This window comes from Taudactylus pleione, unplaced genomic scaffold, assembly GCF_031769625.1.
Source record: "Taudactylus pleione unplaced genomic scaffold, aTauple2 ptg000186l, whole genome shotgun sequence".
NCBI lineage: Eukaryota > Metazoa > Chordata > Amphibia > Anura > Myobatrachidae > Taudactylus > Taudactylus pleione.
Window position 1 is genome coordinate 650,366 of NW_028284588.1, and position 72,089 is coordinate 722,454.

Consider the following 72,089-nt stretch of genomic DNA (forward strand, 5'->3'; position numbering starts at 1 on the left):
GCAACTTTTTGGGTACTTTGATCAACATCACAGAAACAGATGTGGCTACTGCACATGTAGATTTACGTAATTATCGGATTTACGCAAATATCTGTGTCACAACTCACGGATTGATATTAGATGCTAGCTTGTACTTCAGGATTGGTAAGACCCAGTATTGAGGCGAGGAGTCGAACGTGCTGGTGGTATTCACCACGGACCCCTGAAAACAGGTTTGGACTTAGCTGCTCCCGACATGCAGGTCGTGGCCCTCAGACTTGTTTCCGTAGTATGGGTGCTGGTGTACTCTGGATTGCAGAGTATGATGAAAGCACACAAAGTAGTCGACAAGCCGGGTCAGAACCAGATGGGCGGGAACAGTTCCAGGTATCAGACAATTTCAGGTCAGCAGCAAAGCCAAGGTCAAAACAAGATTACCAAGTGCAGTACCAGGGAGAAGATGGAATCAGGTTATAAGCAAGCCAAAGGTCAGTAACAAGCAGTAGGGATATCAGATGATAACGCTAGAGTAAGGTTTGGGAGCCTATACTCTGGCACTAAATAGTGCTCAGACCTATCCTTTTATGGAGAGGGACTTGTCACAACCCTGGCTAGTTTTTACCTTTTGCCTTTAGACTTGCCTCTGCCAGCTGCTCCGTGGATCTGTGTGTGTAATTCGCCTGGGAGATTTGCTCTAGATTGTGCTGGCTGTAACTTCTCTGTGTATGCTTTTAGACTGTGCTCTGCTTTCCACAGTGATTGTTCACCTGGGCTCTCCCTCTGCCTGTGAGCACTGCTGATCTTGATTGGAGTCGCAGGTGTAGTTCTGATTCTCAGTACTGCAGAGATGATTGCTCCCTCTGCATTGCATGTTGTGCCCTCCATCACTCAGAGTGCTACTACCAGACCACCTGTCCGTATCCACCAATTCCTGTGAGACCCAGGGTATAAATATCTTCCTCTGATAGCATTCTGGGCCTGAACATCTCGTTACTTCCCATGGTGTATATTTCGTGTTACTTCTGAGTACAAGGGTACCCCTTACAGCAATGCCTGGTATATCCAGAAATCCTGCTTACAGCAATACCTGGCATATACGGAAATCCTGCTAACAGCAATACCTGGCATATCCAGAGTCCTGCTGCAGCATGAGCTGTGTTCCTGAGTTCCTAGTGTGAAACCTTTGCTTCCAAGTTACACGTTCATTCCGCACTACTCCAGTGCAGAGTCAGTTCCAAGTTACAAGGTCATTCCACGCTGCACCAGTGCAGAGCCAGTTCCAAGTTGCAAGGTTGAGTGCTACCATGGCCCTACTCCCAAACTCCACCATTACAGTTCAGATTTTAAGAATATCCATGTTTGAGCACAGGCGATTTAATTAGTACCTCAGTAATTTGATTTAACCATGTGGACTCAAGAATGGTTATCCTTAAAATATGGACTATAACGACGGAGTTTGGGAAACTCTGTCAAAATTTGTAATGTGCCTGAAAACCAAAATCCCCTGTATATTTTTACATTTATTCAATTTATTCACTCGAATCACTTTATTACTTGGAGGTCAGATTTTCTACAAACTACGTTGCAGAAATAATTATTTTGTCTTACAATTGGTTTTGGACTACAAGAGGAATGTAAACAATTCATTATGTATGTCTCTGATCAGAGTACAGTGACATAACATTTTTTGTTAAAGTATGCAGTGCTTTAGTAATGGGAAAATGTAACACAGCTGTACTTTGATAGGTAGCTTCAGAAAAAACACAGGGTATGTGTCAGTTGCTATGACAACTACTGAAACATGTCCAAGTTCTATTTTGAACTAATTTCTTCCTATTTTGCTGTTACCATAATCAAGGTGATGTGTGCAATTAAATGCAAAATGATACATTTCAGCAGCACCTAAAATGCAATTACCTTAAAAAGTCAGAAATACAGTATGCAGATTGATGTTTGAACTGTCAATAAAAGGGTTAAATTCTTGTATCACAGCTTAAATGTGTTTGTTTTATTTAAAATATACATATGACTTAGGGCCTTATTCAAACGCAATGCCGATGTTTACGCAGTTGATCGATTATCATTGAGCTGTGCATGCATCTGAGTCACATGCGTCAAGTCACGTGTCATTACTGATGTCACTCGCAGAGAGGATTTAACAGACCCTCCAACATGAGCCATTCCATTAGGTACAAAAGGGCAGCACAGACGGTGTAATTGTTAACTTTACTACCTCACAGCACTGAGGTCGTGGGTTCAATTCCCATGATGGCCCTAACTGTGTGGAGTTTGTATATTCTCCCTGTGCTTGCGTGGGTTTACTCCGGTTTCCTCTCACACTCCAAAAATATACTAGTAGGCTAATTGGCTCCAAAACGTAAAATTAACCCTAGTGTGTGAGCATATGATAGGGAACATGGGCCCTCATTCAGAGCCGCTTGTTGCGTACGATGTTGAGAAACCGCGCATGCGTTGGTGTAACACTGCGCATGTGCGTACGGCAGATTGCGAGCTTTTTGTCACTCGTTCGGCAAATTGCGAACAGGAAGTGACATGTCAAATGTGATTGACAGAACAGGCCGTTTGTGGGCGTTGACAGGGGTTGGGAAGGAAAAAAGCAGGTGTGGCGAGGCGTTTTTGGGGCGTACATAAATTAGCTCATGCGAACGTCCAATGTGTTCGTACCAACTCATACGTCACTGGCTGATCCTCTTTCCGTTCAAACTTCTCGCACAGCTTGGGGTCTGGATTACTCAACCACAATGGGGTTGGCCTTGTCCTTTGGCCCGGGCCTCCTTGATGTTTCATCGATTTTTCACGGCTTGTCAGATAAACAATCAACTTTGTATTGAAAACCAGCTTGTAATGTGTTTTTTTTTTTTTTCTTTGGAATAGCACAAAACCGTATGCAGCTGAAAATCTCGTCTGCTAATTTCAGGATTACACAATCAATTTGCGTTTTTTTGTAGGAATGTATTTTTTAATTTTGTTAGTGTTTTTGGATATTGTAACAATATTGTCATCATGTTTGTGTGTATTGTAACCTTTTGCATTGGGCTGGAGTTTTTTTTTTTTTTTTTTACCAAAGTGTTCCTTAAAGTAACATTTTATTTTAACCCTTGATTTTTTGGAACTCCAAAGCTAAGATTTCGTTTTTTCCTTGTGGGACAGGATTAACTAGAAACCAATTTGAAATTAATGTCACAATACAGTTGAGAACCATTTGTAGGTTTTATTTTCAAAACACATTTTAAAACAAATCATGTGCATTTTCACGTACAATTTTGGGGTCATTGTTACCCACTAATCTTTGGTACATTTGTTTTTTTAAAATGATATTTTTGGTACAAAAAATACAAAAATAAAAAAAACAATTCACAAGAAAGGAGAGGGAAGTTTTGGCCAGAAAGGAATATGGGGCAAGTACAGAAGGAGTGTGGGCAAAGTAGCCAGTGCTGTCATCGTTTCTTTCCCCGTTTGGCTGGGGTAGGGTGGGCGCCAGATCGGCTCCAGGATGTCCTCTGGCTGGCCTGTCCAGAGGCAGATGTTGTGGCCTCTGGACTAGGCACAGGGCTAGGCACATTTGGAGGAATGGCTGTTGTTGTGCCAGAAGGTGGAGGATCCTGATCTTCCGGCAGGAAGGGAGGTCGGCTCCACCATGTGCTGGCGAACGAGCTGCTCCAGGGCATTGGCGATTCTGATGTTGGCCCTGGTATTTTCAGCCAGGGCCTGACCAATGGTCACGTTGGCCGCAGCATTTTGCTCCAGGGCCTCAGCCACCCATAGCAGACTGGCGTCCATCCTCTGCAGAATCTCCGTATTGGAATCCGATTTAAAATTGAGTTCTGTGAGGAGTGCCACTGCCTGCGAGAGGGATTGCCCCGGACTGGCTTCTGCAGGGTCCTCAGCCGGATGTACTGGTTCCCCCCCTGCAGAGCCAGCAGAAATTCTGCGGCCAAGGCTCCCCTCTGGAGCAAACTCATCCGCCTGTATCTCTGTGAGAAAAAAGAGAAAAGAGGAACATTACAATCTACATATTGTCACATTAACATTTCAGAGTTGGTTACATCACAACATTTACCTGGGACAACATGAGGAGCCGCAAAGTCTGGCAAAGTCACCTCCACATCCTGCACACACCACTGTGCCAGCTCTTCCAAATCATTAAACTCCAATGACACAGGGGTGGGACCCCCACCTGTCCCCCTTGGATGCCTAGCCCTGTCAGCCATTTTTTGCTTTAGGCGATATTTGAAGTCTTGCCATCTGTGGGTGAAAAAGTAGGCATTATTCCTGCATTATTTGACCCTGTTCTTTTTGGGTGGTCAAGTTTTTACTTACCGCCATTTGACATCCCGGGCTAGACGGACATAATCACCCACCCTATTGACAGCACTGGCTATCTCCTCCCACATTCTCCACTTCTGGCTTGCACCCATATTCCTGTCTGCCTGTGGCAGGATGTCCACACACTTCTGAACCAAAACCTCCATCTCCTTTCTTGTGAATTGTGGCTGCCTTTTCTTTTTCCCAGCTTTGCCCGGAATACTGGGCCCAGCAGCCTCTTCCATGTCATCCTCAACACCTATTTTCAATAAAATTGTAAAATTTTAGCTGCCCAACTTTCACTATATTCTGGCTCAAAATAATTCTTGATTAGAAATGCCAGAAATACTTACCGGCCGCCTCTTGGCCATTGTTTGGCTGGTCTGTAGCCATTTTTCATTACAAAACAAGAAATACACCAGACCAATTTTTTTGGTCGTGACGTATTTATACATGCGTCCTTATTATTCGTCCGCATCATTGATTGTGCGTTCCTATGATCCGTCCTTAATTTGAGCGGGAAAAGAAACACTATTTATGGCTTTGGCCGACTCGAGTCTAGGTGGCGGGTGTTGTTTGATGGAGGTTACGTTGGTCGGAGTGGATTGTTGGCGGGAGTTGTATTTGGCGGTGTTTGGTGATTTTTTCTGTGCGGTTTTTTTGTGTTTAACTTTCCGTTCGCTTTTTTTGGTGTGGTTCTTTTAGTTGTGGTGTATTTTTTTACCGTCTTCCTTTTGTTAAATTTGGCTATCATTTTTTGTTTTTTGGGTATCAAAATTTTTTTTTTTTTCTCCTTTTGTAGGTTTCTTTTGGCTCTGCCCCAACGACCTTTTTGTTCTGTGACTTCTATATCCTGTATTGGTAAGTTTGGATTTTCACTTGTTTGTTAAATGTTCATGTCTTTTTTTACGCATCTTTTGTGGACATTACTGTTTTTTTCTGTGTTTTTGTGGATCATAAATGTGAGAACTAATTAGCGCATTTTTGTCGGCTTGATTTCTCTAGTTAAATTGCGAACTAATTAGCGCATTTTTGTCGGCTTATTTTCTCTAGTTAAATTGCGAACTAATTAGCGCATTTTTGTCGGCTTATTTTCTCTAGTTAAATTGCGACCTAATTAGCGCATTTTTGGCGGCTTATTTTCTCTAGTTAAATTGCGAACTAATTAGCGCATTTTTGTCAGCTTATTTTCTCTAGTTAAATTGGGTGATATTTACCGTTCACAATCTTGGTTGTTGTTTGGGGTCCAAATTGTGGAAGTCGGCGCAATGTCGGTTTGCTCTTTGGAGAAATGTGTGTTTATCCCCTTTTATGTTTTGTCTTTTACAAAATTAAGAATCCTAAATGGACAACACAAATTTTGTCCTTGTTCTGGTCTTTTGATTTTTAGATTTGGGAAATCATGACAATACCCCGGCATGTAAGCATCTTTGGATTGTATCGTAAAGATAAGTATTTTTCGATCTTTTTTGGGGGAAACAAACCTTAACTTCATTTCTTGCCATTTCAGGTTGATCTTGGTCGGATTGTTGTGGCCATGCTCCCGGAAGCCGAACAACCTCAATCTCGTCCCAGGCGTAGGCATAGTAGGCGTGCAAGGCCCCAGATATTTCAAACATGTGTCACCCTTTTAGGAATGCCTGATGATGAGGTGTTAAGGCGCTACCGTCTTCTGCCCCAAATCATCATAGACACTCTCATTAATAGAAAGTGATCTTGAGCGGCAAATTGACAGTCCTACAGCAATACCACCACTTACGCAATTTATGGCAGTGTTACATTTCAGTGCCTCAGGATCCTTTCAAACCACGGTGGGAATAGTTGCGGGAATATCCCAATCCTCATTTTCAAGGATCCTGAGGGCAGTGATGGAGGCCCTTTTCAAGCACCTCCATCATTTTATTAAAATGCCTTTGGATATGGGTTCCCTTAGTGTGGCCAAGGCCAATTTTTACCAAATAGCTGACTTCCCACACATCATAGGGGTTGTGGATGGTACTCACATACCACTTCAGCCTCCAGCACGGCTGGAGGCCATTTTTAGGAACCAAAAACACTATCACTCACTGAATGTAATGGTGGTATGTGATGCCTCCCTCCAGATCCTGTCCCTGAATGCAAAATTACCCGGGAGTGCACATGACTCATTCGCAATCAGGGATATGGCAAAAATTAGACAACCTACAAGCTGATGATGCATGGCTTCTGGGTAAGTGGAGACCTTTAGTACATACCAATGCAAAGCTTGATACACAGTGTTCCTGATGTTGTCACTTCTTTTTCACAGGAGACAGTGGCTACCCTTGCATGCCCTGGCTGCTCACTCCTTATTTGGCTCCCACACCAGGCCCACAAAGTAATTTTAATTCTGCACTTACAGCCACCAGGCAATTGGTGGAGCACTGTATCGGCCTTTTAAAAGGCCGATTCAGATGCCTCCACCGCTCTGGTGGCGAACTCATGTATTTGCCGGATATGGTTTAGAAAATTGTGGTCCTGTGTGGGATATTTCACAACATCACCATAAGGAGTGGTGTCCCAATGCAGCCAGAGGATGCCTTGCCTGAGGATGGCCCCCCCGAGGTTGGTCGGAGGTCAGTATGTGGGGGGCCATACGCGATGATGTGGTGGCCAGATTCTTTAGGTAATTATTGGCACAAAATAAGTTATTTGACACAATGTCGAAAGGATTTTTTTTTACCATCAAATTAATAGTTTTTTTTATTTCCCATCTTGTGTTTTATTTCATAATCTTTTGGAATGAAACGATGACTACTTCCTGCTCCCAAAAAATGACTTCATGGGGCCACATTGGATATATATTCTGGACCCTATTTGGAAACGCAACATTTGTGGAATCATGTTGGCATGCTCATTCGTCAACCAGTTCTTGATTTTTAGTTTATTTTTTATTATGGTGTTTGCTGGTTTTTACATTTTGTTATCACTGTGTGTATTGTTTGTGAACCAACACTTTGTGTTTTTATTTTGTGGTGAATACATTTTTGGTTTTTTGAATCCAAACAATTTTTTTCAACATTACAAGCAAGTGTAAGCAGGTTCACCCAAGGAAAATTTGCTTAATGGCTAATCCTGTAATGTGTCAATTTGCACATTATTTAACTATGCTTTGTGGGTAAAAACCAACACCAAAAGGTATTATGTAGAATTAGTATGCTTTGGAATCTCGGCCTAAGCAGGTTTACCTCAAAATTTTTACATGTAAATTAAAAAAAACAACAAAAAAACATCTGGTAACTCTCAAAACCTATTGTTAGTGTTAGCTGTTTCATGTGCCTGCCATAACACAATCTTAGTGACATTAGTTTCAAATACTTGCTGCAAGAGTCTACTTATGTAAGTTTAAACAATCTAAAATTTTGAGACAAGGAATGAGAGTGTATTCAAAATGTAACTTTTTATTGTAGAAAAATAATTTGGTGGAAAAACAAAAATTAGGGCCGCAGGATCCCCGCCATCCTATCCAGGACCACCAGCAGGCCGATCACGTGCCCCCGCATCAGTTGGACGCACCCGGCTCGGTCCGCCAAACGCCTCTGGTCCTCTGTGGGTTAGAAAATTGTGGTGCTTACTAAAATAAATCCATAATTTATGAATCTAAAAAAATACTCAAGCAAAATAGACTTAGCAAAAAGTGACAATAGTGTTGCAAAAACCACATTAAAAACAAAACCTTGAACAATAAAAAAATGAATAAACAAAAAACCATAAAAAAATAGCAACCGTAAACCAAAGATACAAGTTTGACTGTTTTGACACGTGAGATATGTGTATGGGGAAATCAGCTGTGAAATGTAAATACAAACAGATATATAACCAAACTTTAAAAATGTAAAAAAAAGGAAAAGGCACAGACAAAGGATTACATCAACACATTTTCCTTACCAAAAAAGGATAAAAGGGAAACATACCGTTGTGAATGACGGCTGGCCCCGAAACCACTCCATCATCCTCCTCGGAGGTGGTCACATTTCCCAAGGAGGTGGGAGGGGTTATAACAGATTCGGGAGATGGGGTGGTCAAGAGAGGGGTGGGTTGAGGGGAGGGGGAATTGGGATGGAGGGGAAATTGCCAAGAGGGATGGGCGACAGGGTCTGGGCAGGCTGGGGTGGAGGGGGAATTTTGGGAATTTTGGGGAGAGGAGGTTTGGCTGGGGGTTGGGGAGAGGGGACGAGAGCGCCGTCTTTGCCGGCGATGACGCCGTAGTCTTCGCTCGGCCCCTAAATGATGGGAAACAAATTGAGGTTAGTTTAGAACATCACCTTGCTAAACGCTAATTGTTTAACCCAAAAAAAGGAAAACATGCACACACAGATATGAGTGAAAACAAGAAACAGGCCAAACAAGAAAACATCCACACGCAGATATGAGTGCAAATAATAAACAGGCCAAACAAGAAAACATGCACATGCAGATAGGAGTGCAAATAATAAACAGGCCAAACAAGAAAACATGCACACGCAGATAGGGCCACAAAGATAAACAGGAAAACAAATAAAACATAACTTACTTTACACTATACGCATGCGAAAGCATGCCAGCAAGCGTGGCGTCCGCCGTTGAAGGTCGGACCACCTGCGCTCCAGCTGGCCGATCTGTCGGCTTGAGCCGAAGGAACGCAGGCGGCCGCGAACCTCCGCATAGGCGGCACGCTTCTCCCGATTGCTGATGGGGGGAGGCTGGCTGGTGATACGCCTGTCCATCACCTCTGTAAGAACCAGAAGCTCTCGCTTGGTGAATGCAGAGGCTCTCATGATGGCAATGGTGTATTTTTAATAAAACAGTTTTAATAAAGACCAGAAAATAATTTTGATTGGCTAATGTAGTTGGTAAATTAACAGGAACCATTCTATTGGTTAGTGTATGAGTCATGTGTTCGACAGGCCCAAAAATCTATTGTGAGTTATGATAGGCTTGATGCAGTGACATGCGTAAGCTAATTTAAATAAAGAAATGAACCCAGTAAAATATGCGTGGGTAAAAACACGGAAAACAAATGGATAATTGGCTCAAACATGTATTTTGGCTAAAGAAAACCATTGTTTAAACCGTACGTATTCTGCGGGTAAACACAAACACGGACAAGAGTAAAGTTTTTTGAAATACAAAAAAAAAAAAAAATACACATGTGAAGAGCAATTAAGCTAATTGATATATTGATTGGCATGATACGATTGAAGGAGGTAGGCAGAATGAACGAGCAGGTAATCGGAATCTGACAGGCCCACTTCCGGTTTGTACTTGTGCGTGCGTTCCCCGCAAGCCACAATGGGAATGTATGCTCGCTATTTGGCTCGCTCGTTAGCTAGAGGAGGGGTTGGTAGACTTTGGGGAGGAAGTTTAGCTGCGTTCGAAATTACGTGCGAGCGCTTAAATTAACATATTTTGGCACGTACGCCGAACGTACGAACGGCCACTTGCGTCCGGGTCTGAATCAGGGCCATAGATTGTAAGCTCCACTGGGGCAGGGACTGATGTGAATGGCCAACTATGCTCTGTAAAGCACTTTGGAATATGTGTGTGCTATATAAATAGCTGGTAATAAATAAATAAAAATGCTCTGCTCCTAGACTTCTTTGTTAATTTATAATTGCAGCCACCTGTGATGAAACACCTTTCTCATCAGTTAACTAGTTCAAGCAGTAGTTTGCAGGAATCCATGACCTGCAAACTGGATTACAGCAGGTGGGTTAGGCAGCAAGCCTCCCAAAAAGCACTGAGGCAGAAGAAAGCAAGAAAAGAGAGGGTAGGGTGGGAGCTGTTGCTAGGGGCAATCCTGTTCGCTAGAACAAATCCAGTTTGCAGGTCATAGATTCCTGCAAACTAGTGTTTTGTTCTTCGGGAGGCTTGCCACCTAGCAACAGCAGGTGGTAGACTACCATATACCTGGTGGTTGCTCTGAGAAACTTGATCTTTTGTAGATCGGTTGGTCTCCAATAGTGCTTTGCAAAGCCCACCTTGCTGCTAGCATGATCGAGTGTAAGGGCATGCCTTTAGCTGCTGCTCTTGTTGCAGCTGCTCCCCTTAAGGAATGGCTTTTGAAGTGGTCAGTGTCTATCCCAGCTTCCCTCATGGATGTCACAATCCATCCTCTAATAGTAGAGGATCTTGCTGGGTGAAATGGTTTCCTGCAAGTGATGAATAGCTGTGTGATATTGTCCCTTATTGGTACTGTGAGGGCCAAGTAAGATGATAAGCATGAAGCCATGGACAGGTTAGGTTCTGAAGTGTCATGTATTAAATCAAATTCTACTATTGGGCTATTGAACTAAGACGTTTTTGTATGACCTTTAAGAATGATATGGAACCCTGTAGGTGTCCATGATAACCAGGGGTCTGAGGTATGTATAAGGGTTAATTCAGCCAGTCTGGCTGCTATCGCTAAAGCTAGCAAGGATGCCAATTTGTGGAATAACAGGGTAATGTTGTTCTCTGTCTCCCAAGAGGCTAGGGCAGAGAGGAAGGGTTCGATATCCCAGGTATGGGAGTACTTAGGTTGTATGGGCCTGGAGAGGCAGATACCCCTTAACAGACAAAGGAAAAGTTTATTATCTGTTAGGTTTGGGATCATGATGGCTAAGGCAGAACCATATAACTTTAAGGTGGCCGATGCTAGGCCTAATTGGTATTTAGAGGCTAAGAAGTCTAAGGCTAAATGTAGTAGAGAGGATTCGTCAAAAAAAGACCCTTGGGACTGCCAGAGGTCAAATTCTTTAATTATCGCCGCATACCTGGCTCTAGTTCGTGGTCTTAAGGATGCATTGATTAGGGCTTTTGTGGGGGATGCTAGGGCTGGATCTGTTAGCATCCTAGTAATATTGTCATCCACATGAACTGGAAGTGGTTCCAGAATGTCTGGAGTTCTATGGAAACAGTCCTTGGATAACCCCAGGGGAATCTTGGGTCCTATGCATAATTGGCTGATCAGGGGGAACCATACCCTGGATGGCCATACTGTATATGCTACCACAATACTAGATACTCGCTCCTCCCTGATTTTCTGTAGAACTTTCAAGAGGAGGGCAGGGGGTGGGAAGGCATAGGGGTGAGACAGGTCTGTCCAAGGGAAAGACATCGCATCCATTCTCCATACCCCTTTTGTCCATATTCTGGATACAAAACATGGAACTTGGGCATTCGTGGGGCTGGCAAAGAGGCCTATTTCTAGGTTTCCGAATGTTTGGAGTATTTTTAGGAAGACCTGGTTTGTCAATGCTGTTGATCCCAGGGAGATTCTTTCTCGGGATAGTGAGTCTGCGAGTTCGTTGAGCTCTCCTAGGATGTAGGTTGCCAGTAAAATGATGTCCCTTTGGACTGCCCAATCCCAGATCTCTAATGCTTCTTTGCATAGGGATAGTGATTTGGTGCCCCCCATTCTGTTTATGTATGACACCGCAGTCGTATTCTCCAGGCATAGCTGGATACAGACCCTTCTTGTGTGTTTGGGAACTAGGGCTTTTAGAGCCAGTTTTGCTGTGCGTACGTTTATGAAGAGACTGGATTCTTGGGGTGACCAGGTACCCCTGACTGCTTTCTCTTGAGAGAAGCCTCCCTAAACCTTTAGTGATGCGTCTGTAGTGATCGTCATATGGGGTATTGGGTCTAAGAGTGGGCGAGAAGGAGGTACAGGGAGACTGTTCCACTTGGACAGTTCTGTTTTTACTCTTCTGGAGAGGAAAATGGTGTCTGTCCAGGAATAGTGGGCGCGAAGCAGAGATCTTAGGAGCGTTTGTAGCTCTCTGCAGGACAAGGGCACATGTCTGAAACCAGGGGACATAGCAATCATTTTCCCAATAATCCTTGCTAAAGAGCAGAGGGATAATCTGCGCTTCTGGGAAGTCCTTTGTATGTACTCTTTCGTATGGGGACTGCCAGGGAGATAGAATGGTTATGTAGATCAAAACCGAGAAATGTTATGTTCCTGGTCAGAGCTAACACTGACTTTTGAGTGTTTATTATGAATCCCAGGTCTGTTAGTAGGGAAAGGGTCGAGTTTTTGTGTCTCAGTAGGGTGTCGTGGTCTGAGTGTACCAGTTGTATGTCGTCTAGGTAAATGATACATTGAATGCTTAGCTGACGTAAGTGGGACACTACAGCTTTCATAACCCATGTAAAGGTGTAGGGAGTAGAAGAGAGGCCAAACACCATAACTGTCCATTGGAATAAGGTGTCTCTCCAAAAAAATCTGAAGAGACGCCTGTGATTTGGATGAACTGATATGGAATGGAAAGCTTCTTTCAGGTCTATCTTTATGTAGAAACAGTCTTTTGTGAGGAGGTGAGGAATGTCTGGAATACCTTCCATGTGAAAGTGTTTTAGTTTCAAATATTGGGCCTGATTCAGACCCACTCGCGAGCGGCTGTCCGCTCGCAAGTGGGTCGATGTTCTGGACTGAGCATGCGCACGACGGAGGGAGCTCCGTCGTGCGCATGCGCCAGACGCGACGAGCGAAGGAAAGTCCTTCGCTCGTTGTGTCTGATCAAAGGGGGAGTGCTGTCGATGTTGTTTGACAGCACGCCCCCTTTGGTAGGCGTGCCGGGGGCGTGCCACCCTGACGGGAGCGTTCCCTCGGGAACGCCTCCCGTCAGAAGCCAGCCCACTGACATCACTAGTGATGTCAGTGGGAGTGATTTTGGCTCTGATAGAGCCAAAATCACTCCGGAGCTTGCGGTTGAAAACCTCAACTGCAGGCTCCGGCTCGCAGTTTCGATGGTCGCGATGGTCACGACCATCGCGGCCATCAAAATGCACGCTCGTATAGCCTGTGGGTGGTGACCCACAGCTATACGAGAGTCCAGGAGGACGCTCCATTTTCATGGAGGCCGGCCCTCATTCAGAGCGTGCGCTCTGCTCAGAGCATACGGCTCTGAATGAGGGCCATTGATTTAAAGCTTTGACATTTAATACTGGTCTTATAGAGCCGTCTTGCTTTATTATGGGAAATAAGCGGCTGATCCAGCCTTTTACAGAAACAGACAAATCTCAGGTGCACAACTACAAATAATAATTTATATTAGGGGTGAGCGGGTTCGGATTTCTGAAATCCGAACCCCCCCGATCCGAGGCCGATCCGAGTCAGGCTCGACTTTTCCCGCCTGACTCGGATCTGAAATCGAGGCAAAACGTCATCATCCCGCCTTCCGGATCTCGCGGGTTTTGGATCCTATATAAGGTACCCGGGTCGGCGCCATTTTCTTACTCAGCTGTGGACAGTGAAGAGGGATGGTGGGAGTTAGGGCTGGCTGGGCTGTGTAGTGTAGTGCAGAGTAGTGTTGTGCTGCGCTGTGCTGCTGTTGTCCATAGGGGCTGTGTCCACTACTTCAAAGTCCATAGGGGCTGGCTGTGTTGTGCTGTACTGCTGTTGTCCATAGGGGCTGTGTCCACTACTTCAAAGTCCATAGGGGCTGGCTGGACAGTGTTGTGCAGTCAGTTGTCCATAGGGGCAACTCCAAAGTCCTGTGCAGTGTCCCAGTCCTAAAGGGCTGCTGTAGTGTTGTCCAGGGGGTGCTCTGTCCGTCAGGGGTGCTCCCCCCAAGTGCTAAAAAAAAATATTTTTTTTCTGTGTTTGTGAATTGTGTGCGCAGTAGCCGCACATGCATCAACAAAGTAGTGCCAAGCGTGCGCCTGTGTCATAAGTAAAGGGCCGGCTGGCTTGACCGTTAAAGGGTGCTGTAACCCCCAAAGTACACTCCAAACCAAATAAAAAAATATTTTCTGTGTTTGTGAATTGTGTGCGCAGTAGCCGCACGTGCATCAACAAAGTAGTGCCATGTGTGCGCCTGTGTCATAAGTAAAGGGCCGACTGGCTTGACCGTTAAAGGGTGCTGTAACCCCCAAAGTACACTCCAAACCAAATAAAAAAATATTTTCTGTGTTTGTGAATTGTGTGCACAGTGGCTGCACGTGCATCAACAAAGGAGCAGCGCCAAGCGTGCACCTGTGTCCCATAAGTAAAGAGCCAGCTGGCTCATTTCTTAAAGGGTAGTGTAACCCACAAAGTGCACTACTCTCCAGCAAAAATAAAAAAATATTTTATGTGTTTGTGTGCGCCTTAGCCGCACGTATATATCAATATAACATAAATGGAGGACCAAACTTTCTCCGATAAAAATAAAATAGGGAAAGATCAAGAACCACTTTCTCCTAGTGCTGATGCTGCTGCTGGGAGTTGTTCATCATCCCAGAGAGGAAGTAGGAACACCACTACTTTTACTAAACAATTGACCCTCCAACAGTCCCTAGCGATGAGGATGAATAATGACAGCAGTCATCCTGAAGCAAAATGTATAACTGAGGCCTTAACTGCTATGTTGGTGTTAGACGTGTGTCCGGTATCTGCCATTAGTGCAGTGGGATTTAGACAATTGATGGAAGTAGTGTGTCCCCGGTTCCAAATCCCGTCTAGATTCCACCTGCATCCTCAAAGCAGCAGTGACAAGCATGCGTCTGTCTGTTAAAGGGTGGTGTAACCCTCAAAGTGCGCTCCACAAACAATAAAAATATTCTTCTTTTTTTTCTGTCTTTGTGAAATGTGTGGGCTGTAGCCGCACTTGCATCCTCAAAGCAGCAGTGACAAGCGTGCGTCTGTCTGTTAAAGGGTGGTGTAACCCTCAAAGTGCGCTCCACAAACAATAAAAATATTCTTCTTTTTTATTCTGTCTTTGTGAATTGTGTGGGCTGTAGCCGCACTTGCATCCTCAAAGCAGCAGTGACAAGCGTGCGTCTGTCTGTTAAAGGGTGGTGTAACCCTCAAAGTGCGCTCCACAAACAATAAAAATATTCTTCTTTTTTATTCTGTCTTTGTGAATTGTGTGGGCTGTAGCCACACTTGCATCCTCAAAGCAGCAGTGACAAGCGTGCGTCTGTCTGTTAAAGGGTGGTGTAACCCTCAAAGTGCGCTCCACAAACAATAAAAATATTCTTCTTTTTTTTCTGTCTTTGTGAATTGTGTGGGCTGTAGCCGCACTTGCATCCTCAAAGCAGCAGTGACAAGCGTGCGTCTGTCTGTTAAAGGGTGGTGTAACCCTCAAAGTGCGCTCCACAAACAATAAAAATATTCTTCTTTTTTATTCTGTCTTTGTGAATTGTGTGGGCTGTAGCCACACTTGCATCCTCAAAGCAGCAGCGACAAGCATGCGTCTGTCTGTTAAAGGATTACATCGGCAACAACATCCAAGTAGGCATGTCAGACAGTCCGTACCTGTACTGGCAGGAAAAAGAAGCAATTTGGAGGTCCCTGTACAAACTGGCTCTATTTTACCTGAGTTGCCCCCCTTCCAGTGTGTACTCCGAAAGAGTGTTTAGTGCAGCTGGGAACCTTGTCAGCGAAAGGCGTAGGAGGTTGCTTCCACAAAATGTGGAGAAGATGATGTTCATAAAATGAATTATCAACTCTTCCAGGGAGACCAGCCTCCTGAACGTACAGAGGGACCTGTGGTTGTGGATTCCAGCGGGGACGAATTAATACTCTGTGAGGATGAGGATGTACACAACACTGAAGAGGGTGATGAATCGGTGGATGAGGAGGATGAGGACGACATCTTGCCTCCGTAGAGCCAGTTTGTGTAGGGACAGATTAATTGCCAGCTTGTTTTGTGGGGGCCCAAACGAACCAATCATTTCAGCCACAGTCATGTGGCAGACCCTGGCGCTGAAATGTTTGGTTTGTTAAAGTGTGCATGTCCTGTTTATACAACATAAGGGTGGGTGGGAGGGCCCAAGGACAATTCCATCTTGCACCTCTTTTTTTTCTTTGAATTATGTACTGTTTGGGGCCTAGTTTTTCAAACTGCCATCCTGTCTACCACAGCAGTGTCACTCCTAGATGGACCACGTGTTTGTGCCGCCCACTCGTATCTCTTAGCATAGTCATCCAGCTACCTCGGTGCAACCTTTTGGATATAAAAACACTATTGTGAGGTGTGAGATGTTCAGAATAGACTGGAAATGAGTGGAAATTAAGGTTATTGAGGTTAATAATAGCATAGGAGCAGAAAAACACACAAATTCTGTGATTTTAGCTGTTTTTATGCTTTTTAAAAAAAAAAATACAGATCCAAAACACAAAACCCAGAACCCAAAACTCAGAAGGGTGGTTTTGGCAAAACCAATCAAGATCCAAAACACGAAGAAAGATCCAGATCCAAAACCAAAACACAAAACACGAAAAGTGGCCGGTGCACACCCTTAATATATATATAAATGCAATCAAATTTTGCAATCAATAGAGGTTTTTAGCATAATCATGGCCAAGCTTATGGGCCTACCCACCATATCCAGGTAACCTCTTTCAGGTAGGTCCCTAACATACTAGGGTTCAAATCCAGAGCACAGGACCCCCCAAAAACCGCCCCAGCCAAGCCGCCCCAGGGCACCAGCATAGTAAGAAAAGTGCAGTGTAAAGAGATAGTTAGGAGCAGCTGCAGCTGCATATAAAGAATGAAAATAAAAAAGTGAAGTACATATATATTAAACACACAGTGAAGGGTTAAAATGTGTTATAATGGAAAATGTGTTATAATGCAGTGCCCTGAGACAGAATGAGGGCGTCTCATTTCCCTCAGAAGTGCAGTAAAGCACATTAAATGGAGCATATGGGAAAGATTTCTGGACTGCAAAACCTGACTATATATATAATGGGAGGTGCTACCTGATGAGACTAATTGCAGGCACAGAAACAGACAAATCTCAGGTGCACAACTCCAAATAATAATATATATAAATGCAATACAATTTTGCAATCAATAGAGGTTTTTAGCATAATCATGGCCAAGAAATCTTTCCCATATGCTCCATTTAATGTGCTTTACTGCACTTCTGAGGGAAATGAGACGCCCTCATTCTGGACTAGCACCCTACCTTATTGTTTTAAAAGCATGGAGTATGGTAATGTATATGCACACTGTATTAGGCACAATTCTAGGTAAGTCCTAAAAGTTATATACTGTAGTGCAACTTTGGTTCATTTTTGGGGGGTGGGTCCCCCTGAATTGCATTGGCTGATTTGTCTCAGGGCACTGCATTATAACACATTTTCCATATAACACATTTTAACCCTTCACTGTGTGTTTAATATATATGTACTTCACTTTTTTATTTTCATTCTTTATATGCAGCTGCAGCTGCTCCTAACTATCTCTTTACACTGCACTTTTCTTACTATGCTTGTGCCCTGGGGCGGCTTGGCTGGGGCGGTTTTTGGGGAATCCTGCGCTCTGGATTTGAACCCTAGTATGTTAGGGACCTACCCGAAAGAGGTTACCTGGATATGGTGGGTAGGCTCATAAACTTGGCCATGATTATGCTAAAAACCTCTATTGATTGCAAAATGTTATTGCATTTATATATATTATTATTTGTCTTTTTCTGTGCCTGCAATTAGTCTCATCAGGTAGCACCTCCCATTATATATATAGTCAGGTTGTGCAGTCCAGAAACCTTTCCCATATGATCCAGCCTTTTGCCATCAGGTCTGCCAGATCTATCTTTCCCTGTTGGAGGGCTGTATTCTGTACCTCATCTAGCTGAGGGCTGCAATTCCTTGGATGAGGAATATGACCCGCTTGGTGTGGAAAACTAATTAGAGGGAGATTTAACCCTGAACGGATCGTTTTCAGCAAATACTTGTCTGTGGTAATCTTTTACTACTCTAGATATGATTGTTTGAGAGTTTTGTGGAGAGAAGGGAAAGTGGGTGAACTTACCATAGTTACGGCCTCTCTTGGCATTGTTCCAAGTGTTAGAGTACGATCCTCTTGCGGAATCATTGGATCAGTGCACGAAGCCTCCTCTCTGGGCTCTTCTTGTGCCTTGGAAGTCTCGGGTCAAACCTGTGGCTCGCGAAGTCCAACCCCCTTGAAGAAAGGGCCTCTTGAAGGGCTCATTTACTTTTTTGAGGTCTGAAAAGGACTTCCTTGCCTTATGTCTTATTTTAACCTCCTCTATAAACTGAGGTCTGAACAGGTCTGCGTCAGTAAGGTTAGGGAATTCTAATGATTTAGGCACTAGGTCTGCGAGTTCTGCACCATTAAGCCATCTGGACCTGCGGGTGTTGGTGATATAGTTGAACGTCTGGCCTATTATGAGTGTTGCTCTGCTAATGGCCTTAAGGAGGGCAAGCTTGGATGCCACCAGAGACTCCAGAGAGACGCTGGACTTCCCTTCTCTCTCTGCTTTATCTAATACAAACAGCAGTGGGCCAGCTGCGTCGGCTATTTTATATTGAATTTTTCTCATGGTACGGTCTGTGGAATCATTGTGCCTCTTTTCTCCCACTACGGTGGCTAGAGCAGGGTCAATATTGGGAGCGAACAGTGCGGGTACGTCTGGTAGACCCATGTAGGATCATAACACCAACTCATCTTCTTTGACAAGTGCTGCTCTAAATGCCAGCTGGACAAATTTTTGGACCTCAGAGTTGCTTTTTAAGGCCCAAGTGTGTGGAATATAACTTAGTGGGCGGTATTTTCCCTGCTAAAGCAACCCTGGCCATCTGAATCTAGCTATATTCCCCACATTGGGACGAGGCGGAGGTTCTGGTAACTTTCTCTGATTCCCAATCTACAGAGGAAGAGTGGCCACGGTGCCTGCGGGAAGTGTACGACTGTCTGTCAGGTGACCCCACATGTTGAGGTTGGGTACCTTTGTGTTTCCGGCTACGGGCAAAGGTATCTTGCCAGCTATGGGCAGAGGTGATGTGCTTGCTCCGAGCACTATCCTGTTGTCTGCTACGGACAATTCCAGGGAATAAGGGAATGACACCTGAACAGGTCTCCCTGGGGCTAAACTTACTTTTATTTTTATTTTTACCCTTTTCCTTGTGGGTTGGTGAGTTCTCTGAATAGGGAGGTGATTTTTCTACCTCAGAGTCAGAAGAATCAGAAGTGTCAAAACTTATGATAGGAAAACATTGTTTCTTCCTAATATGAATATCCTCTGAAGAGGAGGAAGTAGAGGGGAAGCTCTTGCCCTTTTGTGGGTTCTTTTCCCCTTATAACTGCCAGCCATGGAGCACATTTGCAGTCTGTCACAGAGACAGATATTGTGTCCTCCATGCCAGCGCTGACAGAAAAAAAATCTAAATTTGCGGCTCAGGCGTGCGCCCACATGACCGTGGGCGTGCACTTTATATGAGCGTGCATGTGACCTGTGGGCACGCGCGTGCGCACCGCGTTATTCACAGGCAGAGGAGGTGAAAATTCTTTAATTTTCCTCTGCCTCAGCATTTTTAGGGAGGCTTGCTGAATAACCCACCTGCTGTTGCTAGGTGGCAAGCCTCCCGAAGAACAAACTCAGGTGACTGCAATCATAAAATAGGAGGGAAGTCGAGGAGCAGAGCATTTTGTACCTGATGAAAAGGGTCATGTTGGAGTGTAGGGATTTATTTCCAGATGGCAAGGCAGAGACCACTGTGGGTGGCAATGAGGAGGTGGTGACTCAAACATAGGCGTATCGTGCCCATTTTCAGGGCATGTCTTAACTGGCTCCAGTGTTTCAGTTCCAGAGGCCATTCTGCATGACCATAGGGTTACTCAGAAGATAGATAATCGACTAATCTGTGGCCAAGCTGAATCTTTTGTAGCATACTTGCCTACTCTCCCGGGACTGCTGGGAGCCTCCTCCTCCATTCCTGGCACCTCGAAAGGGTAATCAAGTCCCCCTGAACGGCTGCCGGCCCCCGCGCCCGCACGCAAAAGAGAAGTGGGTGGTCCGGGGGCACGATGACCCGATTCGCACTGAATCGCATCATCGTAGCTCCGCCCTCTGCTTTATATTGCCGGTAATATTGGTATTATAAAGCAGGGGGCAAGGCCGCGATGACGCAATCGCATTGACATGCCCCCACTCTGCCTACTAAAGCCACCCCCACCAGCCGGAGGGGGCAGACAAAATGTCGGTAAGTATGCTTTGTTCGCAGTCGTTTGGATTTACAAAGCTGCTGGTGGGCATCTCAGTACAAATCCCGGCTGTGACATTTGCATATTTTCGCACTCCCAGTACATACAAATTCACAGGTGTGGCATTATTAGCATATATCTCTGAATCAGGCACTCAGCACACTATACAATGGACAATACTAGGATATATTATACAAGTTGTAAAGTGGTAATTTATAGCAACTAATTTGAATTGTCCAGATCATAAACTTTATTTAGATAGTGCATATACAGTCAGGTCCATAAATATTGGGACATTGACAGAATTTTCAGATTTTGGCCTCTATTCACCACCACAATGGCTTTGAAATGAAACAAACAAGATGTGCTTTAACTGCAGACTTTCAGTTTTAATTTAAGGGTAATTACATTCAAATCAGGTGAACGGTGTAGGAATTACAACGGTTTCTATATGTACCTCCCACTTTTTAAGGGGCCAAAAGTAATGGGACTATCAGCTCAAAAGCTATTTCATGGACAGGTGTGGGCTATTCCCTCATTATTTCATTATCAATTAAGCAGGTAAAACGTCTGGAGTTGATTCTAGGTGTGACATTTGCATTTGGAATCAGTTGCTGTCGACCCTCAATATGAGATCCAAAGAGCTGTCACTATCAGTGAAGCAAGCCATCATTAGGCTGAAAAATCATAACAAACCCATCAGAGAGATAGCAAAAACATTAGGTGTGACCAAATCAACTGTTTGGAACATTCTTAAAAAGAAAGAATGCACCGAGAGCTCAGCAACACCAAAAGACCCGGAAGACCATGGAAAACAACTGTGGTGGATGACAGAAGAATTATTTCCCTGGTGAAGAAAAACCCCTTCACAACAGTTGGCCTAATCAAGAACACTCTCCAGGAGGTAGATGTATATGTGTCAAAGTCAACAATCAAGAAAAGACTTCACAAGAGTGAATATAGAGAGTTCACCACAAGATGTAAACCATTGGTGAGCCACAAAAACAGGAAGACCAGATTAGAGTTTGCCAAACAACATCTAAAAAAGCCATTACAGTTCTGGAACAACATCCTATGGACAAATGAGACAAAGATCAAGTTGTACCAGAGTGATGGGAAGAGAACAGTATGGAGAAGGAAAGGAACTGCTCATTATCCAAAACATACCACCTCATCAGTGAAGCATGGTGGTGGTAGTGTCATGGCGTGGGCATGTATGGCTGCCAATGGAACTGGTTCCCTTGTATTTATTGATGATGTGACTGCTGACAAAAGCAGCAGAATTAATTCTGAAGTGTTTCAGGCAATATATGCTCATATTCAGTCAAATGCTTCATAACTCATTGGACGGCGCTTCACAGTGCAGATGGACAATAACCTGAAGCATACTGCAAAAGCAACCAAAGAGTTTTTTAAGGCTAAAAAGTGGAATGTTATGCAATGGCCAAGTCAATCCCCTGACCTGAATCCGATTGAGCATGCATTTCACTTGATGAAGACAAAACTGAAGGGAAAATGCCCCAAGAACAAGCAGGAACTGAAGACATTTGCAGTAGAGGCCTGGTAGAGCATCACCAGGGATGAAACCCAGCGTCTGGTGTTGTCTATGCGTTCCAGACTTCAGGCTGTAATTGCCTGCAAAGGTTTTGCAACAAAGTATTAAAAAGTGAAAGTTAGATTTAGGATTGTTTAGTTTGTCCCATTACTTTTGGCCCCTTAAAAAGTGGGAGGCACATATAGAAACCTTTGTAATTCCTACACCGTTCACCTGATTTGGATGTAATTACCCTCAAATTAAATCTGAAAGTCTGCAGTTAAAGCACATCTTGTTTGTTTCATTTCAAAGCCATTGTGGTGGTGAATAGAGGCCAAAATATGAAAATTCTGCCAATGTCCCAATATTTATGGACCTGACTGTACATATTGTGATACTTGGGGTAATTAGCTTGGTAGACTAGTGTCAGTGGTGCAGTGATTAGGTGCAGAATCAGACTCCACACATGGGATTCCAGTCAAACAAATGAATGTGGTGCTTTACTTCCACCATAGTCAGGAACAAACAGAAAATAATAAATGCCTAGCCCTTTCTTAGGGCACTAGCTCACTTCTTGAACCCTCTCTACAGAAGCAGCTACTCTGCATGAAAGTCTCTCACTGTCTCTGAGATTGGTGGTCCTTCCTGCCACAAGCAGATCTAGGCTCAGGCCTCCTGGCCCTCACTGGCTCGCTAGCAGAGTGAGCTCTGTCTGACTGGTCTGCCTCAGTCCTCCCTTGACTGAGTTCCCTTGGCAGCCATTAGGCATCTTCCCACAATACCTTTCTAATCTGTGTGGGCATATCTCCCCTGCCCCACACAGAATCTGCTGCTCACCAGTGTCACCTCTGGTGATACTGCCACAATATATATTAAGACTACACCTCAAAAGCTATCGGAGGTACCAAGCTGAAATTTGGCATGGGCGGGTAGAACTGTTGCTCGGTGCTGAATGCCAAATTTTAGGGCAAAAAAGTAATAAGAAAAAAATAAATATTTAAAAAAGGACAGAACACACACCGTGACAGAAAAAGTTTAATAAAACATACATGCACACACACATGTACTGTACAGTCACACTCCCTATCTCACATACTCACCTATGTATCCCTGAAGCCCATCATTTCCCCTTGTCCAGTAGGAATCCATAGGGTACCTGTAATAAAAAATCCATACTCACCTCCTCCTATGCGTGCATCAGGTCCTCTTCATTCCATGTAGGCATTCAGGGTCTTAGCAACAAAAAAAATGAAACATCCCGGAAACAACACAGGACTGTCCTCTAAGGATGGTACTACCCGAATGAGCACTCCACTGTGGGATTTCAATAGACAAATCCCGTTGCTGAGTGTTCATTGGCTGAGAGAGGCGACCCTTTTGCAGCTTATTCATGTTTTTGAACACAGCAAAACAGACTGATCTCACTGATCCCGTCCGTGCATCTGTCATAAATTTTTTTTACACACAGATGCATGTATCATGGACCTCCCTTATCTATGCAGGCATCTGTCCATTCGAGTAAGCCAAAACCGAAGGCTAAATAAAAATGAATGATACGAATGATATTGAATGAATACACCATCGAACATGAATGACAGTAAATCGGCAGCTTATAAAATTCAGTAACCTGTTTGAAAAATGAAACACATTAATATGGATGATGCCATCCGAGATTGATCTCGAATGACATTAAATAGAAATTGTCACCATAGTAAATTTACCCCAAACCGGAACTGGTTATAAAAAAAAGGCAGCAAGTGGGGTTTGTCCATTTTCGGAAGAATCAGAATGGCGCTGGGGCAAAGGGCTGTCTTAAATTCTGGCAGGTGGCCTTGGGCATGTATGTAGAGGTGGTGTTGGAATATTTGTGGTTTTGGACACTCCAAGTAAGTGGCATCTATTGCATTCATAGATGGTGCCACCAAATTCAATGGCTTGGTGCCAGATACCACAGGACACCTTATGGAGTCTATGCCTCTATGGTTCAGATTTGTTTTGGAGGCACAAGGGGGACCTACACAATATTAGCTAGGTGGTTTTAATGCTATAGCTGATGATAGAAAGTGGATTAGGAGTGTTGGGGGCCTGTCAGCTTCTCAGAGCTGCAGACACAGATGCCATATTTAGACAGAGTTATGGAGGAGACACTGCACCTGCCATAAGCTGGTCCAAGTGTCAACGGTGAATGCAATTTTGTGAAGATGGTGGCATGTTCAGAATCACCAGCGGATTTGCAGCAAGCACGGGCATTGAAAGTGGGCGTCTCAGGACTTGCACATTCTGGCATACATTAGTAAACAACGGCAGGGCTGAAACCTGCATTTTTAATAATAAGGTAAAGGGTTCATGCTACAAGGGTTTCTGTTGTCCCTCTAGCTGCTTGTCACAATACAGGTATCCCGACATGTCCTGAATACATGCAAAAAAGGGGATTTAGTGCAAGCACTCTAAGGTTCTGTTTAATTTTCCTGTGGTTTATATATTTCTATTGTTTTTAGGGTACTGCCTTGACAAAGCAGCCCCAGGCGAAACGCGCATCTGCATTCCCTGAGTGTTGCCGGTCACCACTCACTGTATGCGTACACTGAGAGAGAAAAAAACGGTTTATTGTTGTCGATGCTAGACCTAATAATATAGACACCTGAAGGACACAAACCATATGAGTATGGATATGCACAGTGAAACTAAACATTGAGCGTATTCGCACACCTTCCATGTGCAGATGAATCTGCAGAGACTATTAGTGTGAGAATTTCCAGCTTATGATCGGAAACACTTAAAGCACTGGTTTGTGGAAACCAGCATAACACTTAAACTTGTTAATTTAAATCTCTCTATATATAAGGGTATTACCATCAAACCTTGATGAGTGCTTACTGGTTACAATAATTACAGTCTATAAATAAAACTGCATCCTGCAGACAACGTATTTGCTACTTATATATACGATACATGCAATAGTTATAAACAAGTACTGACATTGTAGCAATCTGTAAGACAGCAAATCATCCACCACAGAGACTCTGCTTTATATATGAAACACTTGTCTAGAGGGGATACGTTTAGGAAGCCGGTGGCCGCAATCCCGACTGCCGGCTTCCTGAATCCTTTATCTCGCCTAGGGATGAATGACCGGCATCTAAAATCTAGACGCCTGTGATTTTTCAGGCGCCAGGATACAGGCGCCTGGCACCCCGATCGAAGGGATGCTGGACGCCGCAAGAGGACAGCCGCGGGGGGGAGGGTTAGGTTTAGGGCACCCGGGGGGAATTAGGGTGAGGCACCCCCCCCGGGAGGGTTAGGGTTAGGCTAGGGGGAGGCAGGGTTAGGGTTAGGCACCCCTGGGGGGGACTTAGGGTTAGGCACCCCCCCGAGGGACTTAGGTTTAGGCAGCGGGGAAGGGGGGGTTAGGCACTTAGAGGGGGGAGGTTAGGGTTAGGCACTTGGGGGGGAGGTTAGGGTTAGGCACCCCTACAGAGGGTTAGGGTTAGGGGGGTTGGTTAGGTTAGTAATTACTTACCTTAGGGACAATCGAGATTTCCAGCACTGTCGGGCTTCCGCTGCCGGGCTCTGCTGTTTTGTCGGGCTGCCGCAGCCAGGAATCGAACTGCCGGTCATGCGGCAGCCAGCTATTCATACCGAATGTGTCTACAGAGAGTTTAACCCTTAGATACTAGAGACAGCAATTAATTAATCATTATATGGACTGTAACATTGACAGCTTTACTAACTGATTATATATTACTAACTGTATTGACCGGCAGCAACAGGAAGTGTTTTAACCACTTATTCTATATTTTTCTTTCACATCTGTTCTTTACATATTATTTTTAATATTTCGCCACAATATCTGTACACCATATTTTAGAGTGACTAATAAAGGTTATATTTTACCAATTTTCCAGAGAATATAACACTAAATATGTTGAACCTATGATTGTGCACCGGACCATATTTCATACATTCAGATAGCTATCTTGGTATTATTTTCTTTAAACACTGTATTTCACTCAGCTGTTATGCATTTGTAAGTAAATGATCTGCTTGTTGGCAAGTTTTAAATTTAGAAAGCAAAATATACCGATGCAGCTTTAGCTAATTTAATCCCCGGTGTGCAATCCATTCTTTACTGCAATGCAGAATTTCACTGGACAAAAATTAAGTAGTTTTGTATAGTTTTAAAATGACTGTGGTAGATATGTAGCTAAAGGGCTGTTGATGAACTAATTCATCTGGGGATTGCCTTTGTAGTAATTACCATGCTTGCACATAAATTATAAACATGACAGTGTTTCTGTGCACTTTGTACTAATACTGCATGTACAGTAGCATGTACAGTAGAATGGCTTTATTTCTTTGACTAGGGTAGAAGCATCACTTCTACATTGAAATAGAGTGATTAAATGTATATGCGAACTTTGCCTAATAAAGCTGGAAAGAGATGTTATCCTACGTGAAAGTCAATGCACTCATTATTGCAGAGGACCTTATTGAAGAACAATGGCTAAATTGAGGTTCACTTTGGTTTTGTAGTGTTACATCTAGATTAGGGGTTCCCAACCACGGTCCTCAAGGCACACTAACAGTCCAGGTTTTAGGGATAGAAATATTTCAACACAAGTGACTTAATTAGTACCTCAGTTATTTTGATTTAACCATCTGTGCACAATCATGGATATCATTAAAACCAAGACTATTAGTGTGCCTTGAGGACCGAGGTAAGGAATCACTGGTCTTGATGATCTACCAAGCTCACATCAGGTTGGCAACTACTTTCCACTCTTCATAAAATAGAAGTGCGACCACCAATTTAAAATCATCTTTTAATTAATTAAAATGTTTCTAAATTCTCCTAAAATATGTCTTGGTTTAGTAAAATTCATGGCCTTAATGATTACTGAAACTGAGATTTCAATAGTATGGCATTTTTTGTGTGACTCCTCCACCAAATTGTAACTGGGAGGTAGAAAATGCACATCTGGCGACAACATAAATGTGAGAGAGACTGGATTTGGGGAGTAAACAAGAGAGCAGAGTTAAGGATTATGCCCATGCTGCAGACTTGAGGGACAGGTGGTGATGGTGTTTTGAAATGGTATAGAGAGGGGTTTGGAGTTTAGATTTGGACATGTTGAATTTGAGAAAGTGCTGGGACATCCAGGAGGAGATAACAGAAACACAAGATAAACAAAAGGGGAAAGCAGTTGGGAGGAGAGGTATATTTGAGTGGAAATGTGGTATTGGTGGCTGAAAGAGCTGATGAGGTAACCAAGTGGGGAAGTGGTAGAAGGAGAAGAGAAGGGGGCCAATTATAGACCCTTGGATAATACAGATATGTAAACAAAGAGGGGGGATAGACTCAGAGGATGAGACAGAGAAAGAGTGGTTAGAGAGTAAAGAGGTCAACCAAGAGAGTACATTGGGTGAGACCACAAGTGAAACACAGAGAAAATGTTAAAGGCAACAGCATCAATTAGATTGTCTATTGGAATGTTGATATACCACAGGATGAAGGAAGGAAGGTCAGAGAAAATAAAGTGGGGCAGCCAAGCACAAAAATTATATAATAAGTGAGTGGTGGGGCCAGCAGAAGGTAGATGATGGCCACTCAAAGGTGTACAGGGTGGAAGAAGCAGATAGAGTGGTCCTCAAAGGAGAAGAAGGAGAGGAAGGGTTCAGGGGAAATGACCCAGAAGGTGCATCAGTGGGAGAGATGAACTTCCACGCCACCATCTTGCCAGTGCTAAGGGAGTTTGGAGAACAAGAGGCCACCACAACAGCGGGCAGAATGAGAAGTAGTGTCAGATGGGGAAAGCCTGGTTTCGTGGACATCAATTAGATTTAGATAGTTGAGGATCAAATGGCCTCTGATGGGGCCAGTTTATTACATACACACCTGATGTTCCAAAAGGCATAGGAGAGGGAGATAGATTGGAATGTGCAGGAGACTGCCAGAGTCAATGGTGCATTGGGGTGGGCTGTGGAAGTATCAGGTTTTGTTAGAGGGTGGAGGCACATCGATAGGATGGGCAAGAAATGCAGGGAGGGCAGAAGGGAGTTGTGGGAAGAATGGGGCAGCTTGGCAGGGTGGGGCCACTAGGAGGAGGAGAGATGAGAACAAAGAAGTTAGGTTATGATGGTGCTAGCAGACGGATGAGGCAGAGAGAGATAGAGAGAGATAGCAGAGGGGGAGTGGTGAAAATGAAGGAGGTAGGTAAGGGTGCAGAGGACCAGAAAGATGAGCTGGTAAGAGGGCCTCAAAGTGAGGGGGCAGATGGTGCAGGAGAGACAGAGAGTGGATGAGCCAGGTGGCATGATTGGAGTGACATAGCAGACAGGAAGAGTGAGAGGTGAGATAATTAAAACAATACTAATAAGAAAGTCAGCAGTAAATGGTACTTGGTAACTAAAAAAGGCAGAAACAATTATAATCACTATGAATGTACAATACAAAAGAAAAAAAATAATAATTTTGAAGCAGAAAATTAAATGGCAATGTGAAAATACTGTATTAAATGGCAACTGCAAAACACATTGGCCATTAGACCAGAGAAATAAAATGATAATAGGGTAGAAGGTGTACAACGGCTGCTAAAATGCAGATGGTTAGATGCCAAAATTGAAATGCTGGATTAGACAAATGTCAGTTACTGTAGGTACAAACATCCTGTAAATAAGTAAATATCAATAAGAAAAAGTTCTTACTCAATCTTTCAACCAGACCCAACAGTATCCAGCCTACTAAAAGAGGATGGGGTGGGTATTCCTGTTAAAGTGTTTACCAGCATCACTCTAGGGGGTAAATCATGGGTTTGCGATGGTGTTCCCTGTATTCCCCGCAGTCAAACAAACCCAAACATGCAGCGAGTGAGATACATGCAGGCTGCCTGTTTGTTTATGGTTAACATTAAAAAAATGGTGTAGGGTCCCCCCTCCTGAGCTCTTTCAGCTGGTGCTAGTTAATAAAATACGGGGGACAAAAAACATAGGGGTCCCCCATATTTGATGGACCAGCACTGGGCTCTTGGCCCCAGCACTGGTCCTAAAAATGCAGGGAAGAAATGGCATGGTGTCCCCATATTTTTCCAACCAGCACCGGGCTCTACTAGCTAGGGTGTAAAGCTGCAGCCAGGGGACCCACTACATGGGGTCCCCCGGCCAAAGTATTTTTACCCTACACTAGTCAGCCCAGGGGAGGAAAGTATGAAACTAATATTTTCTTTACAGGGTGGTAGTTGTCCCAGCAAGCCTCCCTCGCATGCCGGTACTTTTGGAACAATAAGTACCAGCATGTGGGGTATTAAGGGCCCCTGGTGCCACTATCCCTTCTGTAAAATATATATAAAAAAGACAGTACACACACACCATAGGTTTTATTTTTTTATTACACATACACTCACTGAATCACTCCCACTTACCTGCACTTACACTACATACTTAACTTTACCCTAGCACCATTCTGTCCCCTTGTCCAGTAGAATCCAAAATCGGTACCTGTAAATAAAAATCCATACTCACCCACCCCTTGGTTCAGGTCCTCTTCTTTCCATGTAGGCATCCTTGGTCTTCTTAAAACATAAAAATCACCCACATCTAAGGACAGTACTTACTGAATGCCGGTCCAGACCCTGCATTTTCCATAGAAATGCATTGGCTGAACGTTCATTGGCTGACAGAGGCGAGCCTCTGCCTTTCAGTCAGCACATGTTGAGCCTCCAGGACAATAGAGTTATATTTTATTCAGTTTGAGGTGCCAATAAGTGAGCTGCTACAAATGGATCATTTGCTCTTTATTTTGTCTCTGTAGGAAAACATAGGGCTTAGGAGCTCATTCAGAGCTGCTCACTAGATGCGTTCGCACACACCGTGCGTATGCAAATCCAGCACATGCCCAGCAAGGCAGTCATCGGTACTCGTCTGATGGCTTTCTCCGGAAAAGCCCTTCACCCCCTCTCCTGTGTGGCAGCCCAACAGCAGTGCAGCAGCGGCCGTTGTGCTGCACAATTGTAGCGGCCCGGGGGGCAGATGGCACCCTTCCCCCCGGCCCAGTCCACCACTGAACATCGCCCCTGTGTCCAACTCAGAGTCAGGCCCACAGTCTAAGTAGCCGAGCTCATTACTTTGTTTTTGAACATCAGGCCAACTGGCACCTGCAATATGAACCAAAATGGTAACGTTTTTGATCATCGCTGTCAGAAAATTTGTAGATGGGTTATCAAAATAAACAATAGCCTCAATGGCGTTTGATTATGCCCTTAATTATGCCATGTTCTTGTAAGATCCAGTAAGAAACGTTATTTTAAGATAGCAAGAAATCCTATTACAACATGTATCTGGTGCTTTTAGAGTGTATTTTCTGAGTGTAATGTAGAGTGTTGGTAGTGAATGCTTTTGTCAGGGGAAAGGGCAACAACCTCTAACTTGCCTCCAGAAAACTGAGACAAACTTATAACCCTGGGAGTAGATTTACTTTGCCATTGTTTTTCAAAGCCCGTGATCGGACCCCGTATAGGACCCAGAATAATCGGACCAGGATTTTAGACCTATTGCTTATCCTACAATATTACAAATTGTGAGATTCTGTGACATTCTGGGCCTCATTCAGAGGTGCACACTATGGCAACCATGATTGCGACTTTTTACAGACTCACAGTGGCAATAATATGCAAATGCTACTTTCTGCATTCCCCTTGGTACTAGCCAGACTGTGCAAGCCCTGGGTAGCCCACATTGCAATGCCCACTAATGGTGGAACTCTGCCGGTGGTTCTGAACAATCCACAATCAGCACACTATCATGTTCACCATCAAAACTTACCCAGCTAATTATACATATATGGAGATGCATGTACATGTGGAAGAGCGCTGTTGTAGCTTTTCATGGATTTTTGAGGGTTCTGCTTTCTAATCTAAATTATATTTTTGGATCCCTACAGTATGTCTCCCAAAGGCAGAGATTTTTTTATAACAAGTCCATAATTCCTCAGGCTATGGTCCCTGGTTCCTCCACCAAATAGATAGCTCCTTTTAATGATAAATGTATTAGCAACGTTTTTCTCTGAGTTCTTCTCTTTTAAAATGTAAAAGTAAATTATTAAGATTGAATATTTTCAGAAATATTAAGCTGTAAATTGCCTGAGATATTTTTTTATAAGTAGGAAGATTTAGTCTATTTATGAAGATTGACAATATTTAAATGTCAAGGGGCACATAAACCTAACTCACTGTGTAATGATATTTGAGCAGTTAACAGAACATTAATTTACTCTTGAGGTTATAAAAGTTAATGGAGAAAAAAATATACCTCTCTGTTGCAGTGTCTTCTCTTAATGTCCATTTTGATCATTATCTGTCATGTGCAAAAATATGCTGGTGTTAGTTTGTGAGCCCGTGCATTGTGGAGGATCATTACGGGTAAGAAATCTGTCTTGTGGCAAGTATCATCACTTTGCCTGAGAGATACTTGTCTTCTACTGAGTTTAGCAACCTCTGACTAACATAACCTGGGCTCAATTTAATCACCGATGTGAACGATATTACATAAATTAAGGAATTGAGCCCAGGTTAGTTCAGTCAGGTAGTCATTGTAAAATTCCAGAGCAGACAAACATCTGCCAGGCTGAAATGGGTCAGCTTGACAGCTAAGGTAACCTTCATTCATAGCTAATGTATTCATTTCTCACTGCCCCACTACTTATGGGTTTTTTTTATACCTTGACAAAATAGTTTTGGTTTTATTGATAAGGTGCTGTCAGCCTGGGGATGGTTGTTCCTCAGAAGGTGGGACTCATTTTAATTTTGGGGTCTCCACATTCAGATGAATTAAATGTGATGGCAGGGGGACCCCATGCTGTGTGTCTCCCTGCCATGGCATTACCACCCTAGCTGGTTCAGCCTGGTGCTGGTTATTTGAGGATAGTGGGTACCCCATGTCATTTTATCCACCTATTTTTCTGTACCAGTCCAGGCTGAGAGGTCGAGGGCTGGTAACTGATGTGGGGGGAAGACACACCTTTTTTTTCAATTAACCCTTTATTCTGTTTTTTTTTTTTTTTACCCAAAGCTCATCCTGCACAGTTTATACTTACGAATAGGAAATAGAATTGGATTATGATTGACAGGGAGGAACTTATATGCAATACAAACTACGCAACATACAACATTTCTGAAATTTGATGATGTTTTGCCCCAAATTGAGACCTGGCTTTGGCTGGGGGAACCGAGTCATGCTTTGGTGTGACTCATAACCCCCAGGTTCGGGTGTGTTTAATTTTCAGGAAAACCGAACCGCTCATCTCTACTAAATACTAAACAAGCACAATAAATTATGCTATATAATCATGTTTTAAACCATACTTGCCTACTCTCCGGCACTGTGTAGCGGGGGTGGGGACAAAATTATATGATCACGTGGTCATGCCCCCCACTCTGCCCCTAATGCCAGGTAATACAGTACTATGCAAAAGTTTTAGGCAGGTGTGAGAAAAAATGCTGCAAAGTAAGAATGCTTTCAAAAATTGTGTTAATAGTTTATTTTTATCAATTAACAAAATGCAAAGTGAATGAACAGAGAAATCTAAATCAAATCAATATTGACCACCCTTTGCCTTCAAAACAGCATCAAGTCTTCTAGATACACTTGCACACAGTTTTTGAAGGAACTTGGCAGGGAGTTTGTTCCAAACAGCTTGGAGAACTAACCACAGATCTTCTGTGAATGTAATCTTGCTCAATTCCCTCTGTCTCTTCATATAATCCCAGACAGACTCGATGATGTTGAGATCAGGGCTCTGTGGGGTCCATATAATCAGGACTACTTGTTCTTCTTTACGCTGAAGATAGTTCTTAATGACATTGGCTCTATGTTTAGTGTCGCTGTCCTGCTGCAGAATACATTTGGAGCCAGATGCCTCCCTGATGGTATGGCATGATGGATACCTGCCTGTATTTCTAAGGATTGAGGACACCATTAATTCTGACCAAATGTTAGAAACGGAGGGTTAGTCAGGCAAGATAAAGTCTGGTAACAGCCTTGAGGGCTGGGTTGCATTAGCTAGTTGTGGCCAGAGGGCTGAGGGTATGATGAAGCCTTTGGGCTGTGAGGGCAGCTTTGAGAGCAGGTATGCCTTGACTAGTTGTGACCTGAGGGCTGAGGGTGAGATTCAGCCTGTGGGCTGTGGAAACAGCCTTGAGGGCTGGTATGCCTTGACTAGTTGTGGCCTGAGGGCTGAGGGTAAGTGACAGCCTGTGGGCTGTTGAAGCAGCCTTGAGTGCTGGTCTGCCTTTACTAGTTGTGGCCTGTGGGCCGAGGGTGAGATGCAGTCTTTGGGCTGTTGATGCAGCCTTGAGGGCTGATCTGCCTTTACTAGTTGTGGCCTGTGGGCCGAGGGTGAGATGCAGCCTTTGGGCTGTGGGGGCAGCCTTGAGGGCTGATTAGTCTCTGGTGAAATGTGTACAAAGACGTGGTGTTGTGGCCAATGCCACCGAGTTGACACTGGCGGTGGTGCACCGGATTGCGCACTTTGGATGCTGAGGTGCCACCAATGCCGCCGGGTTGACACTGGCAATGGTGCGCCGGATTGCACACCTTGGACGCTGACGTGCGGTCAATGTCGCTGGGTTGACACTAGCATTGGTACACTGGACTGCGTACCCTTGATGCAGGAATGCAGCTAATGTCGCCGGGTAGACACAAGTCACCAGATGCTGACAGGTGCCTCAGGATGAGGAAGCGCACCATGCCGCCTAGATGACACAAGCAGCACTAGTAGGTGGAATGCGGACCAAGCCGCCTGGATGGAACAAATGGCAGCAGATAGACACAGCAGAACAGGACACTGTAACTCGACTGATCAACAGGAGACTGGCACAACCGGAAGTACAAGAAACTCTATCACCGGCATCGGAGCAGTGCTGACAGCAGCAGGATATGGATTCTGAAGCCTATCCGGACCAGCCCCAGAATGACATACAGGATGCAGCCCCAAACTTGCAAGGAACCTCCACCATGCTTCACTGTTGCCTGCAGACACTCATTATTGTACCAGTCTCTAGCACTTCGGCGAACAAACTGCCTTCTGTTATAGCCAAATATTTCTGTGCTGCTGTGCCATACCATCTATCTCTGAATCAGGCCCATAGTGGCCACATACAGGTGTGTCCTCATACATCTAGCCTCAATACGTCATGTGGTGCGTGACGCCTGGTGCGAGTGAACTGCAAGGTCCCATGTGACTCTGCCAGCTCTGGGCTTCTTTTTTGTCCAAAAATGCATCTAAATTGTAAATGTGATGCAACTAGGACGCATCAGGAGACTGGCACACGCAGATATACAAGTGCAGCATACCAAATGAATCAGCACAGTCTGCTGGTGCATCCTAGTTGCATCACACTTGTACTTAAGACACATTTTTGGGCAAAAAAGAAGCAAAAAATATGCCCGGCGCTAGCAGAGTCACATGGAACCTGCCACGCCAAGAGCAGCAAACGACTGCAGCAAAGGTGTATATAAATAACATTTGAACAGATCATCTCAATGGAAAAACTATCCACACAGACTCTCCACTTATCATCAGGCATGCCTATTTGCCGCAACATCTACTAACATCCCACTCAGAATCCCCACATGCCATCAGCCCTCTCACATGCTGACTAGAAACCCCACATGAACTCCCAATACCCACATGCCTTTTACATGACATCAAAACTCAATGCATGCCCCTTACATGCCATCAGACCTCTCCACATGTCCATTACATGTCCAGAATACTATACACATACTATGAGACCTCCACACATGCCAATCAGATCCACCAACATACCATCAGATATCCTCCAAATACCTTAAGACTCCCCATATTCTATCAGACTCTTGATTACATGCCCTCCCGTGGCCATCTTACTTGTAGCAGAATGAGCTTCTGCGCATGCACAGGATTTCATTCTGGCTGCTGCATCGCTGCCTCATCGGAACTGAGCTCTGATCGCATTAACAAGCGGGGGCAGCGGGTAGGAAGATGACAGTTGCCGGCACCGTCACAGTAGCTGGCTCTGAAGATAGGTAGTCGGTAGGCGCCACAGCCGGCACCATCACAGCTGAGCTGCAAAGCCACAGGGATGCCCCTAAGGCCAGGGCCGGATTATGGTTTGTGGGGGCCCAGGGCAACAACATACTTGTGGGGGCCCCCAGTGTGGTGAGTCTGGCTGAGGGTCTGTGTGCATGACTCAGGAGAGCTACGGCAGGCACTGCCCGACATGTTAGTACTGTATACTTACTGGCTAGTGGGTGGAGGCGGAGCACTGCAGAGGATCTCCATCTCCTCTTTTTCATAAGTTCGGCGAATCCGTTTCCTCCGCCGGGCCCGGCACTTTACTACTGAAGTAGAGCTGCAGCAGTGGGGAAAGCACTTCAGAGCCTACAGGCACTTCTGTCATCAGCCCCGAGCGGCAAGATCTGCGGCCATTCCTGAGTGCGGAGTCTGTAAAGGGGTGTGCTGCTGTGGCCTCTCTGCCGATATGTTCACTGACCGCTGCAGCTGAGAACCGGGGCGGGGACCAGCACACCAAACTACTGAGCCACGGAGGTGAACTGGAGCGCAGGCAGCGAAATGCTGTTCTGCCCTCCAGTAATGTTCTCTTTGGGATCACTGTGTGGGGGCCCTCTATGTGTGGGGGCCCAGGGACGACCGCCCCTGTCGCCCCCCCTATAATCCGGCCCTGCCTAAGGCGGTCGCAGATGCCCTAGGCATTTGCTTTAAATGCCTATGCCTAGGGCCGACTCTAGGCCAGTACATACATTAAGGGGGAGAGGGGGCCATTCATAACAGGAAAGGAAGAGGATAGAAAACCAATACTAATTTAGGCTTTTTTTAATATACTGTAGTAACTAATAACTTTACTAGTCTCTAGGGCACCCTGGAAGCATCTGTACTAAACATAAATTGTGTGTGATCTTTAATAGGAAACACATTTTTCTTTTTTTTTTCTTTTTCCTTTATCATAGACAACCAGCTCTTCTTCCATAATGTACCTTGTGCATACAGGACCAGTGAGTAGCTATTCTTGCTGGCAGTGATATAAAGAGGCAGGGTTTAGCTGCAAGGAAAAGGGCTGTTTGTCTGTCATTTCTGTCAATCACTGCCTTCTCAGGCCACTGTGCAGGCTCAATGCACCTCAACCATTGCTTGACTACTAAGGCATATATTTACCAGCCTGTATGGTTACTCATCATTTCACTATTTTGTCCAGCTGCACCAATTCTCTTTTGTCCTGGGTTGAATGTATTAGACTTTTTTTGTAAAAAAAAATAAAACATTCTTACAGCATCTGAGTGTCATTGAGCAGACAGATGAAAGCTCCCATGTGTTCCACAAAGAGATCATGGTAACACAAGTCTCAGTGGTTCGTGTAAGCACCAGTTGTATAAAAGAGGAGCTGTTTGTCCATGAAAAACAGTAAAAAGCTGTTAGAAGCCTGCTCTTTCTTTCCTTGGCAGGTGGAAAGTAGGGGGCAGCGCTGACAACTTTCCTCAGACAGGAAGTGTGGCAGGGGCATGGCGGCGGCCAGTTTCCAGTGTTCTGTGCATGCAGAGAACACTGGAAAAATGGCTGTGGCGGCCATTTTCCAGTGTTCTGAGCAGCGCTGACACCCGCCGCGGGACCACGGAAAGGTAAGTTTAAAATAATATGGGTGCAGTGTGTGCGGTGCTGGCCCCCCTTGGACCTGGGGACCCGTGTGCCCCGCACACACTGCACCCATTATAGATACGCCATTGGGAGGGGCCTTATAGCTCTGTCCATGAATTGAGCTACTGAGCAAGAGCCCTACACAGTCTAAACAAACTCTCCCCTCATTCATCAATGAAATAAAGTAGTACACCAGACATTAACTAATGCATGGAGGTTATCACTCAGAGCCGGCGCTAGCCAAATTAGTGCTCTAGGCAAGATTTTGGGTGGTGCCCCCACATAGGATCCTGAAAAAGTGGGTGGCCTCACAGAAGGGGCGTGGTCTTAATGTGCTGTGGCCCCTTCCCCATTGTGCTATGCTCCCAACACCCCTCACCCAGCACAGATCACAGGACAGCACACATCACCCAGCACAGCACCCTTCTACCAGCACAGATCACAACCTGTCCCAGCACAGCACCCCTCACCCAGCAAAGCACCCCTCTCTCAGCACAGCACCCATCACCCCTCTCCCAGCACAGCACCCATGCTAACCACTAGCCGTCATCCAAGTGCCTCAACCCAGCAAACCGTAGCTACCCGCTTACTGTTTGCTGTTGCCAAGCCAGATCGTAGCTGTCAGCTGAGCTCCGATCATGGACGCTGCACAGTGACAGTAGCAGCTGCAAAATTCTCTGCCCAGCCAACAACTGTTGCCCTGGCTGTTCATGCCCCAAAGCGCTGCCGGCCCTAGACGGGCTTGGGTGCCCTTAGGCATTCCAAATGCCCTAGGGCCGGCTCTGTTATCACTTCACTACAATTGCAGTTATCCCCTGCCTTACTTTTTTATTATGAAAAAGACAGCTAACTGCTAGCTCAATACTTGCTGTAAGAAGCGTACTATTGCCTAATAGACTGTCCACATTTAAGTATAAGCCTGTTTATAAGCAGCCAAACAAACCTAAAGGGGATCCATTCAGAGCTCAATTACTTATGAAAAGATCTAGGAGAGACATTAATACAACATTTACAACAATCTCATCATTGCAAGAAAGACTGACATAATACGTGACTGCAGATGATTAATTGAAGAATAATTAGCGCTATTACTAAGCGGCTGTGTATATTTACCGTCTTCTATTCAGCAGCACCAACCATACAAAATAATTAGTTAGATGAGAACCTCTCTCTATTCCAACAAGCATCTGCAGCAACTGTAAAAAATAAAGAGGAAAACCACTGTAACCATATAAATAGTCTGCACCCTGAGCAAAAGATTATATATAAGATAAACAACAAAACATACATTCAGACATAGGTTTTATTGCCACACATATTGGAATTGCATCAAAGGATTCCCAAAAACTTTTGTTTTTTAAGATAGTAAGATAGGAGGACTGTTAAAACTATATTATTGCAACCCAACTTTGGATGCCACTTTTATTGGAAGCAAATATTTATGTGCACCAATGAGCATGGCCATGCACACAGACTTTTAAGGGAACTTAGAGGAGTGAGTGACAGTGTAATAGATTAATAGTTGTATATATTGCTATAAATTAATCCACATGTATGAATTAATCACATATGTTAACTGTGTATTATTTTTATCCTATGCTAATAGCTAACTGTAAAAATATATGTATGTTGCTAATCTAACTAGAACCTTGCTCTACAGTTTGAAAAAAGTGGAGCAGTAAAATAAAATACTTAAATGTTTGTGTGGATTTCACTGAGAGAATAAGACATATGCTATACTGATACTGTAAACATACTGTATATACATATGCAGATACAATTTATTGTTTAATGCTATTGTAACCCTATCTTATATTTACCTTCTGGGGGTGTTCCCAAGCCCACTCGGTGGAAGGGGTATAAGGGCCCGAGACTTGGGTGGAGGCACTAAAGGTGAAAGAATAAATTGGTGTAGCAATACAGGGAAAGAGTTTATTCCAGCTACAGGTACAAGGTCAAAAGGAAAATGCTAAATAGTACTGCAATATAAAGAGAGTGATTTTATGGCTTGTTAAAGAGTGTAAAGCTGGGTACATACATATACAATCATTGAGTTATTATTTCGACCAAAAGTGCAGCGTGTACGCACCTTCGTCCATTCTTGCGATTCTACACCAGCAGCAGCACCACATCTGTGGGTGGTACAATCATTTTCTTTCGATATTTTGGCAGCTATAGAAGGTCACAAGCATTATGATTGTATAAGTGTGTACACGCGTATCAGCACTGTGATAGGGAATTCCAATCGGGAGTGAAGTGAAATCGATTGAACCATCGCATCGAAAGAGTGATTGCAAAGATATGTACCCAACTTAAGGGTCTTACATGCTGCACTTTTGGTCCAATCTCGTCTGGTCGTATAGAATAAATATTAAACTGCACATAAGATGAGATCCTTCGATTTGACCATTTTTTTTCTGACAAAACATGGCCAAAGGTGTGTAAAGACTCTAGCAATATCACATGAATAGGTCAAAATCTAAAGAAAGGCCCAATGATTGTATAGGTGTGCAGAGGAGTAGTGTGTAGCCAGAGTGCCCGGAGCACATGCCTGCTACGGCGTCCAACTCCCCCCCTCAAGTGTTCCAGGGAGGAGGCGGGCCCATATGGGATTAAAGTACAGAGAAGTAAAAATAAAGATTAGGGGCAGCCCCCTGTAGAGGTGTCGATATGCCGTACCCTCTGTAGTAGTGCCCTTATGCAATGCCCCCTGTAATAGTGCCCATATGAAGTGCCCCCTGTAGTGGTGCCCATATGCAGTGCCCCCTGTAGTTGTGTCCATATGCAGTGCCCCTTGTGCCCAAGGAGAGGTCCCCCTTATGCAGGCCTTCAGTAGTGCCCCTAGTAGTGATCCCCCCATGCAGTGCCCCTTATACAGTGCCCCCAGTAGTGGTCCCCCCTGTACAATGCCCCTTGTGCCCCCATTAGTAAGCCCCTTATATAGTGCCCCCAGTAGTGGTACCCCCTATGCAGTGCCCCCAGTAGTGGTACTCCCTATGCAGCGGGGTGGCAGTCGGGAAGCCGACGGACGTAATCCCAACCGCCAGGCTTCCCGACTGTCTAATCCTGGCAAGGTTCTAAAGACAGGCTTCGTAATCCTGACGCCCGTCATTAGACATACACCAGGAAACTGATCGAAGGGACACCGAGCAATGAGCATGGATAACTGTGGGGGGAGGGTTAGGTTTAGGGTTCCCGGGGGGGACTTAGGGTTAGGCACCCCCCAGGGAGGTTAGGGTCAGGCTAGAGGAAGGCAGGGTTATTAGGGTTAGGCACACCCGGGGGGGAGGTTAGGGTTAGGCACCCCCCAGGGGACTTGAGTTTAGGCAGTTGGGAAGGGGGGGTTAGATTTGCATCCGGCGGTAAATCAGTGCCCCTTATATAGTGCCCCAGTAGTAGTCCCCCATGCAGTGCCCCCAATAGTGGTAACCCTTATGCAGTGCCCTTTAAATAGTGGCCCCAGTTGTAGTCCCCCCTATGCAGTATCCCCAGTATTGCCCTTTATATAGAGACCCCAGTTGTGGTCCCCCAATGTAGTGTCCCTAGTAGTAGTCCCCCCCTTGTAGTGTGCCCAGTGGAGGTCCCCCCCCAAAGGCAGCGCCCCTAGTAGTTGTCCCTCCCTTGTAGTGCCCCTAGTAGTGGTCCCCCGATGCAGTGCCCCTAGTAGTTGTCCCCCCCTTGTAGTGACCCCCCCAGTAGACACACGTAATAAAAATAAAAAACCCACTTACCTCAATCCCTGCTCCCATTTATTACATATAGTCACTTTGTATATCACTTTCATGTTTGTTTATTATTTATGTATTTTTTCACACATATTCTACCCTTATCATTATTATAACACTTGTTAATTACTTTACACTTCACTGTCACCCTTTTTTTCATGTGATGCCCTGGGGAGGTCTTTGGCTGGGCTGACTTTTGGGGTGCCCTGCGTCCCAGATGTGAACCCCAGAGTGTTAGGGACCTGCTCAATGAGGTGACCTTGACGCTGATGGGCAGGCCCGTATCAGTGGCCATTGATATGCAAACTACCTCTGAAATTCTATATAATAAATTTAAATGTATACAGTAATGATCGCATAGTGCATCTGCAACTCTGTTTTTTGTATATGCTACTTCCGATCACAAATTAGGATGTTGATGATGATGCAGGTGTAGTTGGTGGAGATTGCAGGTGCTTGGATCCAGATAGAAGGGAGCAGCTAGGTGACACTGGACTGATTGTTGCTCATTTTTTTGTCCCCAAAGTTTTAGAATTTGAAATACCCTTTCCAATTTGATGAATGCACTGCAAGAGACGTAACAGGGAGGAGGTTCCAAGATGGTTAAGGTTCTTACCTCTACTCACTGTTACTTGGCAATGGTTACAAATAGCTTGGCAAAGGTTGTTTGAATATAGGTGGAAATAATTCCACACAATGGAAGTGGATTTTTTGGTCCTTTGCCCAGGCATGGCATCAATTGGATTTTTCCCACCATGGGCAACAACTGTTGCCTGATTTACAGTTTTTACACAAACATCCTCGCCATCAACATCCTCATCATCCTTGTTGTTATTGCCAACTAGATAAATATCCTCCTCTTCCTCCTCGTGCAATTACACAGAAGCATCCTTGATTTCTATGTCAGACTAAGAAGGCACACAAATCATGGAAGGAGGTTCCTATTCAAGTGCGGTATTAGAAAGGTCAGCCTCACACATGGCAACCATGGACACACTTGGACTCTCCTCGGGGTTTTGTGATTTTTCCAAGCACACAGTTGGTTATGGTGTCTTACTCATCTTAACAATTAATTTTTTTTTCCTCTCCTATAAGCAGAAGGGCTTAACTTTAGAACCATCAGTCATAAGTACAGGCCAATGCCTTTTCCTTTCCTTGCCACTTAGTGTAGTGAATGGCATATTGCCAATTTTTTGTTTCTCTAAAGCTGACTTAGCTTTATTTATTTTTTTTCTTTAAAAGTGTAAATGTTGATTTTTTAGCCAGATTTTTTGGCCTGACTTAAGCCCTGGTACATCGGCCCTCATAGATGATGTTGATGGCCTTACATCTTCAACATCACTGCTGCCGGCAGCTACAAGACTGGTATGTGGATCCTGCTCTCTGGTCATGTGACTTTCCTCCATACTCACTATGCACACAACCACACACACAAAAAATTGTTTCTTTTTTGGGGGGCAGCAGCCCTTTGACAGACAGCATCACAGCACCCCTGCACACCTACGCCGATGACAGGTGTGGCTAACACGCACACAAAAAAAATTGGAGGTGAATGCTTGAAAGAGGCAGCAGCCCCTTGACAGACAGCAGCACAGCACCCCTGCACACCTACATGATGATAGGTGTGGTTAACACACACACAAAATAGGTGTTTATTTATTTGGTCATTTTTGGGGGGCAGAAGCCCCTTGACAGACAGGAGCACAGCACCCCTGTGAACCTACGCCGATGTTAAGTGTGGCTAACACACACACAGAAAAAATGTATTTATTTTTTTTCACACTGGGGGTGGATTAAGAACACCCCTGAAAGACAGAGCACCTCCTGGACAACACAGTACTACAGCCAGCCAGCTCCTATGGAGAGGACAACAGCCAGCCCCTATGGACAGGACAACAGCCAGCCAGCCTCTATGGACAGGACAACATCCAGCCAGCCCCTCTATAGACAACAGCCCTTATGGACAGGACAACAGCCAGCCCCTCTATAGAAGACATCAGCCAGCCCTTATGGACAGGACAACAGCCAGCACCTATATGGACAACAGTAGCCAGCCAGTCCCTATGGTCAGCATCAGCAACAGATCCCAGCTCCCTCCCTCTTCATGCTCCACAGCCGGAATGAATAATGGCGGCGATCACAGGACCTTTATAGGATCCAAAACCCACGAGAATCCGACAGCGGGATGATGATGTTTTGCCTCATTTTTAGATCCGAGTCAGTCAGGAAAACCCGATCTGACTCTGATTCTCATAGTTAGGGCGGGTTCGGGTCTCAGGGAACTGAGGGCCTGATTCAGAGCCGGACGCTATTTGTGCTCGCTCGTTTAGAAAAAGGGTCCGGCTATTTAAATTGAGCGCTATGTCTGAGTGAGCGAACAAAATATGCGCTCACTATTTTGTAAAGACGCCCCCTGGCCGCTCGCATCCTACGTCATCTCCGCTATTTATTTGATTAATCAAGTACATAGAAAGGCATCTGAACTGCTCGCAGTGCTTGTGGTTGGATTTTCCTACCGCAATCATGCAAACAGTTCAGGCTAAGAGACAACCAAGTGACGTGGTCGATGACGCTGCTTTGTTAATTATGCACACCCTTAAAACGCCCATTTTGACCTTGTGGCACGCCTGCGTTCGGATCTCCACTCCCCGTTTTCAAGCACCTACCTTCCCCTGTTACCACCCACAAACATCTCATTCTGTCACTCAAATTAGCAGGCATTCGCTATTTTGCGAGCACACAATTTCCGACCGCAATGACTGGTTCGCACATGCGTATTACAACCCATATGCATGCGCAGTTGTGCGAACATCGCTCGGAGCGAACGAGCGGCCACTTACGAGCGGCTCTGAATCAGGCTTTGAGGCCCTGATTTAGAGCCAGACGCCCTGACAGAGCACTCACTCTGAATCAGGGCCGTCCCTGCTCCTTTTTGGAGCGGCCTCCCAGCCGCTCGCATAGCTGTGGGTGACCACCCACAGCTATAGCGAGCGGCCAAAATGATGGTCGCGATGGTCCAGACCATCGCGACCATCGGGCTTGCGACGAGACCCTGCGGTAGGGTCTCGCTGCCGCAAGCCCTGGAGTGCTTTTGGCTCTATCAGAGCCAAAAGCACTCCCACTGACATCACTAGTGATGTCAGTGGGGCCGGACCCAGACGGTAGGCGTTCCCATAGGAACGCCTCTGTCTGTGCAGCGACGCCCCCGGCACGCCCACCAAAGGGGCCGTGATGTCAATCACCATCAACAGCATGCCCCCTTTGGTGCGAGACCCTTAACGACGTCGTTATTCGGGTCTCGCGCATGCGCACGACGGAGCTGCCTCCGTCGTGCGCATGCGCACTTGGGCACCATTGACCCACTTGCTAGCGCTCAGCGCTCGCGAGCGGGTCAGAATCAGGCCCTGAACCCGCTCATCCCTATTTAGAACACATTAAAAACATATCAACTAATTTCAAATAATTCAACTGTTAAAACATTAAAACTTTTACAAACATTTTTTTCTGTTTTCCCACAGAAATGACCAGTGCAAGAGAGCACCAATTTGTCACCGGTTTTTCGAGCGCTATCGCGCCCACAACTATCTGTGGTGCATAAAATTTATTGCTGACTACAGCAATAAATACAAAAGAGCTTGTATCTTTCAGCAAGCCTTTCCACGACGAGGCTTCCCAGAAGTGGGTGAAAGCTAAAATACAGAATTTACCTACTGTGTACGTCAAAGAAAATAAAAAACAGCAGGAGTTGCAGGCATCTGGAGCAGGGGAAGATGTGGTATACACCAGTACCTTGTGGTACTTCGACCTACTCAAGTTCTTGCATGAGCAGGAGCCGCAGAGAGCTTCACAAGCGCTTATGGTCGAGAGTGTCCCTGAGGAGCAGCAAGAGGACCCTGCTGAAAAAGAAAAACAGTCCTCTTTGGATGTGGTAAGTACAGACATAGGCCCTCATTCAGAGCCGTCCGCTCTGAGCAGAGCGCACGCTCTGAATGAGGGCCGGGCTCCATTTTCATGGAGCGTCCTCCTGGACGCTCGTATAGCTGTGGGTCACCACCCACAGGCTATACGAGCGTGCATTGTGATGGTCGCGATGGTCGAGACCATCGCGACCATCGAATTTGCGAGCCGGAGCCTGCGGTTGAGGTTTTCAACCGCAAGCTCCGGAGTGATTTTGGCTCTATCAGAGCCAAAATCACTCCCACTGACATCACTAGTGATGTCAGTGGGCCGGCTTCTGACGGGAGGCGTTCCCTTAGGAACGCCCCCGTCAGGGAGGCACGCCCCCGGCACGCCCACCAAAGGGGGCGTGCTGTCAATCAACATTGACAGCACGCCCCCTTTGATCGGACACAACGAGCGAAGGACTTTCCTTCGCTCGTCGCGTCTGGCGCATGCGCACGACGGAGCTCCCTCCGTCGTGCGCATGCTCAGTCCATAACATCGACCCACTTGCGAGCGGACTGCCGCTCGCGAGTGGGTCTGAATCAGGCCCATAGTGCATATACATCATGCCAAATGTTTTTGAAAAGTTCACTAGTCGACAATTGTCCATATCACAATTGCGGATACTGTGCTCCTTCCATGGTACTGTCCCCACTCCATTAAAGTAGGCCAGGTATTGCTCCCTTACCTCTTTATCCCGCACAGTCCCTGTTGACTCCACAACTGCAGAGGGCATTTGCAATGTCTCCTGTGGATGGTCTGGGTCGTCTGCCATAGCTCTGTTTACTGTGCTCTGTTGTATAGACTAAGTTTTGTGGAGGAAATTGTGGAGGACACAGCAGGCCAAGACGACTGAATCTATTTTGTCCACACAAATATTTATATCCATATGGAAAATTCAGAATTGGTTGCAGAGAATGCCAAAGGTGTTTTCCACTATCCTCCGTACCCTGGATAGATGGTAATTGAAGATGCGCTTTTCTTTCATCAGGCCCCTTTCATCAGCGGAAATAGATGAATGCCAATAAATCCACGCCCAGAGGATCATCTATGAGAAAGTGATCCGGGGGAGATTGAAGCAGCTGGGCACCATGACAAGGATGGCCGATGAGCCTCTGCCCCTGGCAACAGTGCAGCTATGCTATAGGTCATCCTCATCCCATTCCTACCTGCCACCAAGCTACCAGGCCACACAACTGGGGTCAACGCCATCCCACCCTACAACCCATCCCACTTACCTTACTCCCAAACCCACCAATTCCTCCACATCCTCCTCAGAGGTTCTTTACAGAGCCATGTTGGCGGAGGATGAGGAGCCACCCCAAATTTAAATTTTTTAAATTAGAATTTACAATATCAACAAGTTTTATCTCTCCCAACAGCTACTGCATGGTGTACGGTGTGGATAACGCTGATTGGACTGGGTCACTAAACGCATGGCACAAGGACAGATTGGGGAATGCAGGGGCCTCAATCTTGACTTGCGTCATGTGCTTCATGGCCTATTCAATCCGTTGTCTGACACACCATATACCATGCAGCTGCCTAGTTATTGGGAGAGATAAAACTTGTTGATATAATAGTTATTTTACATTACTTTAAATTAGGGGTGAGCGGGTTTGGATTTCTGAAATCCGAACCCCCCCGAGCCCCCCCGATCCGAGGCCGATCCGAGTCAGGCTCGACTTTTCCCGCCTTACTCGGATCTGAAATCGAGGCAAAACGTCATCATCCCGCCTTCCGGGTCTCGCGGGTTTTGGATCCTATATAAGGTACCCGCGTCGGCGCCATTTTCTCACTCGGCTGTGGACAGTGAAGAGGGAGGGTGGGAGTTACGGCTGGTTGGGCTGTGTAGTGTAGTGTAGTGTAGTGCAGAGTAGTGTTGTGCTGTGCTGCGCTGTGCTACTGTTGTCCATAGGGGCTGTGTCCACTACTTCAAATGTCCATAGGGGCTGGCTGTGTTGTGCTGTGCTGCTGTTGTTATTGGGGCTGTGTCCACTACTTCAAAGTCCATAGGGGCTGGCTGGACTGTGTTGTGCAGTCAGTTGTCCATAGGGGCTGTGTCCACTCCAAAGTCCTGTGCAGTGTCCCAGTCCTAAAGGGGTGCTGTAGTGTTGTCCAGGGGGTGCTCTGTCCGTCAGGGGTGCTCCCCCAAGTGCTATAAATAAAAATATTTTTTCTGTGTTTGTGAATTGTGTGCGCAGTAGCCGCACGTGCATCAACAAAGTAGTGCCAAGCGTGCGCCTGTGTCATAAGTTAAGGGCCGGCTGGCTTGACTGTTAAAGGGTGCTGTAACCCCCAAAGTACACTCCAAACCAAATAAAAAAATATTTTCTGTGTTTGTGAATTGTGTGCGCAGTAGCCGCACGTGCATCAACAAAGTAGTGCCAAGAGTGCGCCTGTGTCATAAGTAAAGGGCCGGCTGGCTTGACCGTTAAAGGGTGCTGTAAACCCCAATGTACACTCTAGTCCAAACCAAATAAAAAAAAATTTTCTGTGTTTGTGAATTGTGTGCGCAGTAGCCGCACGTGCATCAACAAAGTAGTGCCAAGCGTGCGCCTGTGTCCTAAGTAAAGGGCCGGCTGGCTTGACCATTAAAGGGTGCTGTAACCCCCAAAGTACACTCCAGTCCAAACCAAATAAAAAAATATTTTCTGTGTTTGTGAATTGTGTGCGCAGTAGCCGCACGTGCATCAACAAAGTAGTGCCAAGCGTGCGCCTGTGTCATAAGTAAAGGGCCGGCTGGCTTGACCGTTAAAGGGTGCTGTAACCCCCAAAGTACACTCCAGTCCAAACCAAATAAAAAAAAAATTTCTGTGTTTGTGAATTGTGTGCGCAGTAGCCGCACGTGCATAAACAAAGTAGTGCCAAGCGTGCGCCTGTGTCATAAGTTAAGGGCCGGCTGGCTTGACTGTTAAAGGGTGCTGTAACCCCCAAAGTACACTCCAAACCAAATAAAAAAATATTTTCTGTGTTTGTGAATTGTGTGCGCAGTAGCCGCACGTGCATCAACAAAGTAGTGCCAAGAGTGCGCCTGTGTCATAAGTAAAGGGCCGGCTGGCTTGACCGTTAAAGGGTGCTGTAAACCCCAATGTACGCTCCAGTCCAAACCAAATAAAAAAATATTTTCTGTGTTTGTGAATTGTGTGCGCAGTAGCCGCACGTGCATCAACAAAGTAGTGCCAAGCGTGCGCCTGTGTCATAAGTTAAGGGCCGGCTGGCTTGACTGTTAAAGGGTGCTGTAACCCCCAAAGTACACTCCAAACCAAATAAAAAAATATTTTCTGTGTTTGTGAATTGTGTGCGCAGTAGCCGCACGTGCATCAACAAAGTAGTGCCAAGCGTGCGCCTGTGTCATAAGTAAAGGGCCGGCTGGCTTGACCATTAAAGGGTGCTGTAACCCCCAAAGTACACTCCAGTCCAAACCAAATAAAAAAATATTTTCTGTGTTTGTGAATTGTGTGCGCAGTAGCCGCACGTGCATCAACAAAGTAGTGCCAAGCGTGCGCCTGTGTCATAAGTAAAGGGCCGGCTGGCTTGACCGTTAAAGGGTGCTGTAACCCCCAAAGTACACTCCAGTCCAAACCAAATAAAAAAATATTTTCTGTGTTTGTGAATTGTGTGCGCAGTAGCCGCACGTGCATCAACAAAGTAGTGCCAAGCGTGCGCCTGTGTCATAAGTAAAGGGCCGGCTGGCTTGACCGTTAAAGGGTGCTGTAACCCCCAAAGTACACTCCAAACCAAATAAAAAAATATTTTCTGTGTTTGTGAATTGTGTGCGCAGTAGCCGCACGTGCATCAACAAAGTAGTGCCAAGCGTGCGCCTGTGTCATAAGTAAAGGGCAGGCTGGCTTGACCGTTAAAGGGTGCTGTAACCCCCAAAGTACACTCCAAACCAAATAAAAAAATATTTTCTGTGTTTGTGAATTGTGTGCACAGTAGCCGCACGTGCATCAACAAAGTAGTGCCAAGCGTGCGCCTGTGTCATAAGTAAAGGGCCGGCTGGCTTGACCGTTAAAGGGTGCTGTAACCCCCAAAGTACACTCCAAACCAAATAAAAAAATATTTTCTGTGTTTGTGAATTGTGTGCGCAGTAGCCGCACGTGCATCAACAAATTAGTGCCAAGCGTGCGCCTGTGTCATAAGTAAAGGGCCGGCTGGCTTGACCGTTAAACAGTGCTGTAACCCCCAAAGTACACTCCAAACCAAATAAAAAAAAAATTTCTGTGTTTGTGAATTGTGTGCGCAGTAGCCGCACGTGCATCAACAAAGGAGCAGCGCCAAGCGTGTGCGCCTGTGTCCCATAAGTAAAGAGCCGGCTGGTTCATTTCTTAAAGGGTGGTGTAACCCACAATGTGCACTACTCTCCAGCAAAAATAAAAAAATATTTTCTGTGTTTGTGTGCGCCTTAGCCGCACGTATATATCAAATCGATATAACATAAATGGAGGACCAAACTTTCTCCGATAAAAATAAAATAGAGAAAGATCAAGAACCACTTCCTCCTAGTGCTGAAGCTGCTGCCACTAGTCATGACATAGACGATAACATGCCATCAACGTCATCTGCCAGGGCCGATGCCCAATGTCATAGTAGAAGCCACATACAATCCCAAATGACAAAGTTCAGGAAAATGACCTTAAAAAAAACATTTAAATCATCTGAAGAGAAACGTAAACTTTCCAATAAGCCATTTATGACACGGAGTGGCAAGGAACGGCTAAGGTCTTTCCCTATGTTCATGACTAGTGGTTCAGCTTCACATGACGATGGAAGCCCTCCTCCCACTAAAAAAATCAAACGAGTTAAGCTGGCAAAAGCACAGCGGAGAACTGTGCGTTCTAAGAAGATATCGCAAATCCCCAAGGAGAGTCCAAGTGTGGTGGCGGTTGCGATGCCTGACCTTCCCAGCACTGGACGGGAAGAGGTGGCTCTTTCCACCATTTGCACGCCCCCTGCAAGTGCTGAAAGGAGCACCCACAGTCCACTTGCTGATATGCAAATTGAAGATGTCACTGTTGAAGAACAACAGGATGAGGATACTGGTGTAGCTGGCGCTGAGGAGGAAGTTGGCGAGGGGGATTCTGATGGTGATGTGGTTTGTTTAAATCAGGCTTCGGGGGAGACAGTTGTTGTCCGTGGGATGAAAAAGCCCATCACGGTCATGCCTGGGCAGAAGACCAAACATTCCACCTCTTTGGTCTGGCAATATTTCTATCCAAATCCGGACAACAACTGTCTTGCCATATGTACCATATGTAAAGGTGAAATAAGTAGGGGTAGGGACTTTAACCACCTAGGAACATCCTCCCTTATACAGCACCTGCAGCGCGTTCATAAAAAGTTACTGTCAAGTTCAGAAACTTTGGCTAAGACCGTAAGCAGTCCAGGGAACCTAAATCCCTTTTTCCTGTTTTATCCAAGGAATCGGTGGATGAGGAGGATGAGGACGACATCTTGCCTCCGTAGAGCCAGTTTGTGCAGGGACACATTAATTGCCAGCTTGTTTTGTGGGGGCCCAAATGAACCAATCATTTCAGCCACAGTCATGTGGCAGACCCTGGCGCTGAAATGATTGGTTTGTTAAAGTGTGCATGTCCTATTTATACAACCATAAGGGTGGGTGGGAGGGCCCAAGGACAATTCCATCTTGCACCTCTTTTTTTTCTTTGCAGTATGTACTGTTTGGGGCCTAGTTTTTCAAACTGCCATCCTGTCTGCCTCTGCAGTGTCACTCCTAGATGGGCCACGTGTTTGTGCCGCCCACTCGTGTCGCTTAGCATAGTCATCCAGCTACCTCGGTGCAACCTTTTGGCCATAAAAACAATATTGTGAGGTGTTAGGTGTTCAGAATAGACTGGAAATGAGTGGAAATGAAGCTTATTGAGGTTAATAATTGAATAGGAGCATAAAAACCCACAAATTCTGTGATTTTAGCTGTTTTTATACTTTTTTTCAAAAAAATACAGATCCAAAACACAAAACCCAGAACCCTAAACACGGAAGGGTGGTTTTGGCAAAACGAATCCAGATCCAAAACACGAAGAAAGATCCAGATCCAAAACCAAAACACAAAACACGAAAAGTGGCCGGTGCACACCCCTACTTTAAATATGTTGAGTCCTGAAAAGGATTAAATAGTTTTGAGAAGGTTTTTGCCTTCAGCATCAACAACTTTTATCTCTCCCAATAGCTACTGCAGTGTGGATGATGCGGATTGGACAGGGTCACTAAACACATGGTGCAAGGACAGATTGGGGAATACCGGGGCCTCAATCTGGACTAGCACCATGTGCTTCGTGGCCTATTCAATCCGTCGCCTGACACACCGTATACCATACAGCTTCCTAGCTATTGGGATGATAAAACTTGTTGATATAGCAGTTCTTACATTTAAAACCATGTTGGTTTTGGTAACCATTAAAAAGCAACCATGTTGGTTTTGCTTTTAAGTAAAAATACTTTTATTGATATTTACAGCCATGTTAGTTGATTTTTTTTCCCTCAGTGTAAAAAAAGAAATAAAAAAAAAACATTTTCTTTCACCTAAAAATTTTTTGTTAGTGTTTTTACTCACCTTAAAGTAGTGGAACTTCAGGACATTGACAATGGCATCACAGGTGTTCGGGATGATGCGCCCCGGAGCCTGGGGGGAAATGAGGGTCCCAAACTTCAGGTCTTCAAAGGACCTTCCTGTAGCCAGGTATCTCAGGGTAGCAATTAGCCTCTCCTCAGACGGGATGGCCCTCCTCATGCCGGTGTCCTGTCTCTGGATATAGGGGGTCACCAGGCGAAGCAACTCCTGGAAGGTGGCATCATCCATATGCAGGTAGTTGCGGTAATCATGCGGGTTGTTCTCCCTAATCTACATCATCAGGGGCATATGGGAGCGGGTTTCCCTCCTCATCAGCCACTCCTTGGTCCAGCTCGACCTCATCCTCCTCCTGTCCTCAGCTCCATCACCTTTGAGCTTCAAATAGTCATAGGCTAGCAGAAGCTTATAGCGATAGGAATCAATCGCCACAGAATGTGCAATAGAACACACTTTGTTAAAGGCAAGTGCAAAACAAAGTAAAGAACACTAGCAATGTACAGCATTCAGCAGGGTATAAAACCAAGCCTCACTAGTCACAAAGCAGAGTGTGCCCATATCTAAAATGGATGCTGCCTTTTATACCCCCTAGATAAGCCCTCCCCTATTGAGATTCCAGTAGATGTATCGTGAGGTTGTTTGCTGCATACGATATATCTTAAACGATTTGCAAACGCTTTACGACACATCTAATCGTATACTCGCTTGTACAATTGTACCATTTGTTGGCACAAATCGTAAAGAATTTCAAGGGAATAATTTTCAAGGGAAATCTTATACGAGATTGGATCATATACAAATTGCACTGTGTATGGGCACCTTAAGATTATCCAACCACATTTCTCAAATAGTCTAGCTTCTTTACTTTTCTATGTATATTAATGGTAGTATAATAATCCTTCTCTTGTCTCTCTCATCTATCTGTCTACTGAAGGAGTGGGTGTATTTTTTAACAAATACTTATGTTGGCACCAAAATATTGACATGAGTGTGTATTAAAGGGGTGCTTCCAAAATCATAGTATTGGAAAGAATAAGCAATCATTTACATCAAAGCTGAACAGAAGAAAGGTCACTGGATTTTGCATCTGCAGTTCTATATTTGCACAGGTTGCTAGGCAACTAAAGAAAATCATAGCCCTGGGCTCCAAGATTGCCTTTTCAGACATCCATTATTAAAAAAATAGTCATACTTCTGTACAGTTGGACTGAAACTTAAATACTCAAACACTGCTTTTGTGAAATGCTGTCTTGGTTTTTGTTAATTTGTAAAACAGCAAATGACAAACACTATAAAGTAATAAGATCACACAATAAACAAGTTTTTGACCAGATGACCAGAATAAATCACCTGCTGCTCTGTACTGATGAGTCAATGGTTAAATTATTCATAAGACTTTTTCCTGCCACTCAACATTTGTGTTGTTGTTATGAGGACAGGTAAGGCTTGTCTCTTAGGTTGAGATATGTTTAGCATCCTTTGCACATAATGCTCTGAATGCTAGCATGTCACAAATATATTTTGTCTACAAAATCAATTAGATGAACAAAACATATTCTGACAGGTAAAACCATTAACCTTGTATTCTCTAAAAAACATTTTACAGCTGGATGCACTAGAGTTGAAACAAAATTGATTTTGTAACACAAAATCTACTTTGTAGTTATACAATCACTTTTAATAAGCAAACATGATATAAAACAAATGTAAAGCATTATTTTGTAAAATGTAAAGCATTATTTTGTAAATAAAGCTATTCAATGTTCTGCAGCTCTTTAGAAAGTGGTTATCTATGGGGGATGCAGTCAAGATGCTGATGGTCGAAATGCCGACTGCCGGCTTCCCGACTGTCAAATCCCGGCATGGGACTAATGATAGGTGTAGAAATCCCAAAGCCTATCATTATCCACCCACCGAAATCTCGACACCCGGCATACCGAACGAAAGTAAGCCGGGCATTACAAGCGGAGAGCCATGGGTGGAGGGTTAGGTTTAGGGGCTCCCGGGGGGAGGTTAGGGTTAGGCACCCCCCCGGGTTAGGTTTAGGGTGTGGGAGAAGGGGTTAGGTTTAGGCACTCCTGGGGGAGGTTAGGGATAGGCATTAGGGGGGGAGGTTAGGGTTAGGGGGGGAGAGGGACAGGGATAGCTTACTTACATGCCCTGTCGTTATCTGCACTATTCAGGCTACCAGCATCGGGATTTGAACTGCCGGGCTCACATCTGGCGGTCATTCATACCGATCCCATCTATAGTAAGATACAAACCACAAAAATTGGAAACTGGAGACAGAAATAATTTTGTAACAGCACTTGTCTTGCATTGTCTAACTTTGCACAATATTAAATGGAACTAAATAATTTGTTGGGAAAAATAGCATCTGCAAAGGTGAAAAAGTTTGCACCATCTGATGGGTGGGTTGAGTTGAGTGTTCATTGCTAAGTGTGGAATAGATACATCAACTTGCATTAAAGCAGAAACAATTTTATTTTGAAGGATAGGATTACAGAAAGATAAAGTGGACTATAAATCAGAATAATTTATTGGTGTGGTCCCTAACAGACAGACAAACAGGTAAGCGAAAAGAAAAGAGTAATGGACACGTGTATATAATATATACAAACAAAATAGTCACATGTATGTTTAGTATCCCTTCGTGAAGAGAATTATCTATAGGTGGGGTAATGCATTAAGATAGAAATGATGATGAATCATTTTCAGATGTATCTAAATCAGTCATTTGAAAGTTTAAAATTTACTCTGAATTATAGTCTTGCCTCTGTACTTTTCCTGTATATAGTACTTATCAGTAAGGAAGAAGAGGTGAAGAACAGCTATTTATATGAAATGTTATACCTGCAATCCTGATGTGATAACTTCTGTCATTAACTTCTAAGGAATATCATTGCAAACTGGATGAATAGGGAAACAGACATTGAGATATCCCTTTATATACCTAAGAAGACATACATTCTCACACTAGCTTTACAGCTTTGTAAATCTATGTCAGTCTATGTCACTCTACCACTCTCCCTGAGACAATGTGCATGTGATTATGGGCCTCACTTATCAACGAGTTTAATCATACGCAACAAGTTTTAAAACTAGTTGCATATGATAAATGGTGCTCAAGCCAATCAGCTCCCAACTGTCATTTTTCAAACAGATGACAGGAGTTGATTGGCTGGAGCTGGAGTTTTAAAACTCATTGCGTATGAAAAAACTTGTTGATAAATGGGTCCCTATGTTTGAACCCCTGGAAGTCTCAGTTAAGTCTCAGCATGGAAAGGGAATTAATGGTTTGAAAACTGGCGAGTAAGCAGGTGCATATATACATTACGTATAACTGTGGTAAGAGTAGAAAATCGTGCGACAAGTGGAAGTGTCAGAAGGGTGTTGGGGGGGAGAGAGTTGAAGTGTCCATGCTTGCAGCTACTTCAAGTGAGGAATCTGGGATGTCAGTTGTGGCATAAGGTTTTAGGACACATACATATATTTATTTAATGCTTTTCTTCATATCAGTAGGTACATGTCTTATTACAGTCTATCATGTATGTACTATAATTATTATTATCAAAAACCCCTCGCCCAAACACTGCATCTTACCTTGTGCCGGCATGCTGGTCCCTCCTCCTCCACAGTGCCATCTTCCCAGTGAAATTAAGGTAGATGTCATATGCGCACAAGAAAGCGAACGCTCTGGCACGGCGACTGCACGGCACCATCTTCCAGGAGATGTCACTGGGAAGATGGTACCACAGAGAAAGAGGGACCCTCTTGCCGGCACAAGGTAAGTATAATATGAGTGCAGAGTATGTGGTGTGAGGCCCCCCTGGATCCAGGAGCCCGTATGGGATGCACACCCTGCACCCATTATAAATAATGGGTCTACAGTATGTGTACATTAATGATATACAGATGTGTCCTCACTTGTCTTTGCCGCAGTCATGCCAAACAGCGCTTGGTCATGTAAGACCCTGATAGTGCTGGGTGTCATTTTTGTGTCTTTTTTGCTGAAAATGTGTCTACGTTGCAATGTGTTGTGACTAGGATACACCAGGAGACTGTGCTGATTAATTTGATATGCAACACTTTATATTTATAATTTATCAACAAGTTTTTTCATACATGAGTTTTAAAACTCCAGCTCCAGTCAATCAGCACCCATTATAGATACGCCCCTGCCCCCAGAGATTTTTCTGCTAGCCTCATCTGGCTAGCAGGGTGCCTACAATGGCACTCTGCAGCCAGAAACTATGCAGCAGTGCCGCCTGGAGCATCTTTAGGACGCTTCAGACGGTCACACCTCTGCCCTTACAGCTCCCCAGATCATCCTCAGGATGCTCCAGGCCATTGCTATAATCACCAGTGATTGTGGCCACGCCCTGTATGATGTCAAAAAGAGGGGGCATGGCCTGCACCGGGCCCGCAAATAATGTTATATATATCAAGATTGCCCTCGGCAGTAAAAATGTTCCCCACCCCTGCATTTCTCCATGGAACAAGTGGAGGGTAGATATGTGTACAAATGTAAAGATACTCATGGAAAAGAATTGATGGAATGAGACACATAACAATTCTAAATACAGATAATATGATACCTGGATACAATGTACACAGCATATTTATAACTTTATTATACTTTCCCCAGTCAGTCAAAGATCAGCAGAGTAATGGTGCGTACACACTAGACGATATGCTCCCTGAGCGATATATCGTCTAGTGTGTCCCCGGCAGGGTGAGCTCAATGTCGTTCATGACATTGAGCACACCCGCTGAACGATATCATTAACTATATCGTTCAGCACCGGGCTCTCTCCCCCATTCCCCAACATGCAGCAACCTGACGACATCATCAGGTTGGCCTGCATGTTAACCTGATGAACGATGATGACGAATGACCCGCGGGAACGTGCGTCGTCGTTATCGTTCATCGTTTTTGTGTTAAAAATGGACGATAAAGTGGACGACTGAACGATAATCGCCCAGTGTGTACAACACACGACAGAAGAAGTGAAAACTGATTGTTTTTATTTTTCATATATGTTATTTTCACTAATGTACAGTATATTAGTATGAATTGTAAATATTTTGCCATCCACAACAAGGAGAGTATGTTGAAGGATATCTCCTTTCTGTACTAACCTGCACAGGCACTTTATTTCCTATTTATGCACTTTGTTCAAATTTTCACTTATTCGTATATGCTTAGTGTAATGTGAGTCGATTTTAAATATTGTTAACTCAATAAATGTTATGTTTTAAATACATTTAACAGGATGTTATAAGAGTGCTCCAAAATAGAGTTTCTTTCCTCTTTCTTCTTTTGTTACTAGCATCGTGTGCAAGGTTTTTTAGCACTCTCTCCCAGGGGTCTATTTACTAAGCAGTGTTTGGAGAAGTGAAAAGTGAAGAGTGAAAAGTGATAAGGTGCCAGCCAAACAGCTCCCAACTGCCATTTTTCAAACACAGCCTGTGAGATGGCAGATAGGAGCAGATTGGCTGGCACCTTATCACTTTTCACTCTTCACTTTTCACTTCTCCGAACACTGCTAAGTAAATAGACCCCCCAGTAAGTAATATTCTCCCACAGTAGTGGACTAATGTCCTTATTAATAATATGTATGCACAGTCAGAGGCAGAGACATAACTAGGGTTTTCGGGAGCCCAGGGCAATATGAAGAACAGTGCCCCCTCCTACACACACTAAACTACATGTACATGCTGAAAATGGAGTGTGCCAACATGGCATGCCAACCATTTCTCGTCACTCTGGGAACATTCCATCCCATATGTACCTTACCTATATGGTTGTCTCTCACAATGTGGAACCTCTGAAGAAATTTATCCTCCCTGGGAAGACAGCATCTTCAGTCGGTATTCACTATTCAGGTAGATCACATCGTTGAGCCCTGGGAGCACTCCGGGGACATCGCAGGGACGGGCTCCTTTCGGATCCCCTGTCCCTGTATGTGCCGTATAGCACATTCAGGTGATATGATCGCATTTCATGGGCAGTAATGTCATGCCCAAATCTCATTGCAAATATGGTCATTAATAAATGGGCCCCTTAGTCTGTCTCTCCCGCCCTTCATTCTAGGTCTCTGTGTGTCTCCCCCCCTTATTCTATGTTTCTGTGTGTCTTCCCCACCCCCTCTTTCATTCCGTCTCTGTCTCTCCATGGTCTCCCCCTCTCACCTTTAGCTGGGAGTCCGGAGCCAGCAGGGATGGTGAGGCCGGGCAGCAGTCTGAAGTTCCAGGTCCAGGGAGTGTGACTCTGGCGTCGTGGTCACACTCCCGGCAGCAGCCCTAATAAAGTTAGCTCTGCTGCTGCCCTGCTGCAGTAATGCCGCCGAGCACTACAGGCTTTATGGCAGATGAGCGGGTGGGCAGTGCGGTTATGATGCCCTGGTCGGCAGCACCCCCTTTGCCAAGGGCACGTGCCCCGCTTGAGCCCCCTGGTTACGCCACTGCACACAGTATTGCCCCAGTTAATAATATGCCCCCACAGAAGTACCCAAGTAAATGAGGTTTCTCCACAGTAGTGGCAGTTAATAATATACCCCCACAGTAGTACCCCAGGTAATGAAATGCCCCCACAGAAGTGTCACAATTATATGTCCCCACAGTAGTGTCAATTAAAATGTCCCCATTAAGGCACCCCAACCAGGTTTGGGGTTTTATAATGAGGTACGGCACATGTATATGGGGGCTAGTGGGGTGATTTCAGCACTGGGCTGTCACACTTGGTTGCCAGCGGACAAAGATAAGGGAAGGCAAAGGTGTCAGAGACATGTGGGTATGAGTGTGTTCCATGAGAATACACATGGAAACACAGGATTTGTGATAAGATGGCCAAAGCTGAGATCTGTTAAGGCAGTTACCCTGCGAAATGAGAGAAGAAAGGTTGCTGCAGCCAGGAGCAGTGGCGGAACTCCCAGAGACAATGGAGACATTTGCCGCCGGGCACCAGCCCTGAAGGGGGCACCTGGCTCCATTGCCCCCGGCCGTTCCGGGCATTGCATGGAGAAGGAGCACCGCTGATCGGCGTTCCACCTCCAGTGGCATAACTACGGGCGGTGCGGGGGTGTGGTTGCATTTGCCGGGCGCCCACTGAGTGTGTTCCAGCTCACTCCTGAGCTCCGGCTTCCGGGCCCCACAATGCACTATGGGAGTGATATCATGACGTCACTCCCATAGTTCCGAGGAGTGGGCGCCGGGGCGGACAGCTCCGGAGCGGGGATTAAGGTGAGTATTTTGTTTTTATTTTTTTTATATGTGTGCACGTGCGCGGGGGGTGCTCACTACAGGGGGCATTATGGTTGTCACTACAGGGGGCTTACTATCGGGGGCTTACAGGAGGCTTACTACAGGGGGCATTACTGGGGTAACTACAGGGGGCTTACTACTGGGGGCCTACAGGGGATTTACTACAGGGGGGCATTACTGGGGTCACTACAGGGAGCTTACTACTGGGGCCTACAGGGGGCATTACTGGGGTCACTACAGGGGGCTTACTACTGGGCGCATTACAGGGTGCTTACTACTGAGGGCATTACAGGGGGCTTACTACTGAGGGCATTACAGGGGGCACACTACTGGGGTCACTACAGGGGCTTACTACTGGGGTCACTACAGGGGCTTACTACTGGGGGCATTACAGAGGGCTTACTACTGGGGGCATTACAGGGGCCTTACTACTGGGGGCATTACAGGGGGCACACTACTGGGGGCATTACAGGGGGCACACTACTGGGGTCACTACAGGGGCTTACTACTGGGGGCATTACAGGGGGCTTACTACTGGGGGAATTAGTGGGGGCACTGCAGGGGCCTTACTACTGGGGGCACTATTGGGAGCACTACAACTGGGGGCACTACAGGGGCCCTTACTACTGGGGGCACTGCAGGGAGCATTACTACTGGGGGCACTACAAGGGCATTACAAGGGTCCTTACTACCGGGGGCACTGCACAGGGGGACAACTACTGGAGGTACTGCATAGGGGGGACCATTACTGGGGGGCACTACATAGATGGGCACTGCATAGGGGGACCTCTACAGAGGGCACTGCACAGGAGGACTACTTCTGGAGGAACTGCATAGGGGGGCTGCGGCAGCTGGGGTTGGCATAGGTGCTGGGGGGGTGGTTAATTTTAATTTGGGGGGGCACCTACATTTATATTGCCTCCGGGCACCTGGGATGAAATTACGCCATTGGCCAGGAGAGAGACATGCTGCATCACTTACCAGCAGAGAATTAGGAGAGACATAGGGCTGTATTCAATTAGCGACGAAAAGCTGTTTTCAGTGAAAACGTTTCGCCGATGATGTCATTTCGCCAGCGGAAACTTATACCCATATTCCACTGTTTAGACTTTTCGCCGATGCAAAAACACAATGCAATGTACCCGGCAGAAAAGTCTTGCCTATGAATAGCTGTCGGAAAAAAGTGCAGAATTGCGGTTTTGGGGTGCAAAGGTGGGGAAAGCACCCTGCACCCTTAGAACAGGTTCTCAAAGATAAACTGCATTAAAAAAAAAACTTAAAAATAAGAACACCCCAAAAATTTACTTTGAAAAGCGGGATGAAAAAGTTCAAAGTTGGGGTACAAACTTAAAAACTAGCTAAATAGACTTTGGGGGGGTCTGCAAGTATGGGGAGGTGTATTTTTGATTGCAGGTGCTTGCTGAAGGTGTGTTTTTAATACTTTCTAAGACCTCACTTTTGCAATTTTTAACCATGCTTGCACCCATTTTCATGTACCCCAAATTTGCAGCGACCAATTATTATCACCAAAAAACCTGCTAAATGCTATTCTTCACCACTTGTGCAAATTCGCTAATTAGAGCCAATTGAGAGCATTTAAGTACCCCAAATACCTTCAGCAGGGTTATTCGGGGGCATCTAGACTGATCCCCAATGTTAGTGCATCTTTTGGGGGGTGTCAAGCTGATTTCCCCAAATCTGACAGAACTTTCCACCTGTTTGCGTTTCACCGGGTCCTGTTTTCGCGTCTTTTGGAATTGAATAGGGCGAAAAGCGGGGCAGCGCACAAAAAGTTTTTGCGTCCAAAACATGCGAAGTTGGCGAAGCGTACATTTCGCCGATTGCTGCGAAATTATCACGGCTAATTGAATAGGGCCCTTAGTCGTGGGGCCAGCTGCAGTGTTGCCAGGTGCAGTGCTGCAATACAAAGCATGGCCTCCGTTCAGCTGCCTCTTCATCCATTTACAGAGCCACCTTGCCTCCGGTGTGGTGAACGCTTCCCCTGTCGAACAGACTCCCGCAAGTGAATTCTGCCCCTAGGAGCTGTGGTCTTCCTTGAGATCCGCTCTCTGCCCATGCCAAACTCTCTTGAATGGGGTTTAGATGGAAAGAAAGCTTATAGATGACTATGAATATCAGCAATCTGATTGGTTGCTATGGGCAAAATCTCCAATTCTAAAAACTCTCACATTATGTCAATATAGCCCTTAATCTAAGTTATTTAGTATTGAAAAAGTAAGCTATTAGACATCATAGCGACAATGCGACAAAGGGACAAATCTTATAAATAAAACTCATTGGTCTGTTTGTTTGTCTGTCTGTTCGGTAATGCATTCGGACACCTCAGCACCGATTGGGATGAAACCAATGCGAGGTGGTCCAGTTGGATCCTGGCCAGGTTTTAGGGGGGTTATGTTTCCGGTTGGACCTCCTTTTGGTGTATGCTGGGCAGAACTTTAACCCGGGGAGCCTGTTCTGAGCCTTCCACTGGATGGATTTGGATGAAAAATTCACAGAGTGGTAACATTGAATCCCAGAAGACATACTATGGTGTTGAGGTCCCAGGTGGATCTCCCGTTAGTGTATGCTGGGCAGAAATATGAACCGAGGAAGTAGGGCAGATCCTGTTCTAAGCCTTCAACTGGATGTATTTGGATGAAAACTTCACAGAGGGTGTCAATTGGTCTGGGATGTCTAATGGAGTGGTTGGGTCCTGTTGAACCTCATGGCGGAGTGAGCCAGGCAGAACTTTGACCCAGGGAGCCTGTTCTTGGCCTTTTACTGGATGGAAACCTGGGCAATGCTGGGTACTTCAGCTACTGTATATATTATATATATATATATATTTAAAGACTTCAATGGAAAACCTGAATATGAGCTGTTATGATTTTACAACACTTCATTCAATCTAATACCACTACATAATATTGTAATGGTACTAGCTCAATTGGCAACACTAAAAAGCTACAGTATGATGAAGACGTTGTAGTGGCAAGAATTTTCTTTCCCTAACACACAACCACACATCTTCACTTGCGTTTTGGCAATATTGTTGTATTTATTGTTTAGTATGAAGGTGTAAATTCACATCAAAGATAGCAGCAACATAAGTATATACATTAGATACAGCACAGGTATATCAACCTACTGTATACATTAGTACATAACTGCCATAAGAAAATGACTGAACAAGTAATGAATCATGTAAGAAATGTCCCTTCTTTTCAAAACAAAACATGGAAATATAAAATAGTTCTGAAAAATTACTTCTGAACAAGAAACAAGACTAACAATGTCAAGGGGACAGACGAGACCGAAGTGCATGTGTTTTGTTGTTTGGTTTTAGTGTGCATCATCATATTTGCCAAAAGACAAACACAACAAATCAACATTAGAGACTCATAACAGCTGCTCAGCACAGTGATCATGGACGGACGATTTAGGGTTGTTTTGTAGCCAAAGGTTCTTAATGCCTCCAGTCATTAACTACAGTGAAGTTCTCTTAATATGAGAGTATTCTACAGTAAAATCAGTAACATATAACCAATATAATTTAAAAAAATTGCAAAACCCGTGGGACACAGATTCAGTATGTGTTTAAACCTAGTGACATTATACTAGGGTATGTATATACTTCCAAGCATGGCATTCTGGGAAAAGCGCTGTGAAAGAGAGAGGAGCAGCGCACCTCGCCGTTCGGAGTGCCCTCCCAGGCTTAAACGGTGTGAACTGAAGACACACACCGTTGGCCGCTTTGTCTGTGACTGTGGAAGTCTGTGGGGGAGCCACTTGGGAATTATTTAAATTGTGCCATGAAAACAGCACAGGCAGCCCGGACGGAGATGATTCATTGATTCCACAGACTTGCCAGTGGACAGTGGCTGCTCAGACCTGCCCTGGCCCCCGCTGTAAAAGAATAAGAAACTACTTTGAAAGAAAAGCCATATCATATATATACTCTCTACTAATATATATATATATATATTACAAGCGATTCAGATCAGGACAGCAATAGAAGATTCAGGGGAGGCACCATTGTCCCTTTGGGGGTACGAACCCGCCTCTGCCAAAGAGATAATAATTTACAATCTGTCATCTCACCCCCTATCTACTACAGAGATCAGTGTATTGAGTCAGGGTCTAACCTTTGTTCCCACTGTGAATTTTAATGGTCTACAGTGGGAGGTTGAGAAATATCGCCTTAATAGGCAATTGAAACTGCATGAACATTTTCATGGTATAAATGCCCCTGTATCATCTGATGTGATACCTGTTATATGATCTCAATTAAGGAAATTACAGAGAAATTTTATTTTGATCCCATATCATATAATGCAAGAATTAAAACATTTGTTCGCTTGTTAGATGATGATGTTAATAAGGATCTGTGTACTACTGAATCCAACATTAAATATAATTTAACTTCAAAGGAGTTTCAAGCTTTAAAAGATTTGTCTGGCTATCCTGGCTATCCTGATATCATTATTTGCCCTGCTGATAAAGGTGGGGCCATTGTTATACAGGATTTAGATGTATATATGGTAGAAATTGAATGGCAATTGGCCGACTTTTCTGTGTATTTGTTATTATGATCTGACCCTATCTCAGATTTTAGGAGGTGACTTGAGAACAGGCTGATGATGGCTGATGAAGAGGGTATCATTACACAATCTTTGGTCAAGGCCCTGATGCCTAAGCACCCGGTAGTGGCTTTACTATATATGCTGCTTAAAATACATAAAGGTTTGGATAACTCGCCGGGTCGCCCCATTATAGCAGTACGGGGATAATTGTTTCAACCATGTGCTATATTTTTGGATAGTTTATTACAACCATGTGTAGTGGGACATTGTAATTTTCTGTTAGATACTACTGCCTTTTTGAAGAAATTATCTGCAGTTTGGGATATTCCTAGTGATGCTTTTTTGTGTAGTATAGATGTGCATGTGGTCTCCTGTATGTGGGAAAAACAAGTAGGTGTTTAAAAACTAGACTGGCTGAACACGTGTATAACATACGTAAAGGCCTAGAAACACACTCTGTCTCTGCCCATTTTAAAAAATTCCATAATTCTAAGGAATGTGGCCTAATAAATTTTATAGGTATCCAACAGATTTCACCTAGGTGGAGAACGAGAGATATAGAGAAGCGTTTGTCTCAAAGTGAAATGAAGTGGATACACAAGTTAGGTACTCTTGTACCCAAGGGCTTAAATGGAGAATTTGAGATTAAATGTTTTTTTTGGGGTAATGTTCTCAGTATTTTCTGCATTTATGCACACTAGACACTTTTCCTGCATGATAAGCACTTTTACATATATGTAGATGTTGGTGTGTATATATATTTATATATTCTTATGGACTTTTTATGCTTTGGATATGTTTTATGAATTTTATCTTTAATATTTTACTATATATTTTTTGTTGTATGTACCATATACTTGGATTTCGATTTGAGGACCTATAACATCTAAAACGTAATGTTTATTGGCCTGAAGATGAAAATATCCCCTTTGCGTTTGGTTTCTATGGAAACCTGCTGTGGAACATGGACTTAAACTCTTCCCCGTCTGTTGCCATGGAAATCCGCTGTGGAACGCGGATACACTAGCTCTCTGGATCCACGTCATGGAGTGAGACGAACTTCCGGGCTTTGGAATGCAGCGGCAGCGTGACGCAGGCGGAACGTGATGGATCACGTGACCAGCTGCAACTGTGCGCATGCGCAGAGAGCGGGACTTACCGATTAGCGGTTGTTTAGATAGCAGGTGTGTTGTATTAGTATAGGTATATATTAGGGCTGTTTTCCATCCAAGAGCTATGCTTCTGATGAAGGACCTTTAGGTCAGAAACGCGTTAAGCTGCTCACTTGGAGATCGTTTTTTTCTGTTGTCCCAAAGAACTGGATGACCGTGGTTGTCTCTTGCCTTTCCAGACGGGGTATCCGGAGACTTTGTCTGTATATCATCTGGCTTTTCAGACTCACGGACCTGCTATATGCCTTGGGGGATATGCTGATATGCCTTTATTTCTTCTATGTTTGTAAGTGCTACCATTAATAAACCTTTCAATATATAAAGGACTACTACACTATATATTTCTTTCTCTCCTGTATATGCATGTTCCATTTTTTGGATCTATGTACCAAGCCTGAAGGAGTGGAAGGATACTATATCAATTCCAGTATTGGGGACTTTCTTATGTCTCTTTAGGTGATTATAATATCCCATTTTGTGTGTTATTTTCACAGGGTGCTCTGTTTCTATGTGAATTTGTCCTCTAGGGAGCGCTATAGAGGTGCAATAGTCCTTTATTCTTCATTTAGCATAGATGTGTCCAATCTATACACTGTTATCCCCAATGATTTGGGTATGGATGCAGTGCATAGATTGATTTCTGACACCCCGGTGTATTCAGGATTTGATGTTTATTTGGTTATGGTATTAACCAAAAATTACTTCATGTACAATGGTACATTTTACCTACAGACTTCTGGATGTGTGATGGGGTCCAATGTGTCCCCATCATATGCAAATTCTTTTCTGTTTCAGAATGAACAGGATCTATTTTTCAATAATCCAAATTTTTCCAAAAATATGATTTTTTATACACATTATATAGATGATATATTTATGATTTGGTCCGGCATTAAGCAAGAGTTTACATCTTTTTTTAATATGCACGATAGTACTGATAGTCCAGTAAAATTTACCTACAATATTGATTCTGATTTAGTGAACTTTTGGAATGTACAAATTATGTTGTCACAGGGAGTGTTGAGTACGTCTCTGTTCAAAAAACTACTGATAGGAATACTTTTTTACACACATCCAGCTTTCACCCTAAGCCCCTTAAATATGGTTTGCTATATTCACAATTTATAGGCATATGTAACAATGATGATGATGTTGAGATGGACATTGATAATATGACTGGTAATTTGTGGATAGAGGATATAATTTACAACAACTAACATGTGCTAAACTACGAGCATTGTCAGTGTCTAGAGATTATCTATTGTTTAAGAAAAAGAAGGATTCATCAAGGACATGAATGCCCTGGGTCAATACCTTTAATGTAGAGAGTGATAATATTCGTATGGCAGCAAAACGGAGGTGGCCAATTATTAAATCTGACAATGAGCTGCACCTTAATGATATGATGATAATGCCCTGATATACTGGGTGCAGAAATATAAGGGACTGGGTAATGAAGACGGATGTTACAGGGATGAAGAAGATGCATAATGCGGCTGCTAATTTTCTAACCAAATGAAATGGTTGCTATAGGTGCCTTAAATGTCTAGCATGCCGCTATTTAATGGTTGGCACTACTTTTAAACATCCCTGTTTAAAGGTGGTGCATCTTTTCTGATAGCTTGAGCATTCTGTGGCGTTCTATTTACCTTGATAAAGGTCCCACATGGTACCGAAACGTCAGACATAGCCTGAATATTTTGACACTGGTGGTATGTAACAAATAAAAATAACTGTTTACTTCTGAGATGGTGAGTGCCCTCTGAATTTGAATTTTTATATATATATACACCAACATACATCTCTTCACTCATCTCAAAATATCTCCCAACCCAACCTCTCCGCTCAGCACAAGATCTGCGTCTCTCATCCCCATGCATTACTTGCTCCCATTCACGGTTACAGGACTTTCTTCACGCTGCACCCACTCTATGGAATGAACTACCTTACACAATAAGACTTTCATCTTGTCTCCAATCCTTCAAGCGATCCCTGAAAACTCACCTCTTCAGGCAAGCTTATCAAATTCCAGAACCTCCCACATAACCTTCATAGCTTCCATATCTAATTACATCCCCTTTTTACAGTCCACACACAATCTCACACATTGTCTTTCTCTCACATCCTCATGACATTTGGTCGACATTCCTGTGTGACTGGATCATGCAGCCAACCACGAAACTGTGCATTCTGGCTGGACCAAATGCAATATATAGCACCTATCCTTGTGTATCAATGCCTATTTCCCTATAGATTGTAAGCTTGCGAGCAGGGCCTTCCTACCTATATATCTGTCTGTTATTACCCAGTTTTGTTCTATTAATGTTTACAATTGTAAAGCGCAACGGAATATGCTGCGCTATATAAGAAACTGTTAATAAATAAATATATATATATACAAATATATATATACACACACATAAATAAATAGATATATCTATCTATATATTCGTAGAATATAATCAATTATAGATGTTTTTTTGTAACTGCGTCTTAGATTTTGTTATTGCAAGTTTGTTGGGATAATCTTGGATTGTGTATATTTTATGATTATATGTGTAGTATTAACCTTTATTTAAGGCTATTTCAGGTTTAAAAATGTGATCTATTTTAGTAAAGTGTATGATTAATGTGGGACATTGAAATAATAGGTATGCTTTACCTCTTTCAACCAATGGACTTCTTTTCAATAATAGATAGATTATAATATTCAACACACAGAATATCATAATATGTCTCTTAAACAAAGACATGCAATTTCAGTCTTACAGCGCAATGATAAGATCGTAATAAGATTAACAGATAAAGGGGGAGCAGGGGTCATGTTGGATTTTGACTATTATGACAAAATACATCATGGAACAACTTAATAATAGTGATATGTATACTAAATTATGGAATAATCCAGTGCCAGTAGTAAAATCAAAAGTGGATACACTTAGCTAAATTATTAACAATTGATCATCCTATGTGTCCAATATTTTATACTGTACCCAAGATTCACAAGTCATCAACATGCCCTACTGGTCGCCCAATTGTTTCAGCCAGATCCTCTGTACTACAGCTGTTGGCGCAATATGTTGATTTTTTTATTGCAGCCATTAGTATCTAGTAGTGAAAGCTATATAAAGGATACCCCTCATTTGTTATCTAAATTATATGAGATTGAATACTTACTGTACCAGACAACTTATGGTTTGCCACCCTGGATGTCACATCCTTGTATACTGTAATAATCGCATATACAAGGAGTAGAGGCAGTGAGGGAAACTCTATTACTTTCAAATTTTGAAGGTCCACCGATTGACTTTATTTGTGACATCATCTATTGTGTTCTGGAGAACAATCACTTCCAATATTGTGTCTTTTTTGTGCAGAATGCTGGGACCATTATTTGCTCAAATTTGGCTCCCGTGTATGCAAATTTGTATATGACACACAATATGAGCGCATTCATATATACCCAAAGTACGGTCCCAGAATTATGCACTACTTTCATTTTATAGATGATACAGTATATGGATACTCTGGTGTGGCACCAAGGAATTATTTCAACAAATGGTCATTGATTTAAATATGCTTCAGAGTCCCATAAGATCTATGAGCAATATACAGTCAGATTGCATTGAATTTTTCGATGTGTCTATATTTAAAGATGAGAACAAAGTAGGGACCATTCTGTTTTGGAAAAAAACAGATAGAAATACTATTCTACATGTAACCAGCCACCACCCCAATGCATTAAAAGAAGGACTCCCTGTATCACAGTTTATAATAGTTTTACGCAATAATACGGTGGATGAACTGGCAGAGATACAGATGGGAGACAATGCACAAAGATTTTTGGCTCGTGGCTATTCTAAAAGAGCCATTAATAGATGTTTAAGAGCATGCCATATTTATCAGGATAAAGATAAACCAAAGGAGAAGAATCTAAAAGGAAGGATGATAGTGATCACCCAGTATAACACCAAGGCCACGTCGTTTGCCATGGCAGTGAAAAAGCACTGGCCAATAGTTGGTACTGATATGGCACTCAAAAGTGTGGCCAAAAGTCCTTTAGTGGTTTTCAGAAGGGGCCCAAGTTTAAAGCAGCTACTAATGATACCAACTAAGAATTTTAACAAGAAGGCAGATGGCGCATGGCTACAAAGGAAGAAAATGGGGTGCTTCCGATGTTTAGGTTGCACTACATACAGTGGAATGATCCCTGGCAAGGAATTTGCACACCCACATACTGGGGTTAAAATTGGGATCAGATATTGGCTCACTTGTACATCCACCTTTGTAATTTATATATTAATGTGCCCATGTGGTTTGTATTATGTGAGAAAGACAGTGAGGAGTTTCCGTGAATGTATGGCTAATCATCGGATGTCAATTAGACAGGCCATCCAAGATGGTAAAAGTGATAAGCCAGTAGCCTGTTACTTTTTGTTAAAGGGACATCAGACCTCAATGTGGAAAAGCATTATAATTGACCATGTCCCAATGCCAGAAAGGGGTGGTGACAGAGAGAAACTCCTGTTACAAAAAGAGGCAAGACGGATTTTCAAACTGAACACCATTGCCCCAAAGGGGTTGAATGAAAATATCAATTATAGATGTTTTTTGTAACTGCATCATACATTTTGCTATTACAAATTTGTTGGGATAATCTTGGATTGTGTATATTTTAAGTTTATATGTGTAGTATTAACCAGTATTTTAGGCTATTTCAGGTTTATAAATGTGAAATTTTTAGTAAAGTGTATGATTAATGTGGGGCATTGAAATAATATGTATGGCTTACCTCTCGCAACCAATAGACTTCTATTCAATAACCTAAGTTGTTTGGTAGAGTTCTATAATGATAGATTGGAGTTGCTAATTGAGTTACTATGGTTTAAGACAACAAGGGGTTAATGTAACCTGTTGTCATATCTTATCCTGGAAGTGGATACTGAGTCATGGAGTTCCACATCACAGTACTATATGTCTATAGTCTCGCGGGACTGTCAGTGGAGCCTGCATCATAGAACTGTGACATACAGTGTATACAGTGCCCGCAGGAGTTGCCCGGTCTGATGGAACGCATGCCGGAGCCAGCGCACAGGTGAAGATTTGCTTAATTAAAGGTAAGCTTTAAGAGTCTAATTGAGATGGGGGGAAGGTGAGTCATACCTGTGAGCAGAGCCGTAACTAGACTTTTTGGTGCCCTGTGCCAGAAAGAACACTGGCGCCCACCTCATTTTTCAAAGGGACATAATGCACACAAAAAAGGGCCATGGCTTCATGGGGAAGGGCCAGGGAAGAGATAGGAGAGGCCAGGAGATGCTGGGGATGAAATAAGAGGAAGCTACAAGCAAGAATGATAATAAACAGAAATTTAACAGGCCCAAACAGCTCCCCCTGACCTGTGTTGCCCTGTGCGATGGCACCGGCCGCACTAACCTAGCTACGGCCCTGCCTGTGAGTAATGATGCTAATGTGGTGACAACTTGTTGTGTGCTAGAATGGCCCCCCTGAGTTGGACCGAAGTTGACAGACGCTATGACATTATAAGTATCAAGAAGCATATATGAATTGTTTCCCTTTGTTTGTGATTGCTGGACATGGTATACAGTATTGGTGTTTTTATACTGGGTGGTGAAGATTAAAATAACGCATGGAAAAGATGAATTGATGAAGTAGTGCCTTCATTTTTGTTTGTAAATATATATATACACATACATATATATATATATATATATATATATATATATATTACCAAGGTGAAAAGCCACTGTTGTGGCAATACACAGAGCATCACTCCAGGTTTTGAAAAGCAATAATAATTTACTTCAACGTTTCGGGACGATTACAGCCCCGTCGTCAGGAATATACAATAAAACGACGGGGCTGTAATGGTTCCAAAACGTTGAAGTAAACTATTATTGCTTTTCAAATCCTGGAGTGATGCTCTGTGTATTGCCACAACAGTGGCTTTTCACCTTGGTATTATACATGGTCTATTTGAGTGTGCAATCAGATATATATATATATATATATATATATTATTGTGAAGTGAAATACATAATACACATAATTTATACACAACATGGTCTAGAACTGGATTTCCTCCTGATGCTCTGGCCCCCTGGGAGTAGTGTTGTGGTCTCTGAACGCTGACATCAATCCTGAATTCGCACCCGAGAATGCCGTGTGTACAACATTCTGGAGAACATGCGCCATAATCACAGGTGTGAGTTAGGGGAATTTAGTTACATCTCAAGCTCTATCTGGCTTATCTCTGCGACATTGTGCAGAAATCAGCTGCAGCAGGGGGGACTGAACCACACTACACTGCATTCTGCAGCGAGATATTACATGGTTCATAGAAATGTATATTTCCCACATATAGCCATATATTTTTTAAGGTGTGTGACCTATTATGTTTTTTGGGGATGATTCAGCACAGGACGGAATTTGCATGCAATCAGCTTTGCAATTCCATCCTTGCAAATATGCAAATGCAGCAAGTGGTGTCTGACACCACCTGCTAGATTTGTGATTCCTGCACTGCGACTGAGGTCGCAGGCTGGGATCAATGGTGGACGGCGCCAGCAAGCTGAGTACGCCTCAGCTTACGCAGGCTAGCCAGCTTGTGAGGCCAGGAAACTGCATCTGTGAATGCAGATCCTGGCCTTGACACTGCCGGAAAATGGGGCCAACGCGCGCATTGCCCCTTAAATGCCTCTGCCTGTCAGGAATAATCGGAAATCTGCGGAATGTGCAATGCTGAATTAGCCCCTTAGATACTTGATATCTAGATGGCATTGTGGCTGTAATATTGCTTATTGTATTTCAATTACATTTGGTGAAATAATGGTAAATACTGACCTACTTAAGCATTTTTCTCCTTGCTTGTAAAATTCATAGGAAGCTGCTACAAGCGCCAGTCAATGAAACTGTAAGCACCAAGAATATGTACAGCTGGGGCTCAAAATGCATTTGTCCCCCAGAAAGGCTACAGGCGAAATCTTTCAGTTTGAATTTAGGCATCGTATGTTGAAAGCAATTTATTCTATCATTTTGACTGTTCTTTCGGCCACATAGTGCATTCAACCAAATTTGCAAGTTTATGCATCCAGATGGTTAATGAATAATACACAGAAGAATTCCACAACGAGTGTATGTTGAGTTTAAGAATTGACCATTGCAGTCTGCTTGGTAGTTAGACATGTGTCATTTTGATATTGTAACCACTGTTTTCAACTGTGTTTATTATACATGCAGATGTCATCAGTGTTCAGCTGCTGATAAAGTTATAGAAAAAAGAAGGTGGTGTGTTTACATCCAGACTCTGTTATAGAAGAAGGTGTTCCTTCTCTCCTATCCTCCATGTTAAAAGTGTTGATATACGTGTACTATTTGAGGTATACACAACATAGTTAATGGTAGACACTAGCGGAATCAGCATATGAAGTAGACCACATAATTTATTGAAATGTACAGTTGTACAGCCGTGCTCACAGTGTCAATATATAGGTAGAGGAGGAAGCAGTCAGTCATATACTGCAAAGTAATCAGGTATTGGAAGTGGGTAATAGGTCTCACTCTCCGAAGCTAAGTACTGCAATGCTCAATGCAGTGGCAAGATGGGTCTTGGTAAAGGGATCTTGGGAAAGGACCCAATGTCTCAGTAAAGGGTAATATGGAGATAGGATCAACAAACGGTGTCAGTTCAAAGAAGAACCAAAACAAAGGACTCTGCTTGAGTGCACTCTTATAGCTAAACGTCAAATGTGGAATAAAACATAACTTTTATTACAAAAAGGGGAAATATTAAAATAGACTTACATGGGTATCAAAGATATCTGAAAATGGGTGAAAAAAGGGTGTAGATAGATAATCTCGAATAAGATAACCCAGAGAAAAGGGAAGGTGACATATTGAGAAAAAACATGTACAATAAGATACAACATAAAACATGTATGACAACACAAGGTCTACAATGTTACTAAATATAACCAAAAACTGGTACACTATGATCACAGTTAATATTAGCACCCAGCATGGGATGAGATCAAGGCGTGTAGAGTAAAGCCAGGGATAGCAGATCCTGCACATTAACTCTACTTCACATTCTCATACTGTATGTAGAAGAAAAGGGGTGAGAGATCTATTAGTGCAGTAACTCCTTGAAACAACAGGCAACAGTGCTCACCGTCATCAACCCTAATTTCTGCTGTTTAAATGTCTAGCCTACTGGTATTGGACAACAAATGAGAGAACCAATAGGTTTGTATGAGATCTACTTGGAGGGTATAAATAAAATACATGAGGGTAATATATTTCCAAAATTACATAATCTGTTACAATGTTTTTGAATATAACCAAATAATGGTA

General features: G+C 44.1%; 1 pseudogene; it reads right to left on the reverse strand.

Moving 5' to 3' along the window:
• Positions 1-11,300: 11,300 nt before the first annotated feature.
• Positions 11,301-19,379, reverse strand: LOC148519621 (uncharacterized; annotated as a pseudogene).
• Between the last annotated feature and the right edge of the window lie 52,710 nt (positions 19,380-72,089).